This window comes from Anopheles arabiensis, chromosome X (genome assembly GCF_016920715.1).
Source record: "Anopheles arabiensis isolate DONGOLA chromosome X, AaraD3, whole genome shotgun sequence".
Lineage (NCBI taxonomy): Eukaryota > Metazoa > Arthropoda > Insecta > Diptera > Culicidae > Anopheles > Anopheles arabiensis.
Window position 1 is genome coordinate 7397164 of NC_053519.1, and position 70888 is coordinate 7468051.

At 47.7% G+C, this 70888-nt stretch overlaps 4 protein-coding genes across 6 annotated transcripts in view; 1 reads left to right on the forward strand and 3 right to left on the reverse strand.

The window, feature by feature from the left end:
• Positions 1-6766, reverse strand: part of LOC120906308 (alanine--glyoxylate aminotransferase 2-like) — an 8298-nt gene extending 1532 nt beyond the window's left edge. The window contains exons 1-5 of the mRNA XM_040317868.1: positions 6365-6766; positions 3035-3153; positions 2180-2414; positions 113-206; positions 1-25 (exon numbers count right to left, since the gene is read on the reverse strand). The exon at positions 1-25 is cut by the window's left edge and continues 178 nt beyond it. Of these exons, the coding sequence (XP_040173802.1) occupies positions 1-25; positions 113-206; positions 2180-2414; positions 3035-3153; positions 6365-6429 (538 nt within the window). The 5' untranslated portion in view covers positions 6430-6766. The remainder of the gene's footprint in view (positions 26-112; positions 207-2179; positions 2415-3034; positions 3154-6364) is intronic.
• Positions 6767-14060: 7294 nt separating this feature from the next.
• LOC120905541 (hormone receptor 4-like) lies at positions 14061-16367 on the reverse strand. The gene is made up of 3 exons (XM_040316419.1): positions 15397-16367; positions 14969-15237; positions 14061-14332 (listed from the first exon to the last, which is right to left on the reverse strand). The coding sequence occupies exons 1-3, from the start codon at positions 16365-16367 to the stop codon at positions 14061-14063; spliced, it is 1512 nt and encodes a 503-aa protein (XP_040172353.1).
• Positions 16345-41371, reverse strand: LOC120906306 (zinc finger SWIM domain-containing protein 8). Of its 3 annotated transcripts, XM_040317866.1 has the most exons (7): positions 40756-41207; positions 27583-27722; positions 24857-26010; positions 24356-24762; positions 18453-24277; positions 16521-16670; positions 16345-16461 (listed from the first exon to the last, which is right to left on the reverse strand). In XM_040317866.1, exons 3-7 carry the CDS (start codon positions 25374-25376, stop codon positions 16401-16403), a joined length of 6963 nt encoding a protein of 2320 aa, XP_040173800.1. In that variant the 5' UTR covers positions 25377-26010; positions 27583-27722; positions 40756-41207; the 3' UTR covers positions 16345-16400. The 3 variants fall into 3 exon arrangements, with proteins under 3 accessions (XP_040173800.1, XP_040173801.1, XP_040173799.1); XM_040317867.1 differs by lacking the exons at positions 27583-27722; positions 40756-41207 and adding an exon at positions 41337-41371; XM_040317865.1 differs by lacking the exons at positions 27583-27722; positions 40756-41207 and adding an exon at positions 41265-41371.
• Positions 41372-43826: 2455 nt separating this feature from the next.
• LOC120906664 lies at positions 43827-46095 on the forward strand. The gene is made up of 2 exons (XM_040318512.1): positions 43827-45086; positions 45175-46095. Exon 2 carries the CDS (start codon positions 45196-45198, stop codon positions 45850-45852), a length of 657 nt encoding a protein of 218 aa, XP_040174446.1. The 5' UTR covers positions 43827-45086; positions 45175-45195; the 3' UTR covers positions 45853-46095.
• The last annotated feature ends 24793 nt before the right edge of the window (positions 46096-70888 follow it).

A 70888-nucleotide genomic window follows, 5' to 3' on the forward strand; every position in this document is an offset into this window, starting at 1 on the left:
CCCGGTACACGTCCGGGCACGGTGCCTACAAGGCGGGACGGGGGGGGGGGAATAGTGCAATGAGGTTGTGTGTTTTGGCAAAAAAAAAAACCCCGGCGGCCCATTTACTTACCACGTGCACAAAGTCGGGCTTCGGGTCGCCGCCCGGTTGGTTGAATTTGTACGGCGAGATGTCCATCACGGCCGAGACGTGACCGTGGTAGGCACTGCAAGAACAACGGGGGACCATATTGTTAGAATTGTATTTTCTTTGGGGAGCAAAACCGGAAGGAACGGAACTAGATCCTTGGAGTGGATACTGCTGGTTAATTATAGGGGTTTTCATAAAAAAGTAAACTATTTGCTTCACGAATTTGACTCATAACAAAACTATTTGTAGAATATCTTGAGATTAAACTAATTGTAGCCTTTTGTAGCAAAATCGCTTCGAACCGTTTGTGATCGAACCGTGTGAGAAAGTCTTTACCATCCAGAGATAGTTAGCTTCCGTCGCTTATGCTGAAGAACTATTGCCCAGACGACTTATGCCATTTGAATCCAATAGGACTCCCAAAACAACTCCTTACGGAAGTTGTTAACGAACCAAACAAATGCAAAAGTAAAACAAAAAGACTGATAGCGCCATCTGACTGTGGAGTCAGTGTGATATGTGGCTTGGTAGACTTTTCTCATGGTTTCGAAAGTCTTTACTGTTTCGTTTAGGCAATAGTAGTAATGAAGCGCTAGAGCTAGGCCACCGGTACGAATTGTGGGTTGACAATACCAAATGGATGATGTTTAAAATAGACCTACAATTTACAAGATATGCCTGACGGTCAGTAGTATGCTACCCATGTATATTTGACTGAAATGATCGATTTCAACTAGGGTTTCTGGGAAGGTTAGGATACTATTTAGGTTATGATTATCGGTAGATTGTCGCAACACCGTGCAGCAAAAAAGGGATAGCATTACAAGGAAAGGACAAAAAGCTTTCAAATTTGTTGTTGTCATTGGGATTTAATTGATTAAAGAATCATGATGGGAACTGAAAGAATTTGATTGTAGCTTGATCTGTGTTGCTTGCTAAAAAAAACTATTTTACAGTATTTTTTTGTTTCCCAAGATCAAACGATCCATCGAAGGATCGGAATGACTCTACCAGGATCGGTAGGACATTCCCATCACTAATGGGAAGGTGAAAAACTAGTGATGGGTAAAATTGGTTAAAATCTAGGGTCGACCCCGATCTGACTCCGGTAATTTTAAAACAGACTCCGGAAGGTAGGTCCGCTCAGCATTATCCGGAGTTGTCCGGAGTCGGTCTTCAAAACAAAGGTCTGTATACGACGTCCAAGTGAAAAACAAAAAAAAACACAACGAAATGAAAGGCCTGATAACGAGCTCATTGTACCGGACAGCTCCAGTTAACTTCGATCGACTTCGATGCCTCCGATCGACTCCGGACAACTCCGGGGTGACTACGGACGACTCTGGACGATTCCGGATGACTCCGGACGACACTGACCCAGACGACTCCCGAGTCAGCATCGGACTAAGAATAGTCGGAGTCGGATCGGAGTCGTGAGTGCGCTTCAGAAGTGCATCCGTTAAAACGTTATAATATGACGACTATTGTAACATATTACAACTAATGACATTATTGTAACGCATATTCAAGGCTCTAAATTAAGTATTTTGCATACTCGTTTGCTACAAAAATATGAATGTTAGTTCCAATGTCCACAGGACGATGTGTGGTTTAAACTGATGAAATGTGTGTGCTCTTCTTCTTCTTCTTCTTCTTCTTCTTCTTCTTCTTCTTCTTCTTCTTTTATTTGGCGTAACGTCCTACGCGGACATACATGCCGGCCTATACAGGCCCTTCGAGACTTAATTCATTACCATACAGCCGGATATAGTCAAATCTTTGTTACGGGGAGACGGTCCCATGTTAGCTTAGAACCCATGACGGGCATGTTATTAAGTCGTACGAGTTGACGACTGTACCACGGGACCGCGTGTGTGTTGTATCGCAAAATTGTTACAAGAGTTACCGATTGGAAATTAACAGCTAGTAAGCATTTTTGGGAATTAAAAAATGATGACCCTGGTTTCAATTCCTGGCGGTCCTTACTCATCACGAAGTTTTTCTCTTTTCTAAGGCAGCTAAGGACGACCCTGGGCGTTGGATACTTACTGGTCGAGCGTGATCACCTCGTGCCGGCCGGTGTGCTGGCGGGCGAGCCGCAGCGCCAGATCGTTCGCCTCCGAGCCGGAGTTGACGAAGTAGCAGACGGACAGGTTGCCGGGCATCTTTGCCGCGAGCGTTTGGGCGCACTGGACGAGCTCGTCGTGCAGGAAGCGGTTGTTGGTCGACAGGGTGGCCAGCTGGCGCGTCCCGGCCTCCACCACCTTCGGATGGCAGTGTCCAACTGTGGGGCGGGAAAGGGTGGGTGGGAGAAAACAAGAGAAAGGAGGACCTCGATCACTATCCATTTGCTGTGCTGTTGTTAGTTGCTTTTAGTCTTGTTTTAGAAATTCCCAGATATTGGAATTGCCTCGGACCACTTCAAAGCTGCCGTTGGTGGATTTTGAGCCATTTTGAAAGAGCGAGAGAGAGAGAGAGAGAGAGAGAGAGAGAGAGAGAGAGAGAGAGAGCGTTTGTCCACGTGAAGGTCCCTTTTTTATTGTTGGACGATGTTGAAGAGCCGTGTTCTTTCCGTGTTGCACCACAAATAGCCGCCGCTGGTCGCGATAACCCACTGGGGTGCCGCCCGGTCTGACCGATAAGCATTCGCTCCCCTCCTTCCCTCCGGTTTGACGTCAAATGTGTGGAGAGAGAAAGATGACCTCGTTGCGCTGTTTACTGATTCGTGATCCGTGCGGCTCGATAAGAGTACCCCACCATTCGGTCGTCCCTTTCGGGGGGGGGGGGGGGTTTGCTCACGCGATTAGCAGCCACTAAGCAGCACGTGAACAACCCGTGCGTGGTTTGAGCAAGCAACCCTCTTCTAGGATGGTTTTAGGGATCACCCGTCACCCTGCCACTCACCGTGCGCGACGTTGTTGATGCAGTCGAGGTACCGGGCACCCTGCTCGTCGTACATGTACTGGCCCTGGCCGCGCACTATCTTCAGCGGATCGGAGCGATAGAACAGCTGGCAGGATTTGCTGTGCGGAGAGAGAGAGAGATAGAGAGAGAGGTATAGATTAGTAGGTGAGCGGTTGTGGATGAGGCGCACGTGATCTCCTAGCGGGTGTAGGTCCTCGTACTACACAGCAGCTGCCTGGCTGCCAGCCAACCGCCAAACTCAATGATGATGCATCTTTTTGCTGTGTGTGTGTGTTGCTATTATCATCGGGATTAATGCTGCATATTTACACGTAACATCTCCTCCTTCTCTCCCCCCTTGTCATGCCGCTGGCGCGTGCCAGTTTCGTGCAAGCGCTTGCAAGCGTAGTCAAGTGTGCAAAAACAAGCTAATCTAGTGCACTTGCTGGATGCCGCTTGATGTCATCTCCATCATTCATCGGATCATCCTTAACAAGCTCAACAAACGCAAACGCGGTGAAAAAAAAAAAATCGCACAAACAACTCGCCATTCGCACGAGTTTGGTGTTGTCGTTGTGCGGACGACCCCAAAACAAACAATTCAATTAAAGGGGGAAAAAAACGGAGGCATGTAAAATCCCCGCCGTAGTGTGGTGTAGTTTGCGCCGCGGCGGGTCGCCACCATCCTCCATTGTTGGTATTGCTACAATCCTGTTTTTGTATTCTATTGCTTTTGTTGTTGTTTATTTAAGCACTGGCAGCCTGTTGAGGAATAAAAATAATTTCACAAGGCGAGTCGAGTACGCGAGCGCGCGCGCGCGCTTATTCTCACGCCCTAAAACCGTCCGCCTGGCCCTGGCTTTGACCGTGAATTTTCGCGGTGTGTAGGGCGGTTTGTTTTGCCCGCGCTTGTTGGCAGAAGTGCTCCCCGAAAACGTTTTGCAGGGGGGGGGGGTGGAGCAAGCGAAACGGAAACATTCGTGTCACATGCATTTGTGTTTGACAGAACGAGAGAGACAGAGCGAGCGAGAGAGGTGTGACATTGGTATCACTTTCCCCTCCCTGATGCTGAGCCGTCTTCTTCCGCACGGGAGGCACGTGGCACGAAAGGATCGATTTGTATGGTTGGTTTATTTTTCTATTTTTTGGCAGACGACACCGCCTGACCTTATCAGGCCGGGTTGGGGGACCCAGTTAGACAACCAGAAAAACGGCGCTGCAAATCAGTCTACCGTCAGCCTGAGAGTGGACTAACCGGAAACGGAAAAACATAACGTCATCTCTCTCTCTTTCTCTCTCTCTCTCTCTCTCTCTCTCTCTCTCTCTCTCTCTTATTATCGGCTCCCTCATAAAATTCAAACTGGTATTACAATTTGACTAATTCCACCTATACGAGTTATTAAGCGAAGCACACAATGCATCTGTGAAAAGGCAATGCTGGTTACTGGCGACTCGCCACTCTGAAGCGTCTTTCTAGGCGCAGTCATACATTTATCAATTATTTCTTTATTTCATTGCCATTTGGTCCATTGCTAAAGGATAATTTGCTCCTCTTCAACAACACGAGCCGTACTTTCAGACCGCTTAGCTCAATGTCACTACTATTGATAGTCCTGTTACATTTGGGAAGTTGGAATTGTTCTGTCATTACATTTCATGACATTCACATTCTTCACTCTACTGTAATATCGGGCAGGGAATTCAAAAATGGAAACAAACAACTAAAACGTGGGAAGCATTTTTTAAATATTTTGATCTTTCCTTGCATTAATGTGACAATGGACCTTTGTTTACTTGGAAAGTTACCATAAATTCCTCTCGGTACAGAATCTACATACGGATTGTATTTTATCCATCCAACCGATTCCAATTCCATCTACCAAGTGTAATAGGTATAGGTATACCAATATTACAGCTATAGTCTGAGACTAGAATAAAAAGCAGAAACGATCAATGAGAAAATGCAGTCGTCAACTTGCACGACTGCACTCAGGACCGTCTTCCAATGCGCAGGACCGACTATCCTGAGTACTTCAACAAATCGCCGATGGACAAGTTCATTAGTGGCTTAAGAAGGTTCCCTAGGCCGAGTAAAGTTGTTGTGCCGAATTAGAAGTTTAGTGAGTTATCTATTCAATTAAGGTCTGATTAGTGGTACAGTTGTCAAGTGTGTGACATGTTCGGCAAAGGTTCTTAAAGCTGGTTCTGAAGCGAGACTTTTCTGCTATGGGAAAACCGAGCAAGCCCTGGAAGCACCCTACGCAATGTTGCTTTCAATAAAAAGCAGAGTTTGACGTACAGCAGGAACATAGTACATACATGCTATTCGTACGCTCTAGATGGGGTCCAGGAAAACCGCGGCTCGGTGATAAAGGATTTAGGTGTTTGGCACGACAATGGCCTCACATTCAGGTACCACTACGACTCTATAGTGAGCAGGGCGTGGAAAACGCTGGGTATGATCAAGCGTATGGCCTGCGAATTCTCCAATCCACTCTGACTGAAGGCTCTTTTCTGCTCGCTGGTGCGTCCTGTGCCCGGTAGCAGGTGCAGAGAGCATTCACCAGATTTGCTGCTAGCGGATTACTTGGGTGGCCTTGTGCATCCTTGCCCGGTTATGAGTCTAGGTGTCGGTTATTGGGTCTGGACTCCCTCGAAATCCGCCGCAAAAATGCTCAATCCTTATTAGTAGATTGCTCCACATTCCCCCTTCCTTATCAATTCCGTTACGCCGTTCTGCATGTGATCGAAACGATCCGTGCCTGGGTGCATTGTTTTCGTTTAACTCCTCATGTAACCTTTTTGATCTCAACATATCCCTATGCTACTATTATCATCATATGTTACTATTAATTTTTTTAATTCAGTAATTAGGTTTAAGATAGACTAATTAATATAGGATAGTTTAGGATAGCAGAGTTAGTAAGGACAATATGTGTAGCCTGTAAGGCAGACATATTGAATTGAATTGAATGTGTGAGTGCTAAGCGCAACACTAAAAAGGAGCCAAACAAGCTGCCAGAAACCACCAATTTGATGATGGGATACTTTAAAGCTGAAAGTGAGCTGCCAGCAGCCTGCAAGTGAATATTGGTTGCGCGAAAAAAAAATCGAATTGAAATGGAACCTGGGTTCAACGTGGTCAACGGCAATTGAGAACAATGGCAATTGTGAGCAAGCCAAACAGGTAGAATCTCGCAGCAGCTGCTCTCGGTGCGTAGACCACCTAAAAGCGACACTTTTTTTCTTACTGGGGAGAGCGCAGATAGGAGGTCATGGGGTCATTTAGGACATATTCGCACTCTTTTGAAAAAAAAAAAACACACTTACCCGATGTGTTTGTTTCGCAGTTTGATTGTGTCCGCTTTGGGCATCGTTTCGCACGCGTCCACCATGTTGAGGCTGTCTCGCTTGTCACCTGGTGTATCCCGAGGAAGGTCCCTTTGGAGCCCTGTTTTGGTGCTTTTTTTCTGCTCGTAAGACCGGCACACACACACACACACACACGCACACAATAACACACGTGCACAGGGAAAAATGGCGCCAAAAACAAAGGGAACTTCCCTTTTTTTTCCCCTGTTTTGTTTTGTTGAGCGACGTAACACGCACAAAACCAAACACACAGCACGCACACCAGCGACCGCGTGCGAGCTCGCGTCTGCCACTTCGGGTGGAGGGTGTGAGCTGGGGTGACAGCCAATGGCGCGTCTCTGCGCGACGTGCGGCGGATGATAACGTCAAACTGAGGAGTCGCAGCCACCGGGCAGCACTATTTGTACTCGCCAAAACGGCGAACGGCAGCCCCAGGCAGCCTCTCTTTCTCTCTCTCGCTCGCTCTCGCGCTCCGCTATTTTGCTCTCGGCCTAGAACCGCGCGCGCGGTAACTAGACCGATCTCGCACGGGGTACTGCGGCGAGGCGCGACCTCGGACCGCGCTCGTGTGTACCAAGCAACCCGCCCGCATGTCCGTCCTCCCGCTCCGGCGCGCTTTATCGCGTGCCGGCTCTCTCTGTCTCTCGCTCACTTAAGCGTGCGGAGCTTGTTTAGGGCATAAGGGATGGAGCGTTGGAGCTCCCGCTGGCGAACCAAAAAAGAAAACAAGGAATTCATCCCTTCAATCCCCCCCTCAACCCCCCCCCCCTTCCTCTTAGTGAGCCACTCCTTAAGGGCCGGTTTTGTGTTCCTTGCAGGCCTTGCACCACACTGGTCCGCTGGTGGGACTGGACTGGATCCACCGCGCACCCACCATCCGCGCCTCCCATTCCCAATTGGTCGTCACGGAAACGGCGCGCAGGACTTGCAGTGCCCCACCCTATTGTCAACGTTGCCTCTCTCTCTCTCTCTCTCCGAGCTCCAATCCTTCCCCAGACACAAGAATGATTGACAGGCGGCTCCGAGACGCGCTCGGGGCTTAAAACAGCGAAACAGCACACACAAAAAAAAGCCATAGATACCGAACCCACTTTTGAGGAAGCGAAGGGAGGGGTGGGGGGGGGGGCAGGAAAAGGTTACCCGCCGCTCCCTTATCAACACTTAAGCGCTACACTTGTTGTTTGACCAGCCCCGAGATTCCAAACGGTGGAGGCCAATGTGCAGCGGAAATGATGAGCCCCCACCTCCGACACCTCTCTCTCTCTCTATCTCTCTCTCTCTCGCTTCACAAAAGTCGGTTTAAAAGAACAAGTTTTCTGATAAGTTCTCAAACGATGGTGGCTGAGACACTCGGCAACTGGGCGCTCTCTGGCTGTCCCTCCACCTGTGCCTGATTGCCGCCATGATGCGGGACAAAAGCGACCAACAAAAAGAAGAAAAAAAAATGACACAAAAACGGCACAGGTCTCAATAGGTCAAATGTTGCGTCAGGACGACACCCCGTGATGTGGCTGCGATTAGACCGGTCCCGCTCACTGGGCTCCGATTATGGGATTAAGTCATCGGAGGCAGAGAGGCAATGTTTAATGAGACGTTAAAAATAGGTCCCCCACCACACTTCTGGTTGATAGTGCCGGTTCGGGTACGTCAGCAAACACAATCTGTGTCCTGACCCTAGGGGTCCTCTCCCCCCCCCCCCAGGCCGATTTATACGCACCGGGTGGTGGAGTCTGGAGGCTTGTTTTTTTTTGCGCGTTGCTATCTGGGCAGCGAAGGCAGGAGTCTCCGTGAAATACTACTCCGTCATCTTCAAATTCGCCGCCTCCCAACACGTCTGCAACAGGCGCGAGAAGAAGTGTCGTCGAACCGCGCAGCAGGGTCCGCAAATATCGCAAATCTACACCGCCAGAGAAAGAGAGAGAGAGAGAGAACGAGAGCAAATACACAATTGTGTTCAATCAACATTCATAAATCGTGAGATAAATAGGGCAACCAGCTCTAGTGCGCCTACTCGACACACACACATGTGTGGGGCTATCATTTCTCCCCCTGGGTAGGGGGATTAAGCACAGCTGCGCTTTGAGGAGGAGATAGAAGAGGAGAAAATAAAGACAGGGGGTGTACAAACACAGGGAGAGCACAAGGCGAACCAGGCAAATATTTTTGCTCGACACCCACAACAACACCATAATGCCCACAACACGCCTTCACACTCCCCAGATGACAGTGCACAATTTGCAACGGACAAATACGAATCTATCTGGGAGGGTCCCCCCCCTTCTTCGCGAATCTACTTCACAAAGTGCTGCGCTCCCTATCTGTATCTGTCCTCTGTCTAAATACTCTGGTGGAGGAGGAGATTTGCGAAAACCTCAGCCGCTTTGTTGTTTCTTCACACAACGTGTAGTTGTTGTTGTTATTGGTAGACGGAATGCATCTTTTTCTATTTTTTTATAGTCCTCTACACTCAAAACTCACCTTCCTGTTTATAATTGCTTGATGTTGGGGAGTAAAGACAAATTTGAAATTAGTACCCCGTCTATCTCTTCTCCTCTCTCTAATAGCACTACGCTAATAATAAGCAGACGCGCGCGCGTAGAGATATGATTTTATTTTATCAGATTCGATCGCACGCCCTGTTGAGCGATGGACGCGACCGCTCGCCACGGCACTGTTCGATCGTTCCCTGCTGCCGACGCTTGGAAAGCAGTTTTGTTCTTAGCAAAGCGTGTTTTGGTTTCGTCGCACGTTACTCTCTCACGCTGCGCGAGCCGCTTGCAACTCCTATCGTAACAAACTCCTATTTGCAGCCACGGCCAAGCTACCGGTTCCATTATCTTCACCTTTAACATACAGCGTGGTGTGCTGCCATTGTTCCGGCTATCGTGCAGGATGATTTTGACTGCCCGCCATTGTGTGGGAAAGGAAGCTTCCGGAAAGTTCCATTAAGCGCAACGACACTTTACGGGGATGGCGAGATGGTGCCACAACACAAGGTGTCCAAGCGTTCTAGTTGAAGTGCGACGCGCGCGCGCGCGTCCCCTGTGTCTTCCCCAAGACCTCACACCACTACTCTCTTTCGCATCGAGGATTTGCGGTTAGTTTTCTCACACACACACACACACACACACACACAACAACAGAAAACCCCAAAAACGAATACCCCGGGCATGTGTAATAGTATATCGGTTTTATTTTTATCATTATTTTCCTATTTCGTTTATTCTTTATTTGCCTTTCATTTGACGCCTTGTTTGTTTGTTTTTTTTTTGCTTCACATAAGACACATTTCAAATCCACTTTCAACTTGGGGGAAGAGGAGTGGTGAATGATGATACCAACACATTTTATATATATATGCCATATCATATCCATAATAGATGCTTCCGCGCTGCATAGTCGCACATCCCCCCACACAGAAGCGTGAGGGATTAATAGGTAAAACAGAGGGGAGAGGGTGTGAGAGAGAGAGCGAGAGAGAGAGGTAGGGTAGTAAAATAAATAGGTAGAACACGATTGCGATTTGGCCGGTACCGCGAAACGGATCAACACGATGTTTTCGAGCGCGCACAAAAAACTTTGGAACGAACCATTCATTTTCTCATCAATTTATTCGCTCCCTTAGCTTAGGCTACATACTTCATGTATTGCTATGAGAGTGAGGTGTGGGCTAAGAGAGGGGGGGGGGGGGGATGGGGGAATGATTACTACAAGGGAAAGGAGTGTGTAATTATATCGATACTATATACTTCTCTTACAAACTATGTCTAAAGAAGAGGGTCTTGTGCGCATTTTCAAAATACGTCTCTCTGTGTGTGTGTGTGTGTGTGTGTGTGTGTGTGTGTGTGTGTGTGTGTGTGTGTGTGTTTGTGTGTCTCCTGAGCTTCTCTTTACGCGCGCCGTCACCTGCGGAAATGCGTGGCAATGGAGAGAGAGAGAAAGAGCCGTCATCTGCTGCAGCATTTTCTATTGCTTTTGTGAACAATTATTAAGTGAAAGGAGTGCTGCAACGTGGAGTGGAGCAACGTAATGTACATAGAATATGCCCGCACACACATACGCGCGCGCGGACAGGGTTCAAAATGCGGGGGCGGAAAACGGACCGAGACACAGCGTAAGGATTGCTTTGTTGTTTTTTTGCTTTTCTTTCATTCTAATTGCGGTCTGCGTACTCATTCATTATCACATTTAGCCGGCAGACGGTTGGCAGACGATCTGCCGGCATTTGTGCTTTTTTGCATGCTGTGTGTGTTGTTGTTGTTTAGTTTTTTTTGTTGTTTTCTGTAGTTCTTCTTCTGTATTTTTGTTGCTTTTCTTTTCTCTTTCACGGGTTTTCCATGGTTTTAAAAGACACTTTTTAATTCTTAATGTTTTCATTTCGCACTTTCTACTTCTCTCTCTCTTCTTTCTATGTTTCCTTTGCTCTCTCTCTCTCTGCCTCTCACGCTCTAACTACTTTTTTCCTCCTTTGCTCTCTCTTTCTTACTTGTTCTACCAATTTCTTAATCGCTAATTCTATTACTCGGCTTTACTTTTCAGATTCCTTCTCGTCCTTTTCCCTTCCTCTACTGTTCCTCTTGGCTCAACATCATCAACCCGCCTGCATACACCATCCCCAACCGAACCCAACTGAGGTATGACCATTCGGCGGAGACGTGTGCGAGAGGGGGAAGACGATGTGATGCGACTCCAGCTTTTCTCTGCCCCCCCTCCCCCCCTCCCCCCTCGAGTTTCCAGCGGGTTCAACGAGTGGGACACGACGTGGGAACGTGGCGCTTTGATGTTGTATATATATCTATGTATGTTAAAGTGCGTTATTTTTAAATTTTATATCTTAATTACCCCTCCCCTCCCTCGCCCCCGCTCTTTTTACTTGTTCCTATAATAATTTCGATTCCATTTTTTTTATGTAGTACAATCGGCGCGCCGGCCTTTTCTACTGTTAATACCCCCCAATAATCACTCGCTCTCTTTCTCTCTCTTTTTAATGAAAAGGAATCCCGTTCCCATTCTTACTAGAAAATAGTATTCTAATCTGTAACGATATCCCGCGTACGGTCATGTATTTCTGTATGAGGATGTGTGTGTGTGTGTTTGTTTGTTTTTGTAATTTTTCAACGGTTGAAAGGCGCGCCCACCCTTTTGCTGTACTGCATATACCGTTTACCGGAAAGATTTCTGTTTTTTTTTCTGTTACCAACATGTGTGCGTATGACTATGTGTATGTTTCCTTTTCCCGTCTACCTACATCCCCTCTTCCCCCAACCAGCCCTCTTATAGCTTATGTCTGTATGTGTGTATGCGCGCGCGTGTGTGTGTGTGTGCTAATGACTTTAATCAAAATGAGATCTATACAAAGTTCGAGTACTGCTACCCCTCTACTTTACTCCCTCCCTTCCTCTTGGCCACTCCTCTTACCACCACTTTTACTTTTCATTTCATTAGTGCACACACACTCACACGCACACATACACACACACACAGACGCTGTAATATTAAAGTGTTCGCGCTCTCAAATACTTTTAAAATAGTTCCTCCAAGGAGTAGGGTAAAGGGCCGACGAGAAGGTAGGCTGGAATCTATCGCATAACCGCGCAGTTTTACACTTTTTGAGTAGTTCTCTCTCTCTCTCTCTCTCTCTCTTTTCTCTCTCTCTCTCCCTTTATCTCTCTTTCTTCTCGCTACCGTACACAGAGGTTGTCTGTTTTGAAGATGTTTAAGATTTAGTTAACTGCAACGTGAAAATTATTTGCAATTTCCTCTCCTGTCTATTTTCATTGCCCCACAACGGCTATACTTAATATTTCATCTTGTTGTAGTATGTGTGTGGGTGTGTGTGTGTGTTTGCAAACGCTTGCAATATTAATTTTCATTAACTGCACTACACACGCACTCTCTCGACGGTAGACGCTCTCTTACATGTTATTGCGACTAATAAGGGGTTGTTATTCTTATTTTTCACTATTAAAAATGTGTTTTTCACTTTCCTCGGTTTTTTATATATAATTTATGTATATATTTATAGAACGTTGCTTACTATTTCCTCTTAGTTTATGGAGTTTCTTTACCATTACCGTTGCCTAGTTTCTCTCTCTCTCTCTCTCTCTCTCTCTCTCTCTCTCTCTCTCTCTCTCTCTCTCTCTTTCTGTCTCTCTCTCTCTCTACCGTTTTCGTTTCTCTGTGCTTTTCTTTTGTGTCTTTTCGCTTTAATGGGTTCTCTTCTGAGTTCTCAGTTGGCGGTCCCGTGGTACAGTCGTCATCTCGTACCGCTCAATAACATGCCCTTCATGGGTTCAAACCTAGAATGGGACCGTCTCCCCATAGTAATAGGATTGACTTTATTATCCGGCTGTGTTGGTACAGGCCGGGCATGTCCGCATAGGGACCGTTTACGCCAAATAGAAGAAGAAGAAGAAGGTTCTCTTCTAAGGAATAATATTCATTTCTGCCCACACACATGCGTGTTTTGTTGCGTTTTTTTTTTCTTTCGCTACCGATCGCTCGGGATTGTTGGGCTGAAGGAGGTAAGGTTTGAAATGAGACAAATCAAATTCAAGTACAGTTCAGCCCGTAATGGGCAATTCGTTACGCAAAATGGAATAATATTTGCAAAAAAAATAAAATAAAATAAAAACAAAAGAGCTAAAAACATAAAGCCCATTCCCCTTGGATCGAGGCAGAGATACGCGAGAGTGAAGAAAATATTCGTTCGAAATTACAACTTACACGTCTAAATCAAATTAAAGAAAGAGAGAGAGAGAAAGAGAGAGAGAGCTAGATAGAGATAGTATTGCGCATACAATCTTTGCACTTATCTAAAGGGATTCGACACAGACACAAACACACATGCACCGACATGCATGCATTATCGATATTGCCGTAATTGTGTGTGTTCTTCTTCTTACACTTACACGCTCGCTAACGCAACACAACAAAGAACACACAGAAAGAAAAAAACGCTGTAGCTGAATAATCAGTCCGAACTCTCACGGGGAGGAGGAGAGGCTGCATGAAGCGGGTGTTCGATTGGGCACTTAATTCGTAGAGAAAGTATCTTCTTCCTGCAGCTTCCTGCATCGACAGTGTTTGCTTACTACCGAGAGAGGAGTGTGTATGTGTAAAGGGAACACGACGAAACAAAAGAATAGATAGAGATACGTATAAAAAGAAAAGCTATAGTACATTTTTATACACAGATGGTAAACACGGACGATGCAATTACCAAGTGACAAGGCAAATGTAATGTATGCTTTGTTGTTTGTAAAAAAAATTAACGAAGTACGCCAAACAACAAAAAAAAACTAAAAAAAATGTAGAACTTCTGTGGCACTTTTAATTCTTCTATCGTTTTTCTTCTTCTTCTTCTTCTTCTTCTCCAATTCGATTGATTCGAAGCTGAGTTTTCGCAGCAGTGCGTGTTCCTCCTTCGCTACTACCTCCTGAATGCAGACTTCATCCCACACAACACTCGCCATCGCCTTACAGTGAACGAAGCCAAAATAAAACCTAGCCCACGTGCGCGCGCGCGTGTGTGTATGTTGTGCCGCATCGAAAAAAAAAAGGAAAAGCACGTCAACACAAACCCTAAGCTTTACAGTAACGGGGGGTGGTTGTTGTGCGGGACGACGACGGCGGCGGCGGCGGCTTTGCCGAATCATTTGGCGGCCGGTGGCCGTGCGCCGATCGCCGCCGGGACGGAGGCGGCTGCAGCGGCAGCCGCCCCGTACCCGACCGCCATGGCGGCGGCGGCGGCCGCGATCGGGTTCGGGTGCTGGGCCGCCGCCTCCTGCAGCTGCACACAGTTCACCGTCATGTTGGAGAAGTCGACCACGATCGGCGTCGAGATGACGTGATGGTTCACGTTCAGGTTGATGCTCTGCTGCGGCGGATGGGCTGCTGCAGCGGCGGCGGCGCCGGGCGCATTAACTGCCACCGTGGAGGCTGTCAGTGGTGGCGGCGGCTGTTGCGGTTGCTGCTGGTGCTGCTGCTGCTGCTGTGTTACCGACTGAACCGATGGGGCGGCCGCATTGTGGTGGGTTTGATGGTGATGATGATGATATTGCTGCTGCTGCTGTTGTTGCTGTTGCTGCTGCTGCTGCTGCTGCTGCTGCAGCAGATGATGATGGTGGTGCTGATGCTGGTGCTGATGCTGGTGCTGATGCGAGTGCGAATGCTGATGCTGGTGGTGGTGCTGCTGCAGCTGATGGTACTGGAACATTTGCTGATGCTGCTGCGGATTGTGGGGCGCGAGCGGATGGGGCGGCGGTCCCGTCGGCGGCTTGTGCAGATGATGCTGATGGTGCAGATGGTGGTGATGCGGCAGATGCTGCTGCTGCTGCTGCTGCGGTGGTGGCTGTACCGATGGTGGTTGCTGCTGTGCAACCACTCCCGGTTGCGTCTGAGGCGCTGCAGTTGTTGTCGGATGATGATGCATCGCAGATAGCAGCGGGGGAAGTGGTTGCTGTTGGCGCGAATGCAAATACTGCTGCTGCTGTTGTTGTTGTTGCTGCTGCTGCTGCTGTCGGTGCTGTTGCAGCTGGTATGGAGCTCCTGCCGCCGCACTGTTCGGTAAGGAAACGACCGAATGCTGCTGCTGCTGCTGTGCATGCGAATACAGATGAGCGTGATGGTGTGCGTGATGGGTGGGAGGAGCTGGTGCCAGACCAGCAGCGGGCAAGGTGGCCGCCGTCGACAGTTGACTGAGCGCCTGAGAAGCGACCGTAACCGCACTGGACGTTTGCTGATAGTGTTGCTGCTGCTGCTGCTGCTGCTGCTGTGCCAGCATTGCGACTGTGGCTGCTACTGCAGCAACGGCCGATTGCTGCTGCTGACTGTGTCCCACCACGCCGTGATGGTACAAATGCGGCTGCTTCGGTTGTGTTTGCTTCGGCTGCGGCTTTTGTTGTTGCTGCTGCTGCTGCTGCTGCTGCTTGGGCTGATGCTGTTTTTGTTTGCTGCTTTGCTGCGGTGGTTGCTTTTGCTGTGCTGACGGCTGTGCCTGTTTCGATCGCTCCACGGCGCACGGTTTGTGCGCATCGGAAGCCTGCTGCTGGTGCGGTTGCTTCGTTTGTCGCTGATGCGCTGCAGAGCCGTACGGCGTTGCATCACCACCAGCTGGATTCGTTTTGCAGCTGCCACCGGCAACATTTGCCACCATCACATTGCCGACGTGTGTGTCGTTTGTGCTGGCACCGTCAATTTTGTGTCCAACCGGCAGGGCGACACGATGCGTGCTCGTAGGCGCAGTGCCCGTTGCGCCCGGTTTGCGCGAGGAGCTCGTCAACGCGTCGGACAATGGTCGCGGAGTGGTCGCAGCAGCGGACGCTAACGACGGCGGTACGTGCTGCTTTGTGTGGCGCAGTTGCTGCTGCTGCTGCTGCTGCTGCTGCTGCTGCTTTGCGGATTGCGTCGGCATCGCAACGGTGGCGGAAGTTGTCACGGGCGCTTTGGACCCCAACAGCGTGCTGGTGCCAGTGGGTTCCATTGCGCTAGGTGCAACCGCTACCGAACGATGCGACGGGCCCGTACCAACGCTTGCACCTGCCTTGATCGACGGTGGCACCAACATCGGTTCCGAGACGGACGACGGCAGTACCAGCTGCTGCTTCTCGTCCAGCAGCACGGCGGCAGGTGACGGCGATACGAGGTGTGGATTGGCAGTGCCGCCGACCAGCGAGCAGGACGACGAGGTCGACGCCGGCGGCGACGAGGAGGTGGCAATCGAGACGGCACTGTTCAGCGGGGACACGTCGGCAGCGTAACCGTTGCAGCTGCTGCTACCGTTCGGAGCAACCGTCACGCTGCCACCGATTGCTGCAGCAGCACCAGTAGCAGTGGTGCCGATTTTGCCGGTCGCGTGGCCGCCGGCGTAGCTGTTGGGAGGCTCGTTACTGTTGCTGATACTGTTGCTGTTGGATGGCGCTGCCGATGCGGCCGCCGCTGCCGCCGCTGCCAGCATCATGTTCAGCTCCGATCCAATCGAATCGAGTCGATGTCATTTAGAGTTGAGTGCGGCATTGATCTGCGTCCACAGTTCCTTCTTGCACGATTTCGAGCTGGAATGGGAAGAAGTGCTATAAAAAAAATGCAAAGGGGTTTTCTTGGCTGACGTTACCGTTTAATTGATTGCAGCCAGTCCTTGAACTGAGCGTTACCCTCGGGCGTAATTTGGAACGCGTTCCGGGCGGAAAGTATCGTGCTGGTAAAGTCCTCGTAGTCCGCTATCGTGAGATGGTACAGCTTTTGATGGATGCATTGGAAGTACCTGGGGAGAAATGGGAAGGCAATTTGTGAATGAGAAGGTTAGATTAATGTATACACCTTGAAAATCCACCGTATTCGTAATCGTTAAATTAGTAAACCGAATTACGTAATATAATTGTCAGTACTACGCGAATATTGCTCAACAATTCAATGAATATTGCAACGAATAAGTGTAAAAAGAGAGAACAACAGCGGAGGACACTAAAGAGTGTAGACTCTCAGTTATCATGAAACTATATTATTTTGAAGAAAAATTAGTCTAGCAGGAAATGCCTAACAGCTTAACAACAAACTGTTCCAAGACACAACCCAATAAAATATCGTACAGCAATGCAAGCAGTGATTTGAAATTGTTTCCTCCTATTTCCGCAAGCATCGTTAAGCTGCCTTTAGATGGTGTATAAAACAATGAAATTTGATAATTTTGGGATATATATGCCAAATAAAATAATAAAGCACTGGACCACTTCTTCATCAAAAAACTGAGTCAATAATAATGACAAAGATGTAGTCAACTACAAATATCTTCTCAAATACATCCATTTATACCACCACATTTGTGGTCCTGGGACGAATTATTTCAATTTTTATGGGAATCACTAGCTCCATCCCGAATCGGAGTCGTTCGGAGTCGTCCCGAGTCGTCTGGGGTCGTCGGGAGTCATTCGGAGTCATTCTGAGCTCTGACTCCAGCGAGATGCCTGAAGACTCTGGATGACTCCGGACGACTACGACTTCGGACGACTTCAGACAACTCTGGACGACTCCGGACGACTATGGACGACTCCGGACGACTACGGACGACTACGACTTCGCACGACTCTGGACCACTTCGGACAACTTTGGATAACTCCGGACAACTCCGGACGACTCCGGATGACTCCTACCCGAACGACTACGACTCTGAACGACTCCGGACGACTCCTACACGATTGATTTCGACTTCGGACGACTACGGACAACTCCGGACGACTACGACTTCGGACAACTTTGGACGACTCCGGATGACTACGGACGACTCCTACCCGAACGACTTCGGACGACTTCGGACGACTACGGAGGCCCAGACGACTCCGGACGACTACGGACGACTCCAGACAACTCTAGACGACTCCGGATGACTCCGACTCCGAAGAACATTTCGTCAAATGACGTGTACAACAAAAAAAAAATCAAACAAATTGTACAGAAAAAAGCGACAACTCCAAGTGGGAGTAATCTTCAAATTAGAACAGGGTTTTCCTCAACTTTTGAAAGAAAATAATTGGTCATGGTATTATCTACCAACGTGGTTAGTGATAGTGTCGTTTTGCTGCAATAGCAAATGACTCTGGTTAGTCGAAGCTAAACATATATGAAGTAAGCCTCCGAGTATGCGAGCAAACGGATACACATCTGATAAATCATGGGATGATAAATCCTTTCATGCTAAATAAGAGGAAGTAATTATATCCTCCAGGTTCCCGAGGTTCAAAATTGGTAATGCCTATTATTAAACCTAATTGTAAATATTCATTAGTTAAAGAGCGGCAACAGAGTGCCTCAAACGCTACGTCAGTCAAAACAACAGCAATATCGCTTCTCGGTGGCCCGCTCGTCCCACATCCTGCAAACATGATTGGGAATATTATGTGTAGGTAACACCAAAAGCCTCAACTATCGAAACATGATCGACAAAAAAACAACATCGAAACATGATCGACAAAAAAAAAAACAACATGATCGTCGTGTAGAATCATGCAATGTAGAACCGTACAGAAAAGTTGACAAGGAAATGACTTACATGCTCTGACATTTGTTCATCAGCGGCGTCAGGGCGGAGCGGAGATGGTGCATCACCAGCGCCGGGTTGTTGCGCGACAGATAGTGGGCGGACTCGATGGCGACCTCGTGCAGCACGAACGGGCTGACGATCGAGTTGACGACGCAAACGCAGAACTGGTGCAGGTACTGCGTGCCGAGCTTCTTCGAGATGCGCAGCAACCATTTGACGTCCTCGCCGTACGGTGGGTTGCGGGCGTACTTGGCCTGCGGCCGGTCGTCGTGCACCCGGCGGGCGAGCGTCTCGAGCGCCAGCATGCCCGCATTGTACGTCGCGAGCAGGTAGCGCAGCTGGGCCGTGTTGGAATGGTGCGGGTGGCGTGCGCGAACCGGCCCGCCGCTGGAGCTGCCCCCGGTACCGGCAGGTGGGGGCTGTCCGGCGCCGCCCGTGACCGCCGTTGGCCCGTACGCCGCCGCCGCCCCGTACGGTGGTCCACCGACATGGGGCTGCGGCTGCTGTTGCGGTGGTGGCGGTGGCTGTTGCTGCCCGGGCCGTGGCATCCCGGCGGGGACTTGCTGGCCGGGCGGTGGCGCAGGGCCCTGCTGCTGCTGCTGTTGGGCGGCGGCTGCGGCAACTGCCGCGGCAACGCCCAGCGGTAGCGGTGGTACGAGCTGCGGGGGCCCCGGTGGGACGGGCTGGCCGCCCGGGTGCTGCTGCATGGCGGCTCCCGGCCCACCGTAGAACGGCTGCAGGTTGGGCGGCTGCATCTGGGCCGGGTTGGTGGGCGGTCCGGGCGGCTGCACGGGGACGCCCTGGTACTGTGGCGGCCCGCCGTACCCTTGCGGCGGTACGCCGTGCTGCTGCATCGACTGGTAGGCGGCGACGGCGGCCGGATTCATCGAGCCGAGCGGTTGCTGGGGCGGCTGCTGCTGCTGCTGCTGCTGGGGCGGCTGCTGCTGCTGCTGCGGCGGCGGTTGCTGCTGGCCGTAGCCTACGTTCGGCGGCTGCGGTTGCCCTCCCTGGCCGGCCAGTCCGCCGGGCGGCGGTGGCGGAGGGTACTGGAACTGGGGCGGCGTCGACATGTACATCGGGTGCACCGGGTTCGCGGGGTGGCCACCGTACGGCAGGTTCTGATGGTGGTAGATCGTGCCGTACCCGTACCCGCCGTACATGCCGATCGGTGCCAGGCCGGCCACCGGTTGATGCTGGTGGGGCGGCGGGTACGGTTGCTGTGGGGCCGCTGCTCCACCGCCACCGCCCACCGGGGGTGGCACTCCGCCCGCCGGGCCACTGCCCGGCTGGGACGGTACGCCGCCGCCCATCGGTGCCCCTAGCACGGAGCCACCGCTGCCCCCGTCGACGCCCGGCTCCATCAGCTGCATCAGGTTGACCACGACGTCGTGCTGCTCGTCCGGCTCCATCTCGCCGCCGGGCGTGTTGCGCAGGTACAGCTCGTACCAGTAGCGCGACACCTGGAACAGCACCTCCGGGTAGACGCCGCCACCCTTGGCCGCCGTCTCCACCATGATGCAGGCGCGCTCGAGCATCCGGTCGCTCTGCTCCTTGCACTGCAGGATCGCCCGCTGGATCTCGTTCGGGTTGAGGGCGGCCGCGTGCGGCAGCACCGATAGTGCCAGCTCGGCCGCCGGATTCACCATGTTGCTGTCCCAGCCGCGGGAGGAGGCGCGGTCCGCCATGCCGGCCGCTTCCGGCGGCGTCAGGTGGCCCTCCCACGTGTCGATCAGGAAGGAGATGGCCGGCGCCCCGATGTCCATCGCCTGGCCGATGATCCACGACACGTGCGACGAGTAGGTGCGCGACAGCCAGTTCGGGCTGACGCAGTTGTGCAGCCCGAGCGCGTACAGGCCGAGCTGGAACGCGCACATGTGCAGGCCGCGGTGCGGCCCCTGGTGGTTCTGCGTGGTGGACGCCTGCGTGAAGAGCGATGTGGCCGAGGTGCCGCCCGCCTTCGTCAGCACGTTCTTCGCCAGCTCGAACATGAAGTGGGCGCTCGCCTCGGACGGCTGGTTCGGGATGGACGGGTACGCCCGCTTGCCCTTGTACCGCGAGTCCTTCGAGCGGGTGGACGTGACGGAGGCGGAGGTCGCACCGCCGCCGCCGCCGCCGCCGCCGGTCGTTACGGTCGTGACGGTCGTTGTTGTCGTGCTGCTGCCCGCCGTCGCCATCGCACCGGTCGCTGTCGTTGTCGCTCCGCTGGTGGTGGCGGTGCTGGTGGCAGCAGTGGTGGCCGTCGCCACACCGAGGCTGAGTGCGGCCATACCCAGCTCGACCTCGGCGCTGGTGCTGCTCTGCGGTCGACTGCTGCTGGCCGCTGCCGCCAGTCCAAACTCTGCTCCTCCCTGTCCGAGATGGGAGGCGGCGGCCGCGACTGGCAGCTGCTGCTGAAGTTCCGCACTGCCCGTGCTGCTGCTGCTTCGACCTCCATTGCTACCGTAGGGCTGTAGATGGTGGTGGTGGTGCTGCTGCTGCTGCTGCCCATTGTTGCCACCGTCGTACTCGTCCATCCGCATCTGCGACGTTTGGCTGCGCGTGGGCGGATTGTTCGAGTAGTACGACGGCAGCAGCGGCGTCTTGATCAGCACGTGTATCTCCCGGTCGAGCAGCTTCTCCATGATGCGGCAGATCTTGCGCGGCTCGTCCTTGTAGTAGGAGAGCAGCGTGAGCGCCAGATCGCCCCGCTGCCGGCGCGTCCCCTCGCACAGCAGCGGATGCTCCGCCTCGGACACGTTCGCCTTCAGGCCGAGGGCAGCCACCGCCGCCTCAAAGCCCAGGTTCTCATCGGTCGGGTACCGGTACGCGCTGCTCATCACCTTCATGCGGTTTTCGCGCCCGACCACCGACGGCATCACGAGCGCGTCAAAGATGAAGCTCGCGAGCATGATCGGCAGCAGCGCCTCGCCGCGCGACTTGAGCGTACCGTCGCGCAGCTGCTCCGCCCGGTCCCGTATCGCCTTCAGCTCGTCCGTGCCGAGCGGGATGCGCTTCAGCAGCGCGAGCAGGTCCGACTCCTGGTTGGCGAGCTTCACCTCGAGCGGTTTGGTGCTGGCCGGCGGCCGCGACATCTCCAGCCCGAACAGGCACACGCGGAACGCCAGATGGTAGTGTTCCGAGTTTTCCGCCAGCACCGTGCAGAGGAAGGCGCACTTGGACAGCGTGGAGGAGGCCAGCACGCTCAGCTGGTGCGAGATCGGGTTGATGTTGTGCTTCTTGCCCTTCTTCTTCGGCGGCGGCGGCAGATCCATCATCAGGTTCGGCGGGTTCGCCAGCATCTCGGAGGCGAGCCGCACGCCGAGCGTGCACGCTTCCCGCCCGTGCCCGTGCGCGTGCAGGCCCTCCGCCCGCGCGAACAGTATGTCCCACGCGTCCTCGGACGGTTTGATGTTGGAGAACATCTGCTGCTGCTGCTTCGTGTCGCCCGATTTGGAGCCCTTCTGCTGCGGTTGGGTGGTGGTGGTGGTGGTGGTGGTGCTTGTGGTGGTGGTGGTGGTTGTGCCGCTTGCCGCCGCGGACGATGTCGGCGGGAGCGGTTCACCCGATGGTCCTGGTTCGGCGGCACTGGTCGACGCTTCCAGCACCGTTCCCTCGCTCGAACCGTGTCGTTTGGCACTGTTGTGTTTGCTGCTGCTGCTGGTGGTAGTGGTGGTGACGTCAGCCGGCACCTTTACCGACCCGTCCGGTTCGTGTGTTTGCTGCTCCTCCACCATATTCAGCACCTCGTACAGCTTGATGTTGCCCGAGATTTCGTAGTTGTTCATGTCGTTCAGGATGCTGTTCTCGTTGCTCGACTCGCTCGACGCACCGACCTCGGCGCCGCCCCCAGTGCCTTCCTTCTTCTTCTGCTTCTCCACCAGATCGGTCGCGGCCGAGCTGGACGACAGCGAGGTGGAGGAGGAGGACGAGCTGGAGGATGAGTTGCTGACGCTCAGCAGCGGGTTCGGATCGCCCGCCGCCCCAGCGCTGGCTCCAGCCGCAACGGCGGGCGCCGAATTCGCGACGCTCTCCCCACCGCCCGCCACGGCGTTGCTCTTCTGTAGCGTGCCGTTAGCGCCGCCGGTCGCCAGCAGGTAGTGCTTCTCGTCCGCCACGCCCGCCAGATCGTCCTCGTTTTCGCAGAACCCTTCGCTGCTGACGCTCGACCGGTTGCCGCCACCGGCGGGCTCGCTGCCCGCTGCACCACGGGCAGCCGGGTCCGCCGCGGACACTTTGCCGCCCGCTTCCACCGGGCCCGTGCTCAGCCGGTCGGGCACGCTGTCGCTGCTGCTGTTGTTGCTGGACGAGCAGTACGTTAGCCGGTCGCGATGCGCCCGGCTCCTATGGTGGTGGTTTTTGCTGTCGGCCGCGCCCGCACGCTTGCTAGCTCCGCCACCACCGCTGCTGGTGGCGCTGTCGTCTACCGAGGCATCGTACTCTGGTGCCGCCGCTGGGGTGGCGCTTTGCGCGGCCGAGGTAGCCGCCACGGAAGCGCTCGCCGTCGTAGCGGCCGAGCTCGTCGCTGTCGCTATGCTAGCCGCGCCGCCAAACTGCTGCTGCTGCTGCGGGTGATGGTGGTGATGATGGTGCTGCTGCTGCTGCTCCATCGTGCGGGACCCGGTCAGCACGGAGGAAACGTTCCGATAGCCGGCCGGCGGATGCTCACCGTGGTAACTGTGATGATGGTGGTTGTGGTGATGGTGGTGATGATGGTGCGGCATCATCTGGAACGGCTTCACGTTGCCCTGCAGCACGAGCGCCCCGGCCGTGGTCGGTCCGGGCACACCGCGCTGCCCGCCGCTGCCACTACCGCCGCCGCCGCCGCCCCCACCTCCACTTCCTCCCCCGCCACCGGTTCCATCTTCCCGTGCGTCCCCATTTTGCTTGAAGCAGGTGAACGGGCAGTGGTACATCGGGTTCGTGTCCTGCGTGTGCGTGACGCCCTCGATCGGGTAGTCCTCCCAGTCGAGGTAGCACGCCTCGACCGCCGGCTTGAACCCGGCGAACAGCTCCGCATCGTTGCGCAGGTTCTGCTGCTGCTTGCTGCTGTGCGACGACGACGCGACCATGTTCTTCGCCACCCGGTCCAGTATCTTCAGGTGCCAGGTGGTGAACTGGGCGTGCAGCATGTCCCGCTCGTCCGGCGCGAGGCCGGGATTGAGGGCGGCCAGCCGCCACAGCACCACGATCTCGTCGCACAGGGACGCGCACGCGTGCTGCGTCGCGTTCAGATTGCTGTGCGTGTTGCCGTGCTTGCCGCCGCCGCCACCGCCACCGCCGCCACCGCCCCCGTGCCCGTTGGAGCCGACCAGCAGAGCGAGCTTGATGTTGAACCACCAGACCAGTATCTGGTCGCAGGCCATCACCTCCTCGGTGATGATCTCGAGCAGCCGGACCGCGTTGCGGTCGCACCGCCGGTACATCTCGCGCACGATCGAGAGCAGATTCCACATGCCCTCCGGCTCGCGGCCCCGCAGCGGCCGCAGCAGCGAGCTCCACTCGGCGGCGGCGGGCGGCGCCGAGTTGGTCAGATAGTTGACGTCGCTGAACACCATCGGCGTCGGCTGGCAGAACTTGAACAGGATCTTCTTGATGTTGTCGTGCAGCGTCTTCTCGTCCAGGTACCAGTTGGTCTGGTCGTGGACGGAGGCGCCCGCGGTCGGGTCCGGCGCCCCGCACACCGTGTTGATCGTGGTCGGCTGCGTGCTGAGCAGCTCGTCCAGCAGGCGCTGCGCGATCGGCAGTATCTGCTGCGACTGCTCGCTGATCAGATACTGGGCGAACTTTTGCAGCTGGTCGCGCTGCAGCCGGGACAGCGACTCGGACACGGGCGCCCGGAGGCTCACTTTGGTTGGCTGTTGTGTTGCAATAGAAGAAGCAAACAAAAGGTGTGTTACAACACACAGAAACAAGAGACAAGCGACTACACTTACGCAATGGATCCGATAGAGACAGACGGCGACCACGTGCGAGCACCAGTAGGTGGTCGGCAGGCAGGTGCAGCTGCAGGACGAGATTTTCCGTCGGTCGAACGTGACCGCCACGTTGTACTGGTTGCGGGGCTGCGTCTGCACGACCGTCGCGGACAGGTGGAACCCGATCTGGAGCGGATCCTTCACCGTCCGGTTCTTGAACAGCTGCTCGCCCCGGTGGAACTCGTCCGCGGAGCTGTTCGCTAGGCACGAGTACAGCCGGATGTCCTCCTCGTTGTCCGGGAAGCTCCAGAAGGCGATGCGCAGCATGATCGGTTCCGGCACCGGCGGGTACATGTGCTCGACCAGCTCGAACGGGATGAAGAACGCGACGCACCGGGCGGCCAGCTCGGTCAGGGACGTCGGTTCTGGCATGAACGAAAACAAAAAAAAAAAAAGGGTACCCCCAATTAGTATTTTGTGACTTTTTAGTGAGCAAACACTGCCTTCCCCTACACTTACCACCCTCGCTGGCACGGCGACCCGACCCGCCGCCGAACGAGTTGATCGTGCCGGCCGGCTTCTTCCACCCGCGCCAGTTGTTGCACACGCTCTCCGGCTCGGAGCTCCAGCTGCACAGCGAGTCCTCCTCGAACCGGTCCGAATCCTCGAAGCTAAACCGGTCGATCTCCTCCGCGTTCTGGTTCGCGTTCTGGTTCGCATTGTTGCCGCCGCCGCCGCCGCCGGCTGCTCCGTTGCCACCGCCGCCTCCGTCCCGCCCGGTTGCCGGCGAGTTGTGTTGATGGTTGTTGCCACCGGACGGACCGCCGCTGGTGCTGGCGTGCTCGAGCGGGTTCCACTCGCCGATGCCACCGTCCGGCTCGTTATTGCTATTGCTATTGCCATGGTTTGGCTGATGATGGTGATGGTGCGGCAGATGGTGGTTGTTCACGTGCTGCTGCTGCTGCTGCTGCTGCTGATTGCTATTGCCTGAGGAGGATGGGTAGGAGGAACCGGCAGAGGAACCCATCGGACCGGCCATCCCGCTGCTCGCTGCGGTGGATGGCACCACTACGCCCACATCCCGGCCGCCGCCGCCGCTGCTGCTACCGGCCGCCGGTTCGTGCGTGGTCGATGTGATGCGTCCGTTGTTGCTGTTGCTGTTGCTGTTGTTGTTGTTGCTGCCGCTACTGCCACCACTGTTGCTGCTGGTGGTGCTGGTGGGAAGCGCGACCGAGTGGCTGCTGCCGTCGTCGGCGGCTGATGGTGACGGCCGTTCCGGTCCGCCACCGGCACTGTTGTTGGAGCTGTTCGCCAGGTTTGAGGGGGCGCAGGGGGAAGCAGAGGAAGCAGCGATACTTTCTTCCGACCGCCCAAGAGATCACACTTTAACACACACACACACACCAACACACACACTTCCCCAGCGCGCTCCACCACTCCCCGGCCGGCCACGCCGCGGAGGGAGGGGGTGGGGGGGTGGAGGGATTACTCAAAAGTCTTCAGGAAGCGTGTGTGGGTGTGTGTGGGTGGAGGGCGACGTGGTCGAACTTTTCGAGCGCGGTTGGCGATTTCTCTGCACACACACACACACTGACTCACTCACTCACTCACACACCTCCCTCGGATGTTTCTCCCGAAGGGATACAGAACTAGAACGTTACGCAGGCACAGTACTACAAACAGTAGAAAAAGAGAAAAAAATATTTTTTGACATTATTTCACCGCCATCTAGGCCTAAACGTCACTATGCTAACAACAAAATAAGGTCAACAGTGCTGCAAAATGTCATCACCAACGAAAGCAATGAACATAACCGTGGTAGCTTGATGTTCATTGCTGATACTCAATGAAAGTACGTGATGACATGCCGAACGTGACATGCGAATTCTTGAGTCAACCCCTACTCTGACTGACAAGCTGAGCTTAATGCCGTCGCAAGCATAATCATGACTTTTTTCTGTGAGCAGTGCTGCCAAATGTCACTGTTTAAGTCACCATGACACTCATGACTGAAACGAAGTTCAAATCAGCTCACGTACACAACTGTGATGATCAGGGGGTGAGTCTCATACAGTTGGTGGACCAATAAAATCCTTGGTGACATTTTTTGTAGCACCCATTTCTTGGTCACTCACTTGGACATGACATTTTCTCCCAATGATAATCACAGCATTCTTGGGACATACTAGGCAAGTAGCTTCAAGCAACAACATGAGCATGCTTTCTCTGTCTGCTTAGATGATCTGTCGGGTCAAACAGAGCAACAAAAAATGCTCATTTTGTTGCTAGGGATCACCCGCTGTCTATCGTGACGATCATGACTATCGTGATGATCACCAGACAGAAAATGTCGCGACCAAATGACTGACCAAGAGTTGGTTGCACACAATGTGATGGCCGCACCAACTATTTGAGTCTCACCTCTGATCATCACAGTAGAGCTCGTGACGCTGACATGATTTTGGGTCAGCCAGAATTTGTCATGACCCTGTCAGTGACATTTTGCAGAATTCATCACAGTAAAAAAAAGTCATGTCATAGTGAGTGCCCAAGCTTTGGTTGCTAAAATGTCACCAAGCGAATGTATTGAACCACACCAACTGTTTGAACATCACCTCTGATTATCACAATTGAGTACGTAACGCTGACATGGATTTTGTTTCAGTCAGATTTTTTTATGACATTGACAGTGACATTTTGCAGCACTGCATAAGATAACGGATTGAAATGTCAAGATAAATCGATGTTTTAATGTAAAAAAAACTAAAACCGGGTTCGTCTCCTACTCCTTTGCGGAAAGTGAAAACAGATAAAACAAGCGTATAAAAAGAACACAGAACAGTTTGTGCTTCGAGATTCGTTTTACATATTTACAGCGAACCACTCGAAAGAGAGAGAGAGAGAGAACAAAAAAAAAAACAAACTCCCAATCAGTGTCACTCCTCAACTATCGTTCTAGTTTATGCGAAAAAATGGTCCCCTCTGTCTCTCTCTCTCTCTCCTGGGGCGCTCCACCTTGCGGGGCACGCAAAATGGGGCGACGACGAGAGTGGTCGCGTTTTAAAATGTTCAGCGCTCCGATGTAGCAGTCCCCGCTAGTTTGTTGATTAGAACTCGTTAGCGCACTGTCGCTCTTCTGGCCGGGGACACACAGGATAGCGTTTTACACACACAACTCTTCACCGAATTTGTTTTATCACACGAGCTGCTGTGGAAGGGAGAGTTTTGTGTGTGTGTGTGTGTACTTCGTCTCTCTCCTTTGGTTTGGATGCACGTTGCAGAGGAGCTTCCTTTCCGGCCACACCGGAACTGCCGGAAGTGACGCACACGACGGTGCGTCAATGACCGCTCGTGTGTGTCTCTGTTTGTCCCCACTGGAGGATTGCTGCAAAAAAAGAAGGGTGGAGAAGAAAAGATAGAATAAGAAAACGTGTTAATTTTGAACGCTGGCAGAATAGCTCGAGCAGAAGAATGTGTTTATGGATGGGGACACATTGGGCCACACTGGCCAATGTTTGTTATCGAGCTGTGTGTATATGTGTGTGTGTCTTGTTTTTCGCATCAGGCTGCGAACGTATGACACAAGCGTGAGACGAACGGAACGCCGCGGCCAAGACGTTTGCCATCGCACGCGCGAAGCGAAGCGGCTTGGACAAATGGACGGGGATATATGGTCATGCAATTAAAACTTTTCAAACATTCCTGCCAAGATGAGCAAACAGAATTGCACACGCGTGGGGACAAGGGATGTGTGTGCGTCGATAATTGATTGTAAAAACATTACATCCCAAAAAAAAAAAGGCTTTCCCAACGGTCGTGGGACCCAAATGACGACGAGGGGAAGGTGATGGTCCGCCGAGGTGCATCATCAAGTGTGTCATCCATGTCGACGAACGATCAGCTGAGACTTTGACACAGACTTCCGGGCCATTGACCCCCCCCCCCCCCACCAATCACGTTGCAACAAGGTTCTGCTAAAAGCACGCAATTTACATTCAGCCAAGGAACGGTTTTAAAGCACATACAAGCACACACACACACACAACAAACCTTTCCGGCGGTGTAGGTTATGTGGTGGGGTGGAGCTGGGGGCAACATGGTCATGGCTAAAAATCTTTATTTATTTATTTATTGTTTAATACTTTCGACCGTAGTTTGACATCCTTTACCAATTAAAATTGCACAATCAATGGAAAACATAAATAAACGCAGCACATGTCACTCATAATAAAAAAAAAGATTTTAATACGTTTTTCACATTGTGCTAGCAGTAATTTATTAAGCGTTTATAGTAATAAATATTAATTCTGCAATATTGATTATTTAACAGACCATACCAATTCTTAAATAAATATCACATTCCTGGAAATAAAAGGGTTTTTACAGGGGTGCTCATGCTAATGGGATACTTTCTTGACTCTTTGTTATAAGAAAGGAACTAATCATACAAGAGAAGTGGACTCGCACCCTTTTTGGACAGACACATTGAAAATTCCTATTAGATTTGTCCAAAAAGGGTGCTATAGAGTCAAATTCCCATCACATAACGTTCATTTCGTGTAAGAAAGAGTCATGAAAGTATCCCACAAGTATGAGAACCCCGGAAAAAACCCTGTAACGTGCACTCCTCTAATTCTTTTTCCTGCTTTGTACCTTTATGACGTTTTGTTTTACAGAGAATTTATTATTTAGATACTTTTGAATCGGTTGAACAGTTGATAACAAAAAAAAAAAAATAACTTGATACAGTGAAACCCCTCATAACGAGTTCCTCCCTTACCCGTTTTGCTCTGCTCGTTTTGCGAAAAACTCGCAATTTTGCCCCTTTTCTGCGGGATTTTGGTGTACATTTATTTGATTTTAGAAAAATGTTAGATAAATTTTTGATAAAAAGTAGAAACAAATAATCTTAAACCGGATAAAAACGAACATCGTTTTGTTCTTTGTTTCTTTTTTTAATTTTTTTTTGTTTCCCCAAAACGTAAAGCAGGGTACCGAGCTAGCCCCGTGCTCCCGTACCTTGCGCACAGGAGCCACCGAGGGCGAGCAAACGCAAACGTGTTGCCCTTTCCTGCGCGTGAAGGATAAACGGGCGAGACAAAGGAAAAATCATCCCAGAGCGACGCAACACAAACACACAACACGCGCGCGCCGGTATCTTCCAGAAACTTCCCGAAGCCTTCCCCCCTGCCGTTCGAGACGCAGCGACGCACACCTCCTCCTCTCCCCTTTGCCAAACTCGCTTTACGTGGTTTTGCGAGGGTTAAAAATGGGAGAGAAAGGTGAAAGTCATCAGCAATCTTGTCCTTGGTTTGATGGTACGCAACACACACACACACACACACACACACACACACACACATACAAACACAAAAAGGACGCGAAAAATGGTAGTTTACCGAGTGTGCGTGTTTCATAGAGCGGGAGAGATAGACAGCGCGAAAGAAGAAGAGAGCTTCCTGCCAGGCAATGAACTTTGCGGTTCACTATCATCATCGTCAGCTTGAGCCTTCGATGTCACCTCCATACAACCGACGGAGCAACACACACATACACCCACACACAGAAGAACCTTTGCTAACACCTGTCTGTTCCGAACAAAGCTATAGACACGGTACGAGTTAATATACATGTGTGTGCGTGTGTTGGTAGGTTCACTTCTCGCCACATGACAGGACACAGTGCTATTTTTAAAACATTTAAGTTTGATTTAGTTTTAAGACAATTCTCGACCACAGAGAGAGTAGTGCTCATTAAGAGTAAAGCCACAATCATTCAAACATCCTTACCAAAAGTTCCGAATGAATGTCTTGGTGTCTATATAGTGGCACTCTTTCCCCCAAAGGCAAAAAAATCCCGCTCGATCCCCCGTTTTTCGGCATGCTGCTTATTTTCCACCAAGAAGCTCCCCGTGGGCAAGGGATTTTTTACACGTGGATACAGAAATCTTTTCTGAAATTTACACACACACACGCACATACTGAATGGATTTTCTACCGTTTGAGCTACGAGCATGTGTTTTTTGGGAGATACTTAAAAAAAAACAATTCCCTGCTACTTTCTCTCTCTCTCTCTCTGACACTTTTAGTCCTATTTTTTTAATACACACATACACATACACACACGTACACACTGAACAAAACATACGAAAGCAGTTCGTTGTTTCGTTCCTCCTGTGTTGTGTTAGTGTGCGTGTCATGCGTACAACAAATGCGGGTCGAGCTCGTGGTGTTCCCACGGTGGCAGCAAGCAACAAAAAAGGACACTGCTGCTGCTCTAATGATCTATTCCTTTGTCCTGATTGCATACCTAAGGACACAACATACACACACACACACACATATGAAACATGCACATAGAAGAATTGAAAAAAAAAACAATGGATCTCTTGTAGACTGTCTGTCACATATCTTGTGATGGGAACGCAATGGTTGAACTGCAGGGTTTCTCCGCATGTATTATCTACATATATGAATATGTTTTAAACACAATACATATTAATTCTGCATCCACTGTAAGATATTTCGCTTGGAATTGAGTGTCAAAAATCGACATGGTGGTGGTACGGTTTATTCTTGTTTGTAATTTTTCACGTTTTCGTAACTTTAACTGTTTTTTTTGTATAATGTCTTTCGCCATCCAACAATCTACCGATCGCAGGGAACCTCTGTTGATGTCTACATCAAACTAGTGATGGGTAAAGTTTGGCATAAATCCGGAGTCGACTCCGATCCGACTCCGGAAGGTAGGTCCGCCCTGCATCATCCGGAGTCGTTCGGAATCGCCCAGAATCGCCCGGATTAGTCCGAAGCCGTCCGGAGTCGTCCGGAGTCGTTCTGAGTCGTTCGGAGTCGTTCGGAGTGGTTGGGAGTCGGAGTTGTCCGGAGTCATTCGGAGTCGTTCGGAATCTTTCGAAGTCGTTCGGAGTCGTTCGGAGTCGGAGTCGTCCGGAGTCGTTCGGAATCTTTCGAAGTCATTCGGAGTCGTCCGGAGTCGTCTGGATTCATCCGAAATCGGCTACAGACGGAGTCATCCGAAGTCGTTTGGAGTCGGCCGAGGTCGGCCTTCGAAACTCCGATTCCAGTCGACTCCGGACGGCTCCGACTCCGATCGGCTCCGGACGACTCCGAACGGCTCCTACGACTCCGGACGACTCCAGACGACCCCGAATGACTTCGAAAGATTCCGAACGACTCCGGACGATTCCGACTCCGAACGACTCCGAACGACTCCGAACGACTCCGAACGACTCCGAACGACTCCGGACGACTCCGAACGATTCCGAACGACTCCGGAAGGCTCTGGACGACTCCGGGCGGAACTAGCGGTTCGAATTTTGCCGGAGTCGGAATCGGACTAACAATAGTTGGAGTCGGATCGGAGTCGTGGGTGCGCTCCAGCGAGCACGTCACTACATCAAACGTGTTGCTTTTTAAATAGAGTAAATTGTCGCTGGATTTAGGTGTAATTAAGGCTGGTTTTCATAATGTTTACATCAGTAACAAAGGATGCAAAATTACCGACTTTTCGGCCTACACTAAAGCTATAAAAGTTTCTAGAGTGGGATTTCCCAATGCAAAAAAAACCTTACAGTTTTCGGCAAAAACGCCGCAAACCTATCGCGGGCAACCAAAATTGCATGGGTTTTTTTTTGCACTTTTCCCATACACTCAGATTTAAAATCAGCAAACAACATATATTCAACTCAGCTATGCTATAAAAATTCCCGATTATTGAGGAGAGCACATTGCGTACCCAATGTTAAAGAACGTTCGATTCTATATGTATTTTTTTTTCTTTCTATCCACAATAAACATCTCTACTACTACTACTACTACTATCTCGGGAAACCCTTCATCAACAGAAGTTTCACAAAGTGGTGAATGAAACTGTAAACTGTAGCCAAACGATTGCGTTTGAACAGTAGAAAAACACAACTTTGGAGATACAGATAGAAGTAATAATAACAATAATAATAATAATAATAATAATAATAATAATAATAATAATAATAATAACATTAATAATAATAAAAATAATAATAAATTGTGACACTTATCAGGTTTCTAGTGAAAAGATAAAACACTAGCAGGCCTCTCTCGTGACTCTTGACCTTTTGATCCAAGCGTCAAATTTGTTTGCCAAGGCCAGTAAATGTGTCACAAACAGAATAACAACAAAAGTGCGAGAGAAGCCCTGTAAACTATTGAAACATTTATGACCTCGTACCACCGGGACTCGAGCAAAAGCGTGAAAAAGAAAGCGGTATGGTTGAAAAACAAAAACAAAACAATAAAAAAAAAAAACATTGTTTTTATTATTAAAGAGTGTTGTTGGACAGGAGGTAACATTTTTAAATAATATTGCTTCTTCCCCTGCAGACTGAATTTAAATGAAAGAATTAACGCGTAAAAACTATAATTTTCAGCTCGGGACGTTTTGCCCGATCGACAAGCCAGCCGTTCGTCGCCGTTCCTCGCTCTGGTGGGGGGGCTGCTTTTGTTGCGCGCACATCGTAAAAAAGTGCCTCCATCGCCGCCACCGGTTGCACTGTCAAATTAGGCCACCAACCCTGGGGGGGAAGACCGGACGGTCATCTGCTCGGGCCTGTCGCTAATTGGCGGTGCGTATATTACCCGTCTTGCAGCTGCAGCGGCAGTAAAAATGGCCTGCACTGGCCATAACAACACCAGCGCCAGTGGTATGTGCTGCAAAACAAAAATCCTGCACCGTTTTCCCTCCACAGGTTGGTAGTAGGTGGTGGCGGTGGACGTTTATTTTCAAGCACAACCGTATTTTTTTTAATGTCGCCTGTTTCCTTTGCGTCCTGGTTTTTCTTTCGCCGCGTGCGATGCTGTGCCGTTTGCTTGCAAGCAGAAACACCCTCTCCTTCCCCGTTCACAGGTAGTCCACCTTCAGCCCTTCGTCTGCAAGACACCGCGAAACCCCTGAGCTTGCTCCAAGAAAACGTTGGTGTGTGCACACACTTGTGTGTGGTGCGCCATCGTCATCTTCAGCTTGAAAAGCATCTGTGCTCGAGGGGGTGGATGCTTCAAGAAGCAGCCAGGGCGAGTGTGTGCGTATGCGTGTGCACGGGAAGCCATTTCCACGCATTGTTCTGGCTTTCTGCCGCCAACGACTCCAGAAACGACCTGCGCTCTTTAAATGGCTGCGGCTCTCTGCTTTGATGTGCACCACCACGCAGCAGCAGCAGCAGCAGTACGCCATAAAGTGCATATAAAATAACATAAAATCATAATAAAAAAAAGGTTACGTCTGTTGGGTGGTGCGCGTCTGCTGTTTTTCAAATAAACAGCAGTTCGCCTTCGCGCGAAGATCGTACCCAGATGGAAAACGCGCGCTCGTGAGTGTTTGTGAGTCATCCAGCCAAGCGCGAGCGGGAGTTGCATTTCGGTGTTGACACTGCAAGTCCAGCGTAGGACGAAGAGGTACAGAAAATAACTCCAACTGACTCAGAACAACACTGGGGCAACCATACCGCTGACCCGAGATGAAAGGGCATGTATGTGTGGGGGGATGTGCAAACCAAGACATACACAAAAAAAAAATGCAGCTTCATCGGTCCTAGTTGTTCCGACATGTGTGTAGGTCGCATCCGCCAATCTCGACGAAGAAGTTTGATTGATCGGAAGTTATGGGCAATAGGGTTGTAACGCTTGAAATTGCCACCATGAACATGATTCTATTGCTTTTCCGAGGCAAAGATCCATAGTCGCCATCGTTTGATGCTTTGATAGGAGCATTGTAGCCAGTATAATTGACTGAGTTTACTTCAAGAACAAGAAAGAATTCGTGACAGATGTTTAGAATAAATTAAAGGACTTGAATATTGGATAAGGACATAAATGAATGTAAGAAGATTTGCGATAGAGGCTTCAAAAATGCTTCGATCCTTGCAGGCTCTTGAATCTTTGAACTCTTGAAACAAAAAACTGATCAATTATTGAAGATTTGTGAAGAATCCTTACTAATTTACGAACCAGTGATTGTCATTGATTGCTACGCGGGGATGGTCTGGATGGAGATCGTACACGGTACACCAACACGGTACACACAGAAACAAAAATAAGTGCGACATTGGTCTGAGTCAGTCCGACATGTGTGTAGGTCACAGCCGGATTGAAGAAAATGCCAATCTCAACGAAAAACACCAGCAGGACAACAGGGAACGGAAATTGGGTGAGCTGGGAGATGCGGCGTGAGAACCGGTCCGAGTGGATCCAAACATGCAGCGCGAGCTCGAATTTTGAAGGAGTAATACAATTTTGTGTAATAAACCGTGAGCGGTTTCGGACACTCCTGAGGCAGGCCAAGACCGCAAAGCGGTTGTAGTGCCGGATAGGTAAGTAAGTAAGTAATAAAATTTTCATACTCCCAGTCTGGCTGGCGCTTCGCTTCGGATTTGTTTATTCGCGCAGAATGACGGATTCGGCGATTTCTTGGACCGCTCTGTGCGTACTCGTAAAATTTCGCGGGAGGGTGAGGCAACTCACGGCAACAAAACTCTCGTAGCGTGCGCTGGGGTGAGCAATAAAAAAGCTCCGCGTGGAAATCCATCTGGAATGATATTAAGCCGATTTACATCCGCACACATCCATGGTAGTTGTGGGTTGCAAGTTGCCAACTGCAATCAACCACTTCCGCGCCGCGACAGTTCGCCTACTAGAGATCATCGTACGGCTCAAAGGAGCTCGCCTGGGGCAGGACCAAACTCCTTGCCATGCATCTTTCTAGCCGGAATCGTCCAATAAAAATCACATTGAGACAGAATTCATCCTGTCTAAAAGTCGTATAAGAGTCATATTGTCTTCAGTGGCCGGGGATGCTCCAGCATTGGAATGTCCGGTTGGCAGCCAGTATCCTTGCCACGTAATTTGACCTCCATGTTACTGTCCGTTGCAAACTTGTGCCCCAAGATGACCATGAAGCGCTGAACTGTTGGCCAGTTTTTGATTGATCGGAAGTTATGAGCAAAGGGTCGTAACTCTTGAAAGTGCCACCATTAACATGACTCTATTGCTTTGCCCAGGCAAACATCCCTCTAGTCGCCGTCGGTTGATGCTTTGGTAGAAGAGAATTGGCTGAATCTACTTCAGAGCAAGACTGGACTGGAATGCATGTTTGAAATAAATCATGGAATCTGATTCTTGTATAACGAGATAACGGAATCTAAGAAGATTTACGATAGAGGCTTCAAAAATTCTTCAATCCTTGCAGGCTCATCAATCTTTGAACTCTCGAATCAAAAAACTGATCAACTATTGAAGATTTGTGAACAATCCTTGCTAACTTATGCACCAGAGATTGTCATTGGTTGCTACGCTGGGGGTGGTCTGGATGGGAATCGTACTCAGTCTTCCCGGAGTCTGGTTCGTCTACTTTTGGACCAGCAGTCCGCCATCTAAAATCCCAATCTTGACAAGATTCATTAGGATAGAGATATTCAAAATTTGTAATTAATGTATACATTAAATATACAACACTTTCACAACCCATTAAGGCCTAGGTCGTCAGAATATGTCAAGATCTATGTCAAGATATCTGGTATGTCTGGTAAATGATGAGTTCTAAATATCTTGGTCACTCCGGTGGCATCTTATGAAGGAATCTTCCTTTCGGTTTCTGCATGATCTGTTTCTGCATTCCGTATCCAACAGAGTGTCCCTAACTTCATATCATTTAGGGACTTAGGGAAAATTCCAATATCCTGAGAGACACCAGTTTTTTCATCTTTCATTCTTGATTGAGGTTCGGGTGACAATTCAACGATCTCCCGTCCCTTCTAATCACCCCGCGGGTCAGCCTCTAGAGCTCTACTAAGGCTAACCCACATCAGGTTACTTCCAAATCGTACAAAAACCTTTTGTTTTGTTGTCTGCATGTCCATCGCACTCATGTCAATGCATCTCGCCTCTCTGCACACATCGCGTGAACAAACTTTGCAACACCCAAAGACAACACAAACAAACACAACATATGATTGTGCATCAAGAGCCTCCCCCATAAACCCTTCCTCCACCTATTCCCTCACTTCTAGCGGGGCGATCGGGTCGGCTTTCTTGTCTTGCGGCAACACAGTCGCTAAGATATGCATGTGCGAATACCATTTATCCACCTCTCGTTTAACCCTCCTCCACGCGCTCCCCCAGCCCCAGCTCATGCCACGGTCAGCAAACAACACCGTAAAGTGAAGGCAAATATGCAAACATTCGACCTTTTTGCCAATGACCGCAGAAGATGCAACACGCTGCACAATTCCAGCAGCTGCGCGCGGAGAGGAACAATGAATACACTGAGCGAAGAGCAAGAGAGATGGAGAGAGAAGTGGTGGATTCGTTAGAATATGCATATATTAATGCGCTCAAGGAAAGAGAGAAAGGGAAGGATGACGGGAAAGTGACTCCACAAGACAAGTGGAGCCGCCCGTCCACTGGTTGGAGCGTTTCCGGGTGGGTGCGCATCTTCGGCAACCAAGGGGGGGTAAGGGTTGTCAAAGGCTGGCGGGTTAATAATAGCCGGCCCCCTCTAATTCCCGTCCCGCAAACGGTTCACGCAGATGAGCAGACAGCGCCACGCAGCCCCAGACACACTCGCGCAGCACATTCGCACTCGGCTGAGGGGTGGGAGAGGGCTGGGAGGAAAATTATGTTGTCGTAAAAGCAATAAAATGGGCAAACGGTTGTGTGGCGTTTGTTTTTGTTTGCGTAAGATCGGTATATGCTTCCCGCAGGTCGAGGGAAAGAGAGAGAGAGAGAGAGAGAGAGAGAGAGAGAGAGAGAGAGAGCTGTACCCAATGCATATTTGTTTACGCGTAGGGATACGCCGTGGCTTATTTATTTTGCTTCAATTTCTCCTTAGATTTCCATTATTGGATTTTAGATTTAGAGATTCCAAAAAAAAATGTCAACACTCGCTTGAAATGGGAAAAGTACTACAATGAACGTTACATGTACACAAAACAACAAATCCCGTAACAATAGACTAGAGCAAAAAAAGCAAAATCGGAAAAGCGTCTGTAGAGATTGGGAAATGAGAGAAAAGGAAAGATAGAGGCGAGCGAAATAAAAAGGGAAGGTAACGAATGATTTCGAAGCCCCTGGTGCGGTAGCACACAGCGGAAAAGAGCACAAAAAAACATACAGCAGACGGCCTAAGGAAGCAGCAAGAAGAAGGGAAAGAAAGAGATAAACAGGTAAAAGGGCATCAAAACGATACAGACGCACAGACACGCATACATCTATCTTACCGTCGGCGCACGCATTATCGCACGCCGCAACACACAAAGATTGCGTCTGCACGGTTGTACGTGTGTGTGTGTGTGTGTGTGTTGCAAAAGCAGGAAGGTAAATGATGATACAACAAAAGCACGTTTCAAACAAATTAGCAGAAGCTGCAGAAAGACGTGAATACGCGAAAATGCAGCACACATAGGCGCGCGGGCGCAACCACACACACACAAACACACGCGCAGAGGTGCTTGAAAGTCAAAACTCCCACTAATCAACGTACAGCCACACAGCCGCACACACACACACACACAGAGGCAGGGAGACATATGGGCGCACGCGCGCACGCACACGCACACCTGCACGTGCTGATGATGATGGTCGTCGTCTCACCTCGCATCACCGCTGCCTTCCTCTCGCGCTCGCTCACACACCAACAAACCCTTTGTGGCATTGCACAGTGGGCAACGGTCATACAAAAACCTTACCCACTTCTTACTCGCGGTTGTACTTCTTTTGATACTGTTTAGTCCAACTATTTGATTAGTGATACCTGGGAACATACATGCAGGACGATGTCATTGTTTTTAGTTGTTTTTTTTTTTTTCAAATTCCACTTTTATTGTAGAAAATGCGTTTAACAAAAAAAAAAAAAAACAACGATTGAGGCCTTTCACGATACTAGCCAGCTTTCTTATATGGAGTTAGACCAGTTGGCGGCTGAAATCCATACAAAACCACACACAAAACTAGCCTGCGGTTTTCAGCCTCAAAGCTAGAATTTGATTCGAGTACCTGTTTCGAGAAAAAATGTCAAAACAAGGGTTTTTTCATTCATCCCAAGGTGCATTAAAGAGCTCAGGTGTAGAATCAAAGTGTACCAGGTGATCTCATTCCACAAAGATGGATGTTGAGGTCGTTCAGATTTGATTTAGCTTACAATTAGCAGTATATCTCGTGTTTGAAGAACGTTTAGTGAATAGAATGAAGATTTTAAGAGTGTTTTGAGTATTCGTCATGTTACCAGAACGCCATCCCGAGCAAAGGTGACGTTCATGTTTGGTTATACAAAACAGGCTATGAGATTCCTTTGGAAATGTGTATGCAGGAATTGACAGATGTCTTCCACAATGTCGCCCAGCAGAAGCGATAAAAATTAACCTTCTGAATAGATATACCTCGGGATAAGCCCCGCTGCTCGAAAACGGCTATACAACGCAATTGACATTTTCGAGCACGAATTCGAGCAGAACTGGGAATTCGAGCAATGTCCCTTAAACTGGAGCCTTATACTTCCCTTAAACTGCACCAGCTAAAGGGAATTTAGAAAAAATCCTTTAAAATCAACTGTGATGGGGTTTTTTTCGTTGCTTTCTTGTAGTTTCACTGCTGGTCATGTACCCATTTGCATAAATAATACCCATTTTTTATAGAATAACGTCACACAAAATTATCTTTTATTTTTCATCAAAAACCAAAGCTGTATGAATGTAAAATGAGCTTGACGGCATCGTCCAGCGATAGAAAAAAGTCTAATTTACAGAACACACCAAATCTTGGCGCATTCAACACACTTAATCACACACAAAACCACAACTGCTACTACTAATCGAGCAGATATGGAATAAACCATTTCGAGCAAATGTCACTTGGGAATGCCAACAGCTGACGGGCTGAACTTTCAGCCTACGGTCTTAAAAGGGAAAAGGGTCCACGAATACAAAAAAAAACAGCAAAAAAAATTGCGTCTAAAAAGCACAAAGTAAAAAGTACAATTTTTGTTCAAAGAATTCTAATAAGAATTCAAAAAGTCGCTTATCCAGTTTAAAAAACAAATGGATTTTACCTACGCTGAAGATGTTTTTTCTGCTATTTTTGTACAGTCGTGTTTGCCCAATGTGCATTGTTAGGTTATTCTATTTAATACCCCTACACACACACGTACGCACACCAAACAGGCTTGTTTGAATGCTTACATTTTTCTTCTCTTTCTCGGCCCCCTCACACAAACACACATACACACACATACCCGTATAATTGTGTGGCATTAGGCAGAGCATATCCTCCCCCATCATCCATCCCACACACCCCGCCCCGTACCATCGGCGTGACAGTGTGCTTTTCTTTGCGCAAAACGTTCCATTCATTTTCTTGCCACCAGTTCCCAGTTTTGGTCCCCGCCAGCCACCGTTTTCATTCCATTTGTCTTCACCTGCGCGTTTTTTTTTGTTTCCCTTTTGCACACACACACACACACACACACACACAAGTCAGTCAGTCAAATCGATTCTGTTTGAACCTTCACACAAACACAGGTACGCAAACGCACACACACACACACATACACAAACATACACAAACAGGACACAACGTGTGTTTGCCCCGTCCTGTGTGAGTGTGTGTGTGTGTCCTGCTGCTGTTTGCATGTGTGTTAGAAGTGTTCGAACGGCGAACTAATGGGCAGACAAAAGCAAAAGAAAACACAATGGTCGACAACAACAACAGAAAAAAATGGACACCACCACCACACCACCACACGATTGGAGCTGTCTTCTTCTACTTCTTCTTCTTCTTCTTCTTGCTCTTTTACTTTCTCCTCGCACAGTGTCAACTCGCAACGTGTCCTTGTGCACGGTCACTTGTGCACACTGCGGGTGTGCAGCAGGCGCACACACACACACACACACATTGAAAAGCTCACCCAAAGCGTGTGCGTGCCCGTGCGTGTCTAACAGAGACACGAGAGCGCGTGCGAGTGTGTTATGTGCGCTGTGTGTGCGCGCTTCCTGTCAAAAACAAGAAAACTCAAGGGATGGGGGGGGGGGCGGATATGTGGTGAAGCGGAAAGTGTTAAGAATCTTCCCCTCACACACACACACACACACACACGCACGCACACAGAGACACCCTTTTCTTGGGCAAAGGGAGCGCACCAGTCCTTCCCTTTCCTTCCCGCTGCCCACCGCAGAGCATCGCGGAGGAGACATCGACCCCGCTGAAGCACGGAGGAGGGATGTCCAACCCGTGGCCACGGGGGACTTGGGAGAGGGGAGGACGGGAGGGGCAAGGGGCACGAGGACACGAGGCGCCCTCAAAATCGAGGAAACTGTGTGTATGTGTGTGTGTGTGTGTGTGTGTGCGGTTTGTGCCCAACAGGAAAAGAAAACTTACCTTCTTCTTCTTCTTCTTCTTCTGCTTGCGCTTCTTCTTTTCACTCCGTCATATGCGTGTGGCCTGTGTGTCTGTTGTGTTGGAGGTGTTGGTTGAAAAATGGTCTCCTTTCCGAGGGGGTTGAAAGATGTGTATGTTTTTCGTTTTATTTTTTTGTTGCTGCTGCTGCTGTCCGTGTGGATGAGTGGTTTTCCTCCTGCCCCGGGCAGAGCCAGGGGAGCGGGAGCGCGGGGTGGGTTCTTTTTCTCAACTCTTCATCCCAGTGGGCCCAGCGCCACAGGAGGCCCGTGCGCGGAGGAGAGTCGTCCTGGGGTTCACCCCCTCCTCCGGGAAGTTAGCCACACACACACACACACGTACACACACACACACGCACGGGACACAGCTTGCCGTGCGTGTGCGTGCGATTCGTTTGATTGTAACGTTCGATTTTGGGTCCCGTTTTTGTTGGTGGGTTGCGCCTCGGATTTCACCTCGGAGACGGGGAGGTGGGGTTTTGGTTCACTCACCGCGCTCCTTCAAACACAATTACGACCGAGCGGAAGATGCGATACACTATGCGGAAGCTGGCATGTACGCACCCGACGCAACATCTGTGTATTACCGCGTACTGATTTCAACTGAATCGGGACGGGCGCGCTAGGGATGTCACGGGCCAGAGCAATCATTGCTCCGCGCAAAGGGTAACCGTCCAAATAGACATAGAGCGACAACGTCGCGCGCGACGAAAATTAGCTCAAAATTTCACTCTGTGGAGATCAAAGTAGCTCATTTGACTCAGTCAACCAACTTGTTTTATATTTGAAAACACACAAAAATAGGTTAAAATGTGTTCAAATCTATTTTTTGCGTTTGACATTAATCTGGCTTGTAAACAAAGTAGATAATTCGATTATTTCGGATGAAGCAAAAATGTCGCGCGAGACGAGTAGCTCTGTTTGCAAAATTGAGCTATTTTTCGTCGCGCGCGACATTGCCGCTGTATGTCTAATTGAACGGTAACGACTCCGATCCGCTAGCAGGGTAGCGGACCGGAACGGGTGCTCCGGATCGGCTGTTGACAGCCTGTGAGGCGCTTTTACGTACGGTCTGGTCCCGAGATGTGCGGTTTCCGAGGCATCGGCGAAATCTAATAGCCGCGTGAGTCGACTATCACATTTTACAGCCGAAATTCGTTTGAAAAAGCATTATTTTTGATTGAATTTCATTCCTTTGTACATCTTATCACTGTCACCATTTGGTTTTGAGTGTGTACTGAGAATGAGATTTGGTGTGTACAGTCTGTTCCCGAGTTACGCGGTTTCTGCGTTCCCGACGAATCCGCGTAACTCGAATATCCGCGTATGTCGAATTTCACGTTTTTTGACTATACTGTTTTAAAATACTATTGATTACTCGCAGTTTTTGATTTAAATTAATACTTTTATACACTTCATCATTTATTTGATATGATTCGTGCAGAAAATTGTAATATTTCTGGATTTTAAGCGGTTTCAATTTGTTAGCAAAAATGCAATTTATACCGAACTTGAAGCAAATTGTACTGATTTGACATTTAATCTGTCAAATTTAGAAAACCGCGTATCTCCGAATGCGCGTAAGTCGAGAACCGTGTAACTCGGGAACAGACTGTACTGAGACGCCCGAGCAAATAGACGTAGAGCGAAATTTCTCTTTGCGAGATTTCGCACTGGTTTTTGATGAAACACGATGAGTTTTTGTTGAATTGTGATGATCAAATTCAAATCTCCTGGAATGAAGTAGATCAATTCACCCAATCTACCTGCTTATTGTTGTTTACAATCATTTGGCTTCTAGATATATTTGTATATTTATGTATTTATCAATTTATTTCAGAGACATAATACGAAAAAGATAATGAGGAAAGAGATTTCTGAAATTTTCTTGAGCTTTTTTAAGCGCCACGTTGGAAGTGTTTTTTTTTTAATCCCAAGCGCCATTAAGCGATTAAGCTTAACCTGGACTGGACTGGAAAATGTAAACATCCAAAGAAAAAAAATGAAAGCTCCATAGCTTCATTGGTTTGCTCAATAGATGGCGTATTATAACTCATCATTATACCCAAGTGCCACAAATCCACTAAACGACCACCAAACGGCTTCTAAACGACTCAAGTTCTCTATCATCTATAAGTATCATCTAATCATGACCTATATGGCCTTCTATCTTTCTGAGCAAAAATCTATATGAATGGTCGTGTGGTCAGATACGTGGGTATCAACACCAACGACCATTACTCAACTCTCACTTGCTTCAGTGCTGGTGGTTTCCGTTGGAATTTAGTATTTAAACAATCGTATCGCCGTTCTAGTTCTAGCGATGCATAACTTCAATGCGAAACCATACAACAGTACAGAGGAAATGAGAAAGCTCTCCTCCAAGCGATGAAGCTCAACTGTTTGGAGTATCCCACCAACAGAGAGCGCCACCAGCTTTTTTGCTATTTTTAGACTGCATGAGTCGTTTGCCGTCTGCTAAACGAAGTCTTTCAATATTCCGTTTAGGTTGAGAGCTTGAGTCGTTTAGAAGCCGTTTAGTGGTCGTTTAATGGATTTGTGGCACTTGGGTATGGTTTGATGATCTATTCTGCAGAACGAGAAATTAAGATGATTTTGTGATTGAGCTAAGTTTAAAAGCCAACTTTTATGTTGAACCCATTCTGATAATCTGTTTGCCACTCAATTTAAACAGCAAGAAGGTGTCATACAGTGAAAAATCATCACTAAAATCTCTAGGCAAAAAAAAAAACTTAATATAGCAACGGTACGATTGAATCCATATTTTGCCCACCACTATAAGGGCTAGAATGTAGTGTTCCGTTTGTAATCCACACTGATGAATGGGTTTTTTAGTTTTTTCTGAATAAAAACCGAAAATCTGAAGCACTAAAACCCTCTGAAATTAATTTAAAAAAAAACAAAAACAAACTTTTCATAGATTTAGGTAGCCTAGGGCTCAAAATTTGTCCACCAAGCCGCTGAATCTGGAACACAGAATCTGCTGAATACAGACACAGGGTGACTAGGGCTATCTGTCGACGTGTATGTGTGCGTGCGCCCATCTGACTGTCAACCGTTCGGACTATTGTTGTTTTGATTGTTGTTGTTCGGTTCGCCAGCCAATTTTCTCTCCTGTGATAACAACCGCGGCCACGCCACAAAAAAAAAACCTTCCCGCTCTCTCCCACTAGCCTCCCCAACCCCCCTCCCGTGGTGCGATCCTCCGTGAAAGGAAGGGACACGATGCCCCGGAACGTGGCCCCAGCGAAGAAGCAAAGCAAACGAGTCCAGCCCGCACGAAACGCCGTACAGCCGGGCCACCGTCGATAAGATAAGGACGCCATCGTCTTTACAGTGTGCTTATTGGCCACCCCCCAAGCACTCCAAGCCTCATTTACAATTCAAGAGTGGCTTCCCGCTTTCCCGTTCCTCACGCCACGAGCGACCGTACGATGGTGGTCGCGGTGGTGCGGTAGCGCGCAGTCTCTCGTCCCCGGAGTGGTGGTGCGGCGTGTGACTGTATTTTCGACCCGAGCTCTCCCCCGCCCGAGCTGACCGATGCGCTTGGCAAACGTCTCTGCCGCCCGCTTCCCCGCTGCCCGGTGCAGCAACCGGTGCCGATGTGTGATAGATTGTGCATTCCGTAGTTGTTTTATTTGTGTAGCTTCGAGTTAAAAGTAGAGTTGTGCCTCTAGTACCAGAACTGTACGATTCATTCAATTCATCCTAAAGAACGAACGATCTACATTCATCTAATCAACGTTCATCGATTCTTTAAAAATCATAATGCACTGAGTTGGTCACCAAAATAACGTCCTAAATAACGCCGCCAAAACTATAACGAACGTCATAGTACGCCAGGTCGTTCATTTTCCCCATACAAATATGAACGTGAACCGTATGACCAGGACGTTCACGAAAAGAACGACCTATCCGTCGAAATAAAGAACGTCCAGTACGTTCATGAAAAGAACGTCCTACCAATCGTAATAAGGATCTTCCTGGTCTGCCTAATAATTTTCAAGATGCAAAACAATTTACAATTTGCAATACAATAAAACAATTTACCATATTTTCTTCAACTGAAATGAACGAATGAATCACGATTCACGTTCAGTTCATCTGAATGAAAGAACTAGTACGTTCACGTTCATGGAAATGAACCGAATTGCCCAAGCCTAGTTAAAAGTAGCCACCATTCTTCGCCAAGACTGTTTACATCCTGCCCCCCCACCCCCTCCCCTCCTCCTCCATCTTCAATTTGGTGCCAAATAAACCGGGCTCGAACGAGCTGTTTGCCGACCGTCACGCGTAAGTGTCCTGTGCGCGTACCCAAAAGGCAAACGAAACAACGTTCATTATCTGTTTTTATTAATTTCTTTTTTCAAACTCATTTTAGATACACGCGTGCGCTTCCCCGATGAGCCAGCTGCCCGGCATTGCCACGTGTTTCGGGCACGTGGTGCTTGCGGCCGTTACCGGCTGGTCGCTCAAGTACCTGCCCAGCCCGACCGGGGCGCCCGGCGGGCTGCCGGCCGTCTGGCTGATGCTCTGGTGCCTGCTGGCGTACAGTGCGCTCGGCATCGTGCGCTACAGCCATCCGCAGCCCGGCAAAGCGCTGCGGCTGCTGTACGACCAGGCGGCACTGGTCGCGCGGGTCGGCCCCTTGCCGCTGCTGAACGCGCAGCTCTACCTCGAGCCGGAGCAGACGCTTGGCCCGGCCCTGCCGTACCGGACCGGGCTCGGGTACGCCCTGCCGCTCACCGCCCTGCTCGCCTACGGCGTGTGCAACCTGCTGCGCGATCTGAACCGGCGCCACATCGGCGACCACACCGCGACCGGCGTGCTGCTGCTGAATGCCGCCGGTCTCACCCTGGTCGCGTCCAGCACGGACAACTACTGGGCGATGGGGCTGGTCGTGTCGTACGTCTCGAAGCACTTCCTGCTGCCCGTGCTGGCCGAACGGTACCGCATCCCGCCCGCCCTGCTGCACACGTACGGGCTGTGCTTTTACGAAATCTTCGCGGTGAATGCGGTGGCGGATGTGCGGGCCGCCACGATATCGGTGATCATGTAGGGTCGAAAAAAGGTGTCGAAAAAGTCAAAACACAAACACGCGCTTGCCAAGCGCAACAAATTTTACACAACGGCACCAGTTTAACCCAACCCCGAGCCTTACAGGCCCTAGAGCCTTACAGGCCCTATCATATTGCGTTCGACCTTCACTTCTTCTTCTTCTTCTTTGGCTCAACAACCGATGTCGGTCAAGGCCTGCCTGTACTCTCACTTGTGGGCTTTGGCTTTCAGTGACTAATTGATTCCCCCCCACTGCAAGATAGTTAGTCCTACGTATGGCGGCGCGGTCTATTTAGGGATTGAACCCATGACGGGCATGTTGTTAAGTCGTACGAGTTGACGACTGTACTACGAGACCGGCCTTCACTAGAACGTTCCTTTTTGTTCATTTTGCTCTCCCGCCAGGCAGGTTCAAGCAGATTAAAGGTTAAGATTGGTATCAATTGTTGCCGGAAATACGCAAAATCAACCAATCAAATTCAATTGTGATCGCTGCCTACGTTTGCAATTATTCTCAACACTTTCATCACTCACATTTATCCTGTTCGCAACAAAAACAAAATGGAAATTATTGCTTTAAAAGCCGTGCTCAATCAGCTTGTTTATACTTACACCGCCCGCCCGTTTGCTTCGACTACCACCTGTCGCTGGAGCAGGAACAAGAAAAGTCGACGAAGCCGGCGATTACGATAGCCAACTTTTCTCCCGTTCGATTCGTGTGCTTCCGTGTATGATAGATGTGTAAGGGACAGGGAACGATGTTTTATATACATACAAACTTCTAGCCGTAAATGATGTTCCGGACAAGGAAACATTGCGCTTTACGCACACACAAAGAGAGAGAGAGAGAGAGAGACAGAGGTCAGAGTAACGATGTACAAGGGCTTACGACTTACGAGCTATGCTATTCATATACACTCTAGATAGTGGTACAATTTTTGTAGCAATGTAACGTTTCTTACATTTCCAGTGTTAAAGGGTGTTAAAGCAAAGGTCGAAAGCGAGGAGAGACCAGAGGTTTTTCATACCATTTTACAAAATAGACACTTTGAAATCGAAGTGTAAACTACTGATACCGGAACGCACATCGCCATATCATCGTTACATCACACCAGTTAGGGAAATGGATTACCTTTTTGTTTTTTTTATGAAGATAGTTAATAACGTTCAGACAGCAGAAGTAAAGTGAAATGTTAACAGTTATCAAATGGTTCATTACAAGTGGCAGTAAGAAATCGTTTATGCTTATTACGCGTATTATGCTATCATTAATTAACACACATGCAAACAGAATTTGGTGCAATTAGGAGTTTTTTTTTGTTTTTGTTTTAAGCTGATGTTTCTTCTATTCATATATATATATATATGTACCAGTAAGTTAGGGCGAATTATTGTCTAGAAATTTATACAATCATACGCAACACGTGCGTAGCATGACCGCAAACTACTAAACATGGCATTCGCCAGCCACGACAAAAGTCCGCTAAAATTCCATTTGTTACGGGCTTGGCTTGCTAAAAAAAACCTTTCGCTGCTTCTAATCGTAAGAAATGGGTAACAAGGAAAAATCAAAAAAAAAAGACATGACTCAGATAAAAGACATCTTCCATGGCAACGCCTGGTGCAGCATTGCGAATACGCTAGCTGATTGAAAAAAAAAAACGGTTTCATAACATTATATACAGGTATTTGGAGGAAAACGAAACAAACATTCGGTACAATTTTTGTAACATTCACAAGCGCTGCGCGACCACCAGAGCGGGAATTACGCGTATCGAGGGATATGTTTTGATATGTGTATAAGTAGATGTATTGTTAACGTCTGTTATTAATGTACGGTTTGAAAAATATATATATATATATATTTACAATGACACATTACTAGCGGCCGTATATTTGAAATTCGAAAAAAAAACGATAGCTATGGTATACGCCAGTGATGTCAAACCCATTTGATCTCGCGGGCCAAAATGCTACTAGGAAATAGAACCTCGGGCCGCAGCCAAGTTTTTGTATGATATTATCGCTATACAAATTCTACTAAATTTTCTACGCAAATTCCTACGCTGCACATTTACTACCGGGTATAGTTTGTCGACTGGAACTTAGATTTTATCGGTTCCAGACCTGGACCAGGTCCAAAAATCATTCGGTATCAAGTTCAGTTCCTGGAACTGTTCCTGAAAATAAATTAAATCGGGAGCAATTTCTGGATCAGTATGGGTTAATGATCGGTCCCTGTACCGGTATCTGTTTACTATCAGTTCCAGGTCCTTTGTGAATTTACTTTCAGTTCCAAGACCGATATGGATTCATGAGTAGTTCCAGGACCGGTATGTGTTCAGTATCAGTTCCAGGTTATTTATCGGTTTACTTTCAGTTCTATAATCGATGTGGGTTCATGATAGGTTCCAGGACCGGTGTGCGTTAATGATCGGTTCCAGGACCGGTATGGGCTCATGCTAGGTTCGAGGATCGGTATGGGTTCATGAGCGGTCCCAGGAACGGCATATCCTGATATCATGACCGGTTTCAGGACAGGCATGGGTACATGATAGGTTCCAGTACCGGTATGAGTTTATGATAGGTTCGAAGACCAGTATGGGTTTCATGATTGGTTCCAGGAACGGTATGAGTTGATGATAGGTTCCAGGACCAGTATGGAGTGATAGGGTATAGGACTGGTATGGGTTTAGTATCAGTTCCAGTACCGGCATGGGTTTAAGATAGGTTCCAGTATCGGTATTCTCTCTTATAATCGTTTGCACACTTGTTCGCTTTTGTCGTTAAGGGGCCGATTCCGCGGGAACAGATTCTTGCGATATATTAGTTAAATTAAGGTCGATGACATCATTAGGAGTATTAATTAAAGCGTTGGTGATAATATTGTCGTCAGTAGTTGAGATTGTGTATGCCTCCTCGAATCTACACGCAAATATATCACAAATATCTGAAGCAGTTGAACCAGCTCGGTCATTGTGGTAAATCGATTTAGGTGTCACATTTGTACATTTGAACAGAATTAAACTGGCTAATTCTAAACTGGCTATTAAAATTAGTGATGAGCTCATCAAGCCGAGTAAAATTGGTTTTATAAAAATTCATCCTAGGTCTACTTGCTTGAGTCAGTGTAGGATTAGGCATTGTGCTTGGAATTCGAACCGTTAAATCGATGGCTGGATGGTACAGGTCAGGAGAGACTAGTGGTGTTGGGCAGGGGTGCAAATCGATGCAGTAAGTTGCGGCAATAAAATTTGCGAATACTAAGTCGAGCTGCCGGTTAAGCGAGTTTTTGATACAGCTTATTTGATAAAGATCGCTAGCGTTAATTTCATCCAAAAACCGGGATCTGACGGGAAGATGATGAATTTGCCACATAGTGCGCGAACGATGATGAGTGACCAAATGTTTGTTGTGATAGTGACCACGATACTGCCGAAAAATTAAAATCTCCAAACAAAAATATTAGATCATTAGTTTTTGCATGGTTTACTATTGCACTTACACTTTCAATCACAGATGTAAGAGTATCTGTGTCGTTAGCTCGATTAGGAGGAATGTAAACAGTCCCGATGAATATCGTGCAAGATGATAGGCGAACGGTAACCCACACTTGCTCAAGTGAGTTACGTGGTAGAGTGAGTTCACGGGTGTTCAATAAGGATGAGCATGCGATCAGTGCGCCACCACCACGAGTATGCATACTATTAGACAAGCTACGATATGGGTATGGGTTCATGATCAGTTCCTGGATCTGTAAGACCAGTATCATTTCCTGAACCGGTTTGGGCTCAGTATTGGTTCCTGGACAGGCATAGGTTCAGTAACCAGGTGACGGATAGGTATTAGGTCATGTGCAGTTCTTTCAGTGTACTCTTTACAGTAAAGGGGATCTTTTAAATTTAGTTGCGTAGCCCTGTAACCAGACCAAATTAACTATTATGATACAAAAATCAGATCGTTAGCAATTCTTTTTATTTCGGTTTGGGATAACAGTTTCGTTGCAATAGTTAAAACTTTGATGTAAAATGATTATTTTCAATTGGCCATAAACTTCTAATATTTCTATATCTATAGCATAGTTTTGTACCAGCTAACAAGATTAGGTAAGCAAATATCATGACAAAAACCAATTCAGAATAGTAAATTTTATGCTGATATTGGTGTTATACCAATATTTGTTAGCTGTTATTGGGGCCCTTTCCGTTTGAAGCTCGTAGGCTGAAATTTCAGCCTGTCAGCTGTTTGCATTGTATAGCAGTTTTCGAGCAGCTATCTAAGTGAGTATAATATACAGGTGGGCTTATCCCAAGGTGCATGAATTAAGAAGACTGATTTTTATCGCTTCTGTTGCTTAATGAAGATTTTAAGAGTGTTTTGGTTATTCGTCATGCCTTCAGAAAGCTTGTTTGAACAAAAGTTTTCACCCATCCTGTCAAAAAGTGATTTTCAAATTTGGTTATAAAACATGCTATGATACCACCTGGACTACATACACTTTGGTTCCAGATTCGATCTCCTGATTTCTTTAATGCACCTTGGGATAAATGTAAACAAACCCGTGTTTTCGAGCAGGTACTCGAATCTAATTCTAGCTTTTAGGCTAAAATTTTCTAGACTGAAAATCGCAGGCTAGTTTTTTGTGTGGTTTTGTATGGATTGTTTACATGATTTCAGCCTCCAACTGTCAAACTCCATACAAAAAACTAACTAGAATCGTGAAGGCCCCCATTGATTGTGAACAGCATTTACGTACGTTAGAAACAGTGAATTCTTACTTTTGATTCTGTCCAAGGTTCATAAATTACTACAGGTCGGTTCGTTAAGTCTAGTCCAGCCTGAGATAAATCTTCATTTGACAGTCGGGAAGTGCAAGGTGTCATACAAGTCCTTCGTAGCCGTTACTCCCTTCCTGACAATCTCCATTGAAATCCTCATCCTCATTATGAAGACCCAAAAACAGAGTCGTAAGCCCACCTCTAGTTTATCTCATCATATTGGTCTTGGTATGCTGCCTCATGGAAAGCTCGAAATCGTTTGTAACATTCTATCGAAAGTAACACGTATTTGTTCTGACAGCTGATATAACCTGATTTCTAAACGTTTTGCAGAAGTGTAATGTTCTAAGCTGCAAAAAGTGTAAGAGATTGCGATATTGAATTGCTGTGGGTTGCATGATTTTGTTATTTTTTTCCAAATTTTGGCTTTTTTCATCACCTAGTATCTACATTGATTGCTTAAAATTAAAAAAAAGTAATGTTCCAAAATCACATACAGATGGGTAAGATACTTCCGGACATTTACGGTTTCACCTGAGTATTTGAAGCTAAAAAGTGAATTGTTTCTTTAAAAAAATGTTCATAAAATATTTGTTGCTTACAACTTTATTCATCGGAAAGGGTATAACACAGCGGTTTTCAACCGGTGGGGAATTTAGACTAAAAAGGGAATTTAGGGAATAATTGATTAAAATTTGACTAAATAAATAAATTGTGGTTCAAGCGGCCGCGGGCCACACCGAAGGTTTGACATCTCTGGTATAAAGCTTCCGCAATGGAGCTTTTTTTCGGAGGCTTGCATCGGAAAGCTGTAATGCTTTTTGCGATGTTTTGTTCGCGGCAAAGTCATCGCGCTAAGCTTTCACTAAGTTCCACGTGGGAAAGCGTTCGTGGAATGCTTTTAAGGATATTCGCTTTTTTCTTTTTTTGTTTTTTTTTTGGAAAATCGTGTCCTGTGCTAGGATATATATGTTAAGCAAACAAAAACTAATACTTTGAAACGAGCCAGCCTGGGACCTGTTTGCAGGAATTTAAGGTTCAGGTGAGGGGTGTATTCTTATTGGAGAAGGCGTTTTATCATTAAGTAGCTACAAAAATAAAACAAAAATGTTTATTACATTGTTTTTGTTTTACACTCCAAATAGTTACACACTTTAAGTTTCGATCCTTTAAATCAGCCTTTAAACACGAAAGGCAAACTAGCGGCCAGTAAAAATCAGTAGAAACATGGTAATTTATGATCCTCTCCGATTATTTTTCCAATTAACTTTGAGCTCAGAAAATATGTGATAATCCCTAAAATTTCACTCACTCTTGCCACTTTTCGGCTAATTTAAAGCGTCTGCTCTAGCGTGGCGCGAAACCAAGCACTAGCGTAGCCAATCATTGCTCCAATGCCGTAGTGGTGTAGTCTGCCAGCAGCGACAGGAGCAAACGAGGGCCGCAACGGCGAAACGATCAACCGTGTGCATGTCGCGCCGTGGAATAGTGCAACCCATCGGCTGCTGGTTGGTCGGGGCGAATCAATTCGAGGCCCCCCAAATTGGCCCAGTTTTGTGAAGTCGGGGGTGGGGGTGCATTATTTGCCTAATGCACTGCCCTACTAATGACAGGCGGATGTCAAATCTAACCACCGGCGGGTATAAATTTGTGGTCACCGGGCGCGCACCGTGCACAGCCAAAAGCAATCGGCGCTTGTTTTGGACGGTTTGGACAGGACGTATTGAAAATGGAGTTTTTTTGTTGTTGTTTTTCACTGTGGACTGCATTTTTGGACTGCGGCCAGATAGTTGAAAAAGAGGCATTGGAATTGATGTTCTCTCGTTTTAATGGAGTTTTTTTTTGTATTTGGTTGTTCTTCTAGAGAAACATCTGTAGAACCAGCTCCACCATAAACACACTGGCTTGGGATCGCATCGAGCGGACAGCAAAAGGAGCAACGGGCTACGAGTGGAGGCCCCGTAATCCAAACACCGTCTTTAGCGCCGGGGCAAAAGGGTTCAACTGCTCCCGCCATTAGCCTCGGACACAAGCTCAGTTCATTATAAAGTTTCGGCACGGATATTCGGGACGGGGGCGGTGCTATTCACCGGACACGTGCCTATGTACACCGGGACACCTCCGGGGTTTGTTCTGTAGCAGGGTGACCCGCCCGGCGGCACAAGTTTTTCTACCGGGCCCCAGTCCAGAGCAACAGCAGCAGGGGCCTGTCCACCCAGGGCTTATTTATTATTCTCCGTCCCAGCAGCTTCCGGGAGCATCGGGGCTATGGTCAGGGGTCGGCAAACGGGACGTTCGATTGGACTTGCAGGAAGTGCCGCAGGACGTAATGGTAAGTAAATGAAAAGCAAAAAAAAATGCTTTTTTCAGGGGTCTTCCATAAACTACGCAACAATAAAAAATATACTTTTTTTTACTTCTCTCTCGATTATTTTATGCAATATAAATCTTTATGAAATTATTTGACGTCCTGTCGTGTTCTCAAGCGCCGTTTGGTATTTTTTTTTTCAAGTTATTAATTTTACAGTTATCTTCAACATGGTGGGAAACATTTGTTGCGACAGTTCGGTTTGGCGAACATTATTTGTATGTTTCTTTAAGCTTATGTCGAAATAGAAGGCTCGGACTTCATAGCTGTTGTGGGGCTGTTTAATGAAAGCGTGTTTTCTAATGCATGCCATCGATACAAGGCGGCTCTTGTCAATGTGTCAAAGACCGACGGCATCAATCGTCTCGTGGCTGATGCACAAGTTGGATTAGTTAAATGGGGAAGGGACTTTGAATGACGTGATTGTTGTTTATACATATTCACATGTCCATAAACAAAACTAGTCATGTGGTTTATTTCAATGATGACGCCTTGCTTGAAAATAAAACGCAAGGAAAAATAATCCCCTGCAATGCATCATAAGGAAGCTGCTTGGGCGCTACTAAGAAGGCTCGCCTAGAACTTTGATGCTGTTTAACTACTGCAAAAGGCGATTCCAAGCAGCGATTCTTTCTTCTTCTTCTTTGGCACAACAACCGCTGTCGGTCAAGGCCTGCCTGTAACCACTAGTGAAGGGAGCTTGGCTTTCAGTGACTTTTTTATTGTTACCATAGCGGAATAGTCAGTCCTACGTAAGGGGGCACGGTCTAGTCGGGGCTTGAACCCATGACGGGCATGTTGTTAAGTCGTACGAGTTGACGACTGTACCACTAGACCGGCTAGCGATTCTTTAGCGTGTCAAAATTGGCTGCTTGACTAACTTTGAATGACTAAATTTGTTTTCTCCAAAGTTTTTCTTCTTCTTCTTCTTCTTCTTCTTCTTCTTCTTCTTCTTCTTCTTCTTCTTCTTCTTCTTCTTGGTGTAACTACCCACATAACCAGCTCGAACTCTATAGCTGATTTGAGGCTGTTTAACAAAAATCGTTCCGATGTCGTACTTTGTGGCTGATTAAGAGATACGAAGTACTTTGCGGAACTATGGCGCTTTTTAACTAGCACTCGGTACTCTTTGGAACCTTGCGGCTGATTAGCCTGATGTGTATGGTTCATGATGGAACTTGAAGGCTTGTTAAGATAATGTGTCGAACTTTGAGGAACTTTATAGCTTTTTAATGCATGACATCGGTGCGAGGTGGCTCTTGTCAAAGTGTCAAAGACTGGTGCCGTCAATCGTCTCATGCCATCATCATCTCTGCTGCACAAGTTAGATAAGTTAATTGAAGAAGAGATTTTGAGTGAAGTGATTGTGATTTTACAGTAAATTGTGCTTTATCTCGTGTAATTTATGAATATTAAGGATTTAAAAATATACACATGTACACAAACAAAACAAATCCTGTTGTTTATTTCATCGATGACGCTTGCTTGAAAATAAAACACAAAGAAAAATAATCCCCGGCACCCTGGCATAAGGAAGCTGCTTAGGCGCTATTTAGGAGGACCACCACGAACTTTGATGCTGTTTATCTACTGCAAAAGGCGAATTCAAGCAGCGATCTTTAGCATGCCAAAATTGGCTGCTTGAGCAATTTTGGCTATTTGAGTAGTCTGGTCCCGAGCACCCCGAATAATCGACGCGATGGTTCTGAAAAGTTTTATAAATCATGTAAAATGAATTTTGGTGATATTTTTTTTTCTCTTTTTGATAAAACTTTTATCGTCGTTTTTATAGAATTTTTTGATTTATTTAACGAATAAATGAAAACAAAAAAAAATCAATTATATTTATAAAAAAAACAGATGAAAGTTTTATCAAAAAAAAGGAAATAATTAGAAAAAATCTAATGTCAACAAATTTCATGTTTCATAATTTATGTACAGAGATTTTTTTTAAATACCGATTTGGAGTGGTTGGAACATATTCTAGTGAAATGCAGTAAGATTTTCAACTCCCCGCGTCATTCGCTTACGATGTAACGAATTGTTACGCTGGAAGGTAGCCGCTCTTCAAACACCGTAACCTAACTTATGGATAGCCCCTTACTCGGCTGATGGTTTTGAGTCGTGTGTGGCATCAACTTTTGCTCGCAACACGCTATTGTTTATGGCAAAACGATGATGTGAAGGGATTTTTTCCTCCTTTTAGCATATATATTTTTGATGAATTGTCCCTCGATTTGTTGAAAATTCGAAAAAAATACCTTGTACGAGCTAAAATTTTGCAAAAAACCTCTATTAATGTTTCGTTGGTCTTGAGCTCAAAGTTCCTCGGAGTAGCTAATTTGTTGCAAATTGCCGCCGGTACCTTGCCGACCACTGCTGCCGGGTGTATGGGCCCCCCTCCCTGGCTGATTGTGACAGTCGGGGGGAGTAGGCGTCGAATTTAGTAGACACGACATATCCTTATCTGCTTATCATGCCAGCGCACCCACAACAACGCCACCGCAGCAGTGGCCAACGGCCAACGTTTTTTTTTCTTCTTCTCTCTACCAGCTCGCCCTCGCCGTGAGTACGGTACCGCCTATAGGCTATACGGTTATTGAATTCATTTCCCGAACAAAGCCAACATACACACACACACACAGAAACACATACACACACACAATTGGTCCTGTCGCCCGTTGTTGAGTCGCTTAAAATTGAATTTAAAGTCGGAATGAATTTAAATCAATTTGACATCAAGGGTAAATAAACGACGACGGGGGGTAAAAATGGCAGCACGCGGGCCATGCCAGCAATGCTGTTGTGCGTACGTGTGTTTGTGTGCTGCTTTCTGTCTCTCTCTAGCTCTCTCTCTGTGTGCGGTGTAGCATATGGGATTTTTGGAAGGGAGAAGCACACAAGGATTTTGAAGGATTTGACGACGTGCGCCACCACGGCGAGCGCGGAAGGTGAATGAGTGGGTAGGTTGCCTCGGAGTCGCACGCACGCGTGTGTGTGTGTGTGTGTGTGGCCGCTTCCGTTTTCATCAAGATCACTCCATGCATATGAATCTAATTTTAGTGTAGTAGCACCCCACTGTTACCACCCCTTTAAAATCTGACTGAATCTGCACTCCCCCCCTGTGCGTGTGTGTGTGTATGTGTGGGTGATTGCTGCCGGCCGTTCCGTTTTGGAAAGGCAAAATCCCGAACACCGGGGACACCAGCCCAGTGCGCCAGTCCGAAACCGGCCACTGTCGTTAAATAGCTCTACCGGGAAATTGGTCAGAGCTGAGGGCGGATGAGCGAATCGGGCAGGGTGCTGGGGTCTGCTTCCAGTGAGAGGGGAGGAGAGAGCCTTTGCCGAGCAACAAATGCGATTTACAATCGGTAAAACGCTCCAGGCTCAAGGCACACACACATGAATACATTTCCTATTCATCATGCAAAATGGTCATGAGGTTGTCAAACAAATTGGAGCCTTCACGTCAAGGTTGATGTGCGAATCCTTCCGCCAGGGAACGGTCCGGCAAGCGGGCAAGGGCGTGAGAGGGGAGTCGATGGAAGAAGTGCACCCCCTTCATATCCATACCAGAAGTTGTGACACAAAGTATCGAAAGCAACAGAGGCACACGGTGAGCAGTAAGATGCAATCTTCGGCCTGTGGTTCGGTAGATAGCAGCAGCACTCGCTCTCCAGCAGTCCGGTAGCTTTTTGGTCCGGTTAGGACGCACCGAGCGTGAACCGTAAAACGACCAACATCCAACTACTGGTAGCTTGCATAGGTTTTTGTTAGCTGATGTATATGTATATACACGGTCACACAGCAGGATTTAACCGCGCTGGCTCGGTTCGGTTGGTTTTTGGATTGTTTTCATCGATAATTTGCTAGATTGTAGAGATCCATAGCTCCCAATGTTTAATGCAGAATTTTAAGGGAAATGGGTTAGTTGGAAAAAACATACAAATGATCTTTACGTAGAATCGCTAAAGGGTTAAACAGAGATAAAATGTAATGCATAACTTTCACTTATCGGACATTTAACTGCAAAAATTCGCTTTCAAATTGTATTATTCTATGATCTTTCAACATGACTTGATAGTATTCCAAGGTATGATAGCATCTGAAGAACGCGAGATGACTATTTTAATATAAAGAGTATATGCCAAGCACAAAGTGACGAAACTCAATGCACCCGGAGCCGTCGGAATCGCGACCGAACTGGTCAGGAAAACGAGATTCATCAAATTGTTGCTGAGGTGTGGGATAGTGACCCGATGCATTGTGATTTCAATCGGGCCGTCATCTACCCCATATTCAGGATCACGCCGAAAAGATAGTCGGAAACTATCAAAGAGGATTCCAAATCGGCAAATCAACCACTGACCAAATTATCACCAGGAGGCAGATCTTGAAGTAAATGGCAGGATTCAGACATAAGGAGTTCCATCTTTCATTGACCTCAAACCCGAATATGATAGCCTAGCCAGGCTAGGCTTCAAAGTAGAACTGTGTAACGCATTAAGCTCTTTTGAAATCCCGGTCAAAGGCTAGTTAGAATGGCTGAAACCAATATCACTTGTCAGATGATGGAAAACTCTCAGGGCTTTTTGCTACTACCAAAGGTCTACTCCATGAGGACGGGTCTGCTTGTGTCCTATTCAACTTGGCACTAGAGCGAACCATCCGGGACGCGAAGGTTGAGACTTTGGGAACCATCTTCGATAAGTCTTTGATGCCAGATCCTGGTATACGCTGATAATATAGACATCAATAGTTTATAGTCACTCTGCTATGTAGATGAATCCTTCCGAGGGATCGAGTAGACGTCAGAGAACTTCAGATTACGAATAAACTGGACAAAGACTAAACCGATACCAGTACTACGTAGAGGTGACGAACGGATAGCACTGTATTCAACCAAGATTTCTCCTATTTCGGGTCAAAGGCCAGCACCGACAACAATGCTGGCTGCTAATCGGTCATTCTACAGCCTGAGAAAGCAATTCAACTCAAAGAACCTGTCACAATGGACAAAGCAGGCTCGTTTTAGGGCCTCCGCAAAGACAGAAGAGGCCCAAGTTGAGATGGAAAGATGCCGTGGAGAAGTTTGACATTAAGGCTGGAATGGACGAATATAGGTAGACTTAGGTGCTAGAATGTGACATTTTTCTAGGACATTTTGGACATATTTAGCTTTGAAGTGGTATAAACATTTCAGCAATAAAGGAACTTTTTTTGCACTTCAGAATTCCTGGAACAAATTCTACTGACAACCGGTAACCCGTTTGCTAAGGATATTGGCAGCTTGATTGCATCCTCAAAGTATTCTCTCCAGCAAAACAGAAGTAAAGAAATAGATAAATAAATCAGAAAAAAATCCAGTTAGAATTACAAATATCCTATTTGTGTGAATTGCCTTTTTCATACAAAGATGTCGCTACTTAAGTGGTAATAATTAAGGCGCTAATTAGAAAAATTCTTGCTTGTTTCATTGCTACTCTCCGGGCTGACGGATCCCTCTCCTTTGCCAGTGCTTAACGAAAGACTCCATTCCCTATTATATTACATTCCCTTACTCTCTGCGACCATTTCACCTTAGTACAGACACATCAAGTTCCATTTACGTACCATAAAGGTGTAGTGAACAAGCCATAAAACAAGTCCGGTCTTGCCCGGGTCCGATTGTGCGCCAGTGTTGTTCTCACCTTTCCGTCTCGAGCGCACGTGCACGCAGCATCTTCCTGCAAACTTTTGCGAACAGGCGAACAGGCAGCATGCATGCATGGACACAGGGAGAATGTGCCCTGCCCCAGCTGCCCGAAAACTAGCCCAAATGTCCGCCCATTGCTCTGCGGTGCACCGAATGTCCACTGTTCACAGTGCGCCGTTTCCCAGCTCAGCAGATACCGGGGAAGGGAGGGGATGAGAATGCTACTGCTGCAAAATACATATTTGATGAGAGCTAAAAAGGTTTTGGAGTTATTTTACCGCCGCACTGCCGGGCAGTTGCCGCGTTCCGCTGACTTGCGTTCGGCTGGGAGTGTGGTTTGCTCCGGTAGCAGCAAATCAGGGGAAGCAGGCTACAAGATACTGGTTATTCGGAAGTTCAACTCTCACCACACGCACACACACACACGTACACACATTGTTGCCCACCGATGTCCCTCAATGCAGTGCTATTGCCTTCCCTTCTCGCTTCGCCAAAAATTAGCATTAACCCGCTGTAAAGCGGGGGGTTTTTGAATTTGCTCCTCCTCTCCAGCAGCCCAAAACATCAAATCCAAAACCAAGGGGGCCGCACGAAGCGGTGCCAAATAATTTATCGATATCGAGCAGCGGTGGCGGGGCGGCCTTGCTATTTACATGCAAGATTGAAGCTACCTAATTCCGGCTACAAAATGGCTTCGCTTGCGCGCCGCCGCTTTCCGCCCAGGACCGAAGACCCCGTTGATCAATCGCAGGCAATCAGTACACAAAACGTCGCTCGATTTTTGTGCTGAAGGTGGGAAATGCCCCATACAAACTGTCACATATGTCTGTCTGTGTGTGTGTGTATCGGCACGTTCAATCTTCCGCCCAAACGTTCCGTGGCCCAGGGTCCGGCACGGTCGGCGCAGAATTCGCAAACCACACCGAGCGAAGGCGGGGGCCCGGGAACCCATTTCATGGTTCGCCGCGTCCCTGCGCGAACCACTGCAACACCGAGCCCACTGTCCGCAATCGGGGTGGTGTCGCCCGACCGACTTTCTGTCCACCTCGTTTTCCCTTATCCTCCTTCTGCTGCCAGGCTGAAAGAAAAATTGCGCACAGAACGAGCGTCGCGAGTGAGCGAAGGATAGAAAAAAGGGGTGGCTTTGCGGGATGGCGAGCCCCCGGTGAAAAATCTACCGGCCCAATTTATGGAGCCTGTCGAATTAGGGGCAATTTTTTGCCAGCGTTCCCCCTCTTGCCAGGACCATGCATGAAATTGAGGCCCACAAATCTTGCCGCGCGCACCGCGTGTGTGTGATGTTGCTTTCAAGGGTGGAAGCAAAAAAGAAAAGAGAAGAAAAGTAAAACAGCAAGGACATCACACATGCTGGGAATTCCTGCGGGACCAGTTTCAACCGGGCACCTCGGCCCGAAAAGCAAAGGGTTTTTTGTTTGTCGGCGCTTGTTTGGTTTAGGCTGTGGGCTGCGCTTATCTGGGACCTGCCGTTGTCCCGGCGGCTCCCAGATGGAATATTGAATCGCTACAATCTCGGCAGTCGGCAGTTTGCCGAATGTCCTAAGATCAACATTGCGAGATAAACAGGGGGTCCCCGGAACGGAAATGTCTTGCCACCGCTAAATCCGCGTGTCGTTTGCCGGTGATGCGAAACAAACAGAAATCAATGAATCGATGATAAAATAGATAGGCTCGTTTGTTCGGGCGTTATTTTTTTTGTTACTTTGGCGTTTTTTTATTGTGCCCCTTGCGAAAGGGGTACGCTGAGGAAGTTCCGCAACCGTAACGAAAAAAACCCATACATAGACCATGGCGAAATGGCCGAATTACTGACGAAAGGATGTAAAAAATAGAGCACAACGGGACCACCAAAAATCACGCACTCTTTTTCCGCCAAACATTCTGCAGCATTTTCGCGGCACTTCTTTCTTTTTTTTTTTTCTAGGGCCTTTCCGCCGTGGCGAACGTGGCGCATTTTGCGCCGTTGGGCGCGGCTAATCGATCGAAACTTTGGAACGAATTTTATTGCCTTTGAAAAGGCCAAACTGCCAGCCATGAAGTTCCCGTTTTAGCCAGGAATTAGCCGTAAATCCCGAACGCTGTGCTGGTGTGCTCGCGGGTAAGACGCCGATCGATTTGGCTTTGCGCGGGTACACGTGGACCACCGTTGCGCTGGAAGATGGCAGCGTACGGGCTGCCTTTGAGCGGCCCCGGCAGGTTTGGGGAAACGCTGAAAGCTTGGTGAATTCTCCGCCAGCACACACACACACACACACATACACAAGGCACATAACATTGGCGAACTCCTACGCGAACAGAGAGTGGCATGGCGTGGAATATTTAACATTTTCGGTCACCTGATTAATGGCTGCCACTGGTATGATTAATATGCGCTTACGAAGGACCAAAACAAGACAGCGTGCCAACGCACGCTGAAAGGTGTGAGTGTCGTTCCTGCGCCGGGTTTTGCCTGCTGAACCCAAGCTGAACGGGTTGACACACTGGAAGCCTTACACACACACACACACACACACACACACACACACACACACACACACACACACACACACGCAGACACACTGTCAACTAAACCCGGAATGGCGTCCTGCTGCTGCTGCTGCTGCTGCTGTGACGATTAATTGTCTCAATTTTACGGCAACTTCAACGGCACATTGTGCTGCTGCCGATGGTGCCCGCCCTTGCTAACGATGTGTGCCGATTGTTGATTGGATTCTCTGGAATGGGTGGTTGTTGTTTTTTGTTGCTGTTGTGCGTGGTGTGGGGGATAGGAACCCCGCGATGGAGGAGATGACATCTTACGAAGGTCTGCAAACGGCGTTTCGCGATGTTTCTGGCGAAAGGTTTCTGGTGGCAGGTTTTACCCCACCCTCATGGCCGTGCTCGAAGGTGTGGCGCAGAATAATTTGGCAAATTGATTAAGATTAACGAACGCCCGCCTCGAGACGGCGGCACTCGTCTTTTGTTGCGTTTCGCCACCGTGACGGGGGCCGCAAAGAATCTTTCGCGCGGCGTTAAAATAGGGTGTGGAACGTTATTTGATTTTTCCTCTGCTTTCCCAGCGTTTTTTGGCAGGCAGAGCGACACGGGCGATGCTGTGCGGGGCAATACTTGCCTAACTTTCATAACAACCGAGCATAATTTGGCAGGTAATTGAAGCGAACGCCCCAGCATCGTTGCATAGAGCTGTGCACATGTGTATATGTATACATATATATATATACACACACCCGACTGGAGACGAGTGGCACTTTGCAGCAGCTCTTAAACAGCTTCGAAGTGGGGTTTGGAAAAAGAGTTCTTTGCATAGCTGTTTGCAGTTTACGGTTTGCAGGTTTACTGCAATGTTTACCTCTTGTTTGTTTGTGTGAGTCGCTCACCGTTGCTTGGAGCAGCGCTTATGCAGCTTGAAGGCGCCGTTAGGGTCGACTCATTAGTGGCGTGGCGTAGTTAAGCATGATCCTTGCAGCATTACGTGTACCATCGAGGTGTACGTTTAGTGCTACGGAAGACGCAAACGACTCTGCTTTTCGAACCAAAAATGCTCCCATGATGAGTAGTAAAAATCGCAATTTTATTCGTTAAAGGGACATAGAACGCTTCAAACTCATTGAAACTGTAAAATAAAGCTGATTTTATTGGACTCCTTTCAACTAACATTTGTGTATCATTTGAAAGTATTACAATCACAATCTTTAACACATTCTTCTTCTTCTTCTTCTTCTTCTTCTTCTTCTTCTCCTTCTTCTTCTTCTTCTTCTTCTTCTTCTTCTTCTTCTTCTTCTTCTTCTTCTTCTTTTTCTTCTTCTTCCTATTCTTTTTATTTTTCTTCTTTTCTTTTTCCTATTCTTTTTATTTTTATTCTTCCTTTCTTTTTCCCTTTCTTCTTCCTTTTCCTTTTCTTCTTCTTCTTCTTCTTCTTCTTCTTATTCTTCTTCTTCTTATTCTTCTTCTTCTTCTTCTTCTTCTTCTTCTTCTTCTTCTTCTTCTTCTTCTTCTTCTTCTTCTTCTTCTTCTTCTTCTTCTTCTTCTTCTTCTTCTTCTTCTTCATTTTCTTCATTTTCTTCTTCTTCTTTTTCTACTTCTTCTTCTTCTTTTTCTTCATTTTCTTCCTCTTCTTTTTCTACTTCTTCTTCCTCCTCTTCTTCTTCTTCAATAGCTGTAACAAGTGCTACTGGATATCGCCTGGTCCGCTTAAACAGCTTTAAAGCTATATTGAATCCCGGACAATTAACTGAGCCAAACAGAAACGTGTCAAACAAACCACTCGCCCACTCAAGTTTCGTTTAATATTTTTTTCGTTGACTCGAAACATTGTCGCCAAATTGCTTTGTTGATGCTTGAATTTTTGAAAATAAACACCACACCTTATGTTAGCTGCATTACAAAAAGGTGTGACTAATGATAATAATTCCTTTCTCGGTGTAATTATTTGCCAACTATTACAATTAAAATCAATGTTTTTATTAGTTAAACCGTAAAACAAAACGCTATCCGTGACGCTTTTTGACAAATTAGGCTATGCAAATGTTTGATATTACGAATAACAAATCAAGTTGAGTCTTTCATAGTATCATTATATAACATTCATCATTTATGAAACTGTGTTAGAGAAAACACTCGAGCCACATAATTGGCTTTAATACCCACGTTTAATCGATTTCTAATCCTCGTAATTAGCCTCACAGTTCAAGTGGTACTTTCGAGAACCTTTTTAAACTATCCAGCATGTGCTCAAACAGCCTGATAAGATGCGAAACCCTGCAACTGATAATATATCACCGGTTACAACAAAAAAAAAAAAAAAAAAAAAAAAAACGATACAAAACCAACAATCAAAACAAAGCGTACAGATTCGCTAAACCAATGTGAAACAATTAGCGTCGATAAAAAAAACCCCCGGCATAGCAGGAAATGAACGCAGGAAGTGTAAAAGTGCGTAAAAAAACACAACAAAATGCCGCGCACATTCCTGAGGCCCGCCCGCAGAAACAATAGAAACAATTAAACTCCAGCGCATAGTTCGCGTGGTGGAAAAATAGTTACAGTATCATTAAAAAAAAATTGAACCTATAAATATAACACCCAGCCCAGGGTGGGGAGGAAGAGAGAGAGATAGAGAGAGATGGGAAAGGTGTTGGGTTTCTGGCATGACCAACCTCACCCATCGATATTTGTGGTTGTGAAATCGTTTTTGTTTTATCAACGCGACCAGCATTGAAGACCGCACTGATGGTTTTCATTTTTGATTTAAATCCCCCCACCCCTTCCACCTCCCTCCTGCACATCAAAACCAGGAATGTAACCAGAAATGAAAAACAAACGGATCGGGCAGGAAAGCTTTGGACGAGCGATAGAGAGTGGGAGAGAGTGATGGGCTGCCAGGGTGAAAACAACAAACACAATTGCATGAAAAATTGGATTCCGAACGTGGATGGAAGATGGCGCGAACAGCCATGCCGAAGTGGGGGAACCTGTGAAGCTGTCCATCGAAGCGCATCATTGGATCCCGCCTTTTTTCCCCGCACTCCCCGGTTTCGGGCGAGCGGAACAAAAACAAAACCCCGAAGTCCCGGATCGAAGCATCGCAATGGGACAGTTATTTATTTTCCACGCGAATCGGTTACCTCCAACCCCCAGCGGGAGGGGGTTTTCAATTCGATTGGAATTGCTGATAGCTAGCAGATACCGGTACGTGCCCGGGATATGTCAACCAGATCGATCCACCCACATCCATTTGGTCATTGATTTTACGTGCCCGGCAGCGTTACGGCATCTCGTGATTATCCCCGGCTCCAAGAAGTCCAAAGTCCCGGGAAGTTGTCGACAAATCGAGTACTTTGTATGCGGTACGCACGGGTGCGCCCGAGCCTGAGGTGAGGCTGTTCACGACTGCATCCCTCCCCAAAAAGAAAAAAAATCGGAGTGTTTTACTTATCCTGCTTAACATAAAATAAAGAAGACCATAAAAAAGACGGAACAAGGTAAGCGAAGAAAAAAGAAGTAGGAAAACCTACCGATTATTGCTATCACCGGCCGTACCTCTAGTCTAGTTAGTTTTAGTAGTCCCACGAGGGACCGCTTCAGCAGCCAATGAGCAGCCGAGCAGGCACTGGCCACTGACCGTACGACTCTCGCTGCATTATTGAGCAGGGAATAGAGCGCAGAGAATAAAAAGGAACGTAAAACAAACAACAATCTGACAACGCTGTAAAAAAAAACACAACTTGTGACAATCGTCTTGCTCCGTCCATGCTCCGGGCGGCTTCCCCCTGGGCGAACGTCATCTAATCTAATCGGCGTACTGCTCCTGAGCCGTTTGGAGCGGGTCGTCGATTATTGCTCTTAATAAGCCTGTGCGCACGGGATGGATGGGATGGTTAAATAGGTGGAAGGTAAAATAGTTACCATGATTGCCGTTCACATAAACAAGATTTTGGAATTGCCGTGATGCGACGAGGGATGAAGATAGCTAAGCTGTTACCTACCGTGGCGGAGATGTATACATGTAGCTGTAGACTAGATTCGGCAGATCCAGAACGGTGGTTTCGTTTTCCACTGGGGGAAGATAGAGCATTACAGGCACTTAATATTTCCCATATTTGCTTTATAAATGAAGATGCTCTGAAGAAGATCTCAGCGGTTGAATGGCTAGGGACAATAGAGTTTTGACGAAAAAACAGGTGAAAGAGTTGCGCTCTGGTGTTGCGTTGTTTAATGGATGGATCAGTGTCTGGAAGTCGGGGCGAGGACCTTTTTTCACAAGTGGTTCTTCATTATCAAACTCAAATTATACTTTTCCGAATATCCTATGTGTGTATTGGTTGTACGTCTAAACATCAAGAAGAAGAGCTCATTTGACTAGTGGAGATGTCCCAGAGCTCAATGACAATGCAGACTGAGTGGTCTAGATATCACAGATAACATTCTGGTGTCGCTGGAATAGAATTCGAATCTAGATATTCGCATTCCAAGAACTCCAGACACATCTGGAGCATAATCTTCAGTTATTTACAGATTACTCCAAATGACTACTCTAGATGATTTTAAACAATCTTGCAAGACTTCAGACGAACTCCAAATTAACTTCAGCTGACTCCGGAAGGTTCTATTCAATGTTGGATGATTTAGTGCGATGGTTTATGGTGAATTGCCCATAAATAAAAACTGCTTTCAATGATCCGAAATCTGTACAGTGTTTGCCGTACACCGTGCCGACAATCGTTCGAACACAACAACGTGAAACTTTATCCATTTTTCATTCGTTATTTTTCCTTCCTCGTCCGTATAAATAACAAGTAATGCGTGTTAATTACACATCACTTAACTACACATTCATCACCTTTGCTCAGCTCATAAAGGTCCCCATCATCTGGATGTGAAGGTATGTAATCAAAGCCTACTTCAGCAGTCTTTATTTCAGCCACATTCGAAGCGCAACAGTGCGGGCTATTGCAATATGACCATTTATTACGTCATGATTGCGGGAAAGTTTGCAACAATCACAACAGCGCGTGAGCTAGAAAGTAGGCTCAAAAACAAATGTTTCACGTGTATTGAATGCTTGGCAAAAGGAAACGTTGTATTATATAAATCAAGGTAATTATGTACAAATAACTTTTTTGTCACCCCCGAACATATGAATGTAAAAAGAGTCGATACACATATTTATACGTCTAAATATGCTTAAAACATGTTTCAATTAAATGTCTTAAAAACATTGAAAAATGATTTCATCTAGTAAAATTTTAATAATCTAAACTCTCTAAAACTTTTTGTTATAGCAAAAGGAAACTTCATGCATTTCATACTAAATTACATAATTAACAATTAAAATACACACAGTGAGATAAAGCATGTAGAGCTCAAAATGATAAAATTGAAACAGCGATTCCGTTAGCCCTGTTTCGCCAACCGTCGCCGTGTAATTAAGCCGTCAAATGTAAACATTGCGTTCGTTCGTTCGCTCGGCAAGTTCGTTCAATCGAACACGAACACAAGACACAAGAGTAACGAGATGGCACGCACATGCTGGCAGCAAGGCACTCGGACGGTCTTGCACAGGCCCGCAAATTTAAGGACCGCAAAAGTGAACAATCTAATCCCGCGCAAAACGTACGGCGAAAGGAGCGGTGGTTTCGCAACCGTAGCCCAAAAACAGTGCCGGCGCAACCGAAGGCACGCTGTGGCTGCAGCGCACCACATATATACATATATCACACCGTGCAATCCGTTTCGAACCAAATCAAATCCGTGGCGGAAGAAATTGAGTAATCATGTCATTCTGGCTCACCAACCAACCAACTAAAAAAAGAAAAAAAAAAAGAGCAGGAAGAAAGGACATGATAGAGACCCCTTTATCGCCCGTGTTGTGTTGTCGTTGTCTGTCTGCTTTTTTTTGTTTTGTTTTCGTGTTCCTGCCTTTGCGCTACTCTACCCCGTTGATGGGGTTTGGGTGTCGCCGATTCGCTATGGTCCCAGGCGGATGCGACCTCAGCCGGACTGGGCGCGCTGTTGCACTTCCGTTTCGCACCGTTGTTGTTAACAAGGCGCGACACAGCGGAGTAATAAAACACACGCACCAAATACTGCAACGCTTCAACACGGTTTTTCAGACCCAAGGGGAGGAACAAAAAAAGAATAAAAAAAGGGATAAATGCATTACACACAGAGAGATAGAGACAAAAAAAGAAGAGGAAACAAAACCTCGTCACAGGTCACAAATGCACTCACACACGGAAATGGTTTAAAATTTACATGCCCAAAAGCCGTTGAAGATTCGCGACGGGACGGGCTGTGTCTGTGTGCACAAGTAATTACGCGGCCTCCGCTCGCGCCCTCCTCCCTGTGCCCCTGCTGCCCAATCGGAGATTTATCGACAAATGCATTGACGCGCTTGCAACTTTCCTCCCCGAGCATGACAACACAAAAAAAAGAAGAAGCACCACACACAGAAGTAGACAAAATCAACATACAAAACCCCGTTCGCCGAGTGTATGTAAAAAAGGGCAAGAATTACACACTAAGTTGGTTCCGGTGGTGCGACGCAAATGATGTTTGCCGAAGGTATTATGCGCACGAAATTTTCCCCCAGGGCACAGGGGCAAAACGGAGGAGGAGGTGGGAGGGGGGAAGGCAAAAGCGGGCCCGGGTATTGCATATGCATATTTCGCCGCGGTGTGCCGCACGCAGCCGCCCGAAACAACATTCCCACAAACCGGGCCCGTCATCGGAATCGCGTTTATCAATTGATAACGGCGGCGAAAGGTCGGAGGGAAAGTGAACAATGCCAAGAGAGAGAGAGAAAGAAGCTGAAAATAAAAATAAATAAACCGTTCGACCCGGCACGCTTGCGGGGAAGAAAATTCGCAAAAACCGATCATCCTTCGCGCAAATCCGCACCGCCGTTCATCGGCATGCCCCCGGGGGACCCACCGGGACCATTAAAGCACGGTTGCTGCTGCGGGGAATGGAAAAAAGCGAGAAAAGGGAAAGGAAAGAAAATACAAAAAAAAAGAACTAAATGGGACGATAAACAGCGACGCGAAGCGCCCCTAATGACAGCCAGAAAAGGGTTGTTAACATCTCTATAAATGTTGCATACACGTGCAGGGCCCCGTGTGTTTCAATTTTTGGGTGAATTTTCGTCCTCTACTTCTTCTTCATCTTCCTCTACTTTATGTGCGAGTATGGTTCCTTCAGTTGTTGCTGAATTGTTGCCATCACTCGCAGGAATAATGGTGGTATGGAACACAAACACACACACACACACGGAAGGGGAAACTCAAATCATCATCAGCGCGGCAGGCTCAAAATGAAGGAAAAAAAAAGAAGCTGCCAAAGCTCGCTGCGAAAACCGTGTGACTGGCAAATAAAACACACGAAAAAAGGACCGACGACACAAAAACACCGAAAAGTCGCGCACCAGCCAAAAAACAAATCAAAAAACCCCTAAGCGGGCAGGGCGAGGTGAAAGATGTAGCGCAATAAAATAAAATCGAGAAAGAGAGAGAGAAAGTGCGGATCGTCAAAGGGGTGACAACACAACAACAGAGTGGAAGTGGAAACATCCAACAAGCAGCAATAGAACGAACAAAGTGACACACAAAAAAAAAAAACTGGAAACGAAACGATACAGAAGCAACAGAAAAGAAGATGAGTTAAAAGAAAGAGAAAAAAAACGCAACAACAACCGTATGAATATGACATAACAGGAGAGGACAAAAGTTAAATACGAAACAATCCGTCACACACACACACACACACACACACACACACACGGGCGCCTCGGTTCGACAGGACATGCAAACGAGCGCAGAAGCACAGTATGAACAAACGAGGAACAGGGAAGGGAGTGAGCGAGTGTATATAAAAAAAATCAACAGCATACCCGACGCCAAGGATACCTTTCGGGTGAAGGATTAATTTGCTTACTGAAACGTATACTTTCGCGCTGAAAGGATTATATGTGGAAAACAGGCGACCTCGCCACTTCTGCCGATGTCGTTTTCGATGTCGTTTTCGGTCGATCAAATCGTCCTCATCCTGTGTGTGTGTGTGTGCTCTTGTGTGTAGAAATAGTTGCAGTTTTTTTTGCTGCTTTTCTCCTTTTATCGTACATGTATTTCCCGTGCCCCGCTTGGCAAACGCCTTTCCCTTTTGTTTCGTTTTACGCCTTTGCATGACGCGGGAGACATTAAGCATCTGTTTTTTGTGTGCACGCGCGCGAAAAGCAGCAGCATCCGGGTTCGGTTTGGGTTGGAAAAAAATTACTAAAATCGCGCGAAGAAAATGTGTTCTTAACACGTCGGTAGGAATGGTCGTGTCGTACGCGCTAGCCAGAGTTTAGCTTAGCTTGAAAGTTGTTTTTGAGTTAAAAAAAGGGATAACTAAACTTATATTAGATTTCATTCATCGTGCAGGAAGCTTCCAAAACAAATTCAACCATTGGAAAATGTATACCATTTAAAGTTCTTATTGGCTTTTTGGTGATGCACTAAATCTGTCAGAATAGGCTTTAGGGATGTTTTAAATGTACAATCAGGATTATCTACATTACGAAAGGAACATGTTTTGTTTACTCTTGTTCAAAGGTTAACAAAAATGGTGCCACAAAATATCATCAAAAGGAAAAACGATCTAACAAACATCAAGGATGAGCAACCTTATGAAGGTGCAGGCCACATGACATTCAATCTCGACGTGATATAATGATGAACTTTCATCGTATGATTTACTAGTACATGCGGACGATATACATGAACGCTCACACAAGTGCTTAAGCCCGTTTTGTTGGTCGTTGTGGTACTGACGTTTTCCATGTTCTAGTTTCTATGATTTCTTGTTCTAGGATCATTTAAATATCGTGCAGCCATGCTTCGTAGCATGACCATCTTTAGTTGAAATCTCCATTTGGATAGGGCCTCATCGTATCCATGTCATGGATACCAATAACAAACAACTGGAAACAACTGACTTCAACTGTTGCGCTGACTAATAATCTTAATAATCTTAATAAACACTAATTACTTTTCTGGGTATTTTTGTTTACCGAACGCCTGGAATTAACCTGTTTAACTCAGTAGTACACGTGCTTCTCGGATGAAGATTTAATCATTTTTCCCTATTCATGAGTTTAAAATTATTTCAAAATGTTTGGTTCAAAAATTGTCATTTTGAAACAATTTGAAGCTTCTCTGGTCAAAACTTCATACGAAAGGCTTGTGTGTACTTTTTTCAATCGATGAAGTTCTCCAAACATTAGCTGTTAAAGCAGGCCTAGACCGGCCATGATTACCGAATGAGAAGAGAAAACTCGGATCAAATGCAAGAATTTGATTTGGTAGCTCTCAATTCCTAGTATGACATATTTCTGGGAAATGATGGAAATATGTAGGACAAAGCTAATCGTGAGTGTCCTTGCGCTGGAGAACTCAATCTCTAAACACCGAACGTGGCAAAACTGTCTACCAAAATACCAGAACATTGAACAGCGGTACCACTTCCCAAGGGAGTTGATCCGGCTGTTAGAGGCCACTATGAACTTTGGGGTGCAGTTCAAGGTGCGAGTATCGAACTTGACATCGGAATAGTTCGATCCTCACAAGGGTCTGAGGCACTGGTGACGGATTCTCTAGCCTGGAAGGTGCCATTCGAAGCGCGGAGCTAGACAACGACATCC

What these genes read in the sequence shown, in the direction of transcription:
- LOC120905541 (XM_040316419.1), bottom strand. Translation starts at nt 16,367, where the DNA reads ATGATGCTGGCAGCGGCGGCAGCGGCGGCCGCATCGGCAGCGCCATCC. An exon ending in CGATCGAAACAGGCACAGCC is followed by an intron (nt 15,238 to 15,396) that starts GTCAGCACAGCA and finishes GGTGGGACACAG; the next exon opens with TCAGCAGCAGCAATCGGCCG. An exon ending in GGTCGTTTCCTTACCGAACA is followed by an intron (nt 14,333 to 14,968) that starts GTGCGGCGGCAG and finishes CCACGGTGGCAG; the next exon opens with TTAATGCGCCCGGCGCCGCC.
- LOC120906306 (XM_040317867.1), bottom strand. Translation starts at nt 25,376, where the DNA reads ATGGCCGGTCCGATGGGTTCCTCTGCCGGTTCCTCCTACCCATCCTCC. An exon ending in ATGAACAAATGTCAGAGCAT is followed by an intron (nt 16,671 to 18,452) that starts GTAAGTCATTTC and finishes ATTTCTCCCCAG; the next exon opens with GTACTTCCAATGCATCCATC. An exon ending in TGGCTGCAATCAATTAAACG is followed by an intron (nt 16,462 to 16,520) that starts GTAACGTCAGCC and finishes TTCCCATTCCAG; the next exon opens with CTCGAAATCGTGCAAGAAGG.
- LOC120906664 (XM_040318512.1), top strand. Translation starts at nt 45,196, where the DNA reads ATGAGCCAGCTGCCCGGCATTGCCACGTGTTTCGGGCACGTGGTGCTT.